Here is a 72,089-nt window from a genome sequence, read left to right on the forward strand (position 1 = left end):
CACCAGGTGAAGTGGAGACCTGCATGTTTGAATGTTTTGCATCTCGAAATCTCCCTCTCCATAGAAAACTAGCACATCAGGGAGAGAGTTCTAGCCTAGCCTTCTTCCTGTTGGACTAGTTTTCTCTAGGGAGGACTTTGTTTTGACTACATTGGGAAACATTCAGCCATGCAATTCTCTAAATGTGAAATGGTTTAGTACCAGGTAGCGTACCACATGACTTATCACTGAGGCTTATTTTGAGTAAACATAGGATTGGATTAAGATACTAATTTAGTGTTCCACGGAGGACATACAAATAGTGTGTAGGCAATCAGCACTGAATGAACAAGGCGAAGAGGAGTGATCACTGGCTGAACAGCAAGTGTCTGTTGAGATATGTCAGGGTTTTCTCATTACACCTATGGCGTGGGAGCTGCTCTTTCCTACCATGCCAGAATAACACGAGAAGCTCCAGCCATTTTTGGAGAAGCCCATGCTGAGCTCTTCTCCACGCCAGTTTTTCTAGAGGGAGGAATCATAGGAGCGGCTCTTCTGAAGTGCTCTGGAACTCCTTGCATTAGACCAGCAGCACAGGAAATGGTGCTGCTGTAGCAGCTCCCACACCACTGTCATAATGTGAGAACTCTGTCATACTACTGATAGTGTCGGGGGGGGGGTGCAAACAGGCTCAGTTTGAGCTGGACTCGATGTCAAGCTGGCTAGGCAGGTTTGGGGTAGAACCAGACTGGCCTCAGCCGATCTGAGTTCGAACTGAACCAGGACCGGTGCAAACTGAGCTGGCTCAGAGCTCTACTGGTAAAGGGGAATCCGGTGAGGATTCCCCTTTACCTGTAAAGGAGGGGCAGGAGGCTTCCCTAAAGGTAGAGCAGACGTGGGGAGCAACTACTTACAAGTGCCACCAGTGGTGGCTGCTGCCATGGGGCAGGCCCTTGGTGGTATCCCCAACCCTCACTGGCCTCACCTGGGCGCTTTCCAGATTAGCCACTCAACAGCGGCAAAGTGCTTTCCGTTCAGGCAAATCTCATTCAAAACATAAATAGCAAAGCGCCCAGCAGGGGGAGCAGTCTCGCAAAAACTAACAACCCGAAAAAACAGCAACTTTTTTTACACTCGATATACAATGTTATAGCACTATATTGCAGCGATTAAATTCAAAACAAGGCATCGGAAATATGAACGGCACCCTGCTGTCAGCGTAGGGGCTGCAGTGTCACAACACAGAAAGTGCAGAAGCACACTTCAGAGATACGTCGTGACCCCGTTGCAGGGTCTAATCTGGAAAGAGCCCTATAGTAGACAGGGCCAGCGGTGGCCTGGTCCAGGCCTTCTTCAGCCCAGTTACGGCCTCTGCACAAATGGCCTCTGTGCATGTGTGGAGGTCAGTAAAATGGCCTCCATGCATCCGCAGAGGTCCGAACTAGGCTGAAGAAAGCCCATGCCAGGCCGCCACCAGCCCTGCCTACTCAGGGGGAGGCTGGTGGGGGTGGGGGCAGCCCCCCCCATGACTTGTAAGTAGTTGCTTATTTTCCTCCTGCCCACCCTAACTTTAGGGAAGCTCCCCTGCTCCCCCCGGTAGAGGGGAGTCCTCACTGGGTTCCCCTTTACCAGTCGGGCTCAGAGCAGTTTCGAACCAGCTTGGTTGGAACTTGGACCAGGTTCAGTTTGAGTGGGCACAAAACTGGAATGGGCCAGTCAGCTTGAATGAGGTTTGGATTTGAGCCGAGCTGGTAAAACTGGTTTTGCGCACACAGTAGGTAAGAGACTGTGTTGTGAATTGGGACTTCCCTGGTTCAAATCGCACCTCTGCCATGAACTCAGCAGGTGGCCTCAGGCAAGCAACTCTCCCTCAGCCTTAGCAGCAATATGGGGATGATGTAATTATACTGACTCACTGTATAGCAGGGGTTCTCAGACTTGGAGCTCCAGATGTTGTTGGATTACAACTCCCATCATTCCTGATGAGAGTTGGAGTCCAACAACAGCTGGGGACCCAAGTTGAGAACCCCTGCTGCATAGTGTTGTAGTAAGAATTATATCCTTCTAATATAGAAGAACCTCTTTGCATACCCAAAACATGCTATATAAATGTTAAGTATGATTAACAGTAGATTACCAAACAGAATATGAGACAACTTTGGAAGGCCAATGCCCTTCCCAGCTGTATTTAAAGATGTATTATTTCTCCTGTTTTGGAAAGAAGTGGTGCCATTTCATTTGACACAAGGAAAGCTACATTTGTAATGCTGCATTCAGTTGGCAACATTTTTTTTTATTTTATTTTTTGTAATTTTAAGGTTCCACACTCACAACTATGTGCTGAATCACAGGAATTCCATAATTTTTTACAGTCATTCTTCTTATGAGCATGAATAGGTAGAGTCTGTATTATCCTATAGACTGGCCTGGGAATATGTCAGGTTTATAAGATTGAATTTCATATCTTCATATTTATTTCTTGTGGAGATTCTCATGGTGAATGCAAAAGGTTCTCAGAACGTGTACAAAAGCAACACAGGCTCTTTTTCTCAAGACCAAATGTTGGAAAATCTTTTTCCTTTTTCTAAAGAACTGTAATTCTTCAGAGAACTATGAAGATTTTTTTTTTTAAGAGTCAATCAGCTTGATTATTATGCAGGACACATATTTTTAGGGGGAAAGGGGGAACTAGAACATGATTATAGTGACTAATTCAGTGTAAACGAAAGAGGGAAAAGTGACAAGTTTTTAAAGGAAGAACAACTTGCACAATCCAAGCAGAGTTAAGCCATTTTGAACCCTTTCAGTTTAACTGAGAAATCATCAGGCCTGTGCTGAACTCTCTATGTTATTGTTAACTGTCCAGAGATGAAAGTTTGGGGTGGTGTACAAATCGGATAAACAAACAAACTTTCCCATTGAAATGGTTAGATGTGTTTCACTTTGGTTGGATTGTGATCCATATTTTTGTGTGTCTTATAGATGCTGGAAAAGCTACCAAACAGGATGATACAGAGCACATTCTTTACACAGAATTTCCCCACAGCTATGAAAAAGGTAAAGTGTGCTGTTGAGTTGGTGTCGACTCCTGGAGACCACAGAACCCTGTGGTTGTCTTTGGTAGAATACAGGAGGGGTTTACCATTGCCTCCTCCCAGGGAAATGACTTGCCTAGTGAGCAAGAGGTTGCTGGTTCGAATTCCTACTGCTAATATGGGAAACACCTATATCAGGCAGCAGCGATATTGGAAGGTGCTAAATGGTATCATCTCACACTGCACGGGAGAAGGCAATGGGAAACCATTCCTGCATTCTACCAAAGACAACACAGGGCTCTGTGGTTGCCAGGAGTCGACACCAACTCAATGGCACTTTACCTTTATGAAAAAGGAGCCCTTAAGAAGGCAAACTGTATGAATATTGAACAGGAAACTGCAGCCAGTGGCAGCTCAGAACCACTGTGTGCCTGAGACAGGGTGTCAAATGCTGCCTCTGCCCTTGTGTGCACCCTCCTCCCCCTCTTTCACTTTTTGTTTTAAAACGGGGGGGGGCATCTTGTTGCCTCACTGGTGCCCCAATAATCTGCCGCCTGAGGCAACTGCCTTACAGAAGGGCCGCCCCTGACTGCAGCCAATTATGACAAGAGTACCTGACAAGTGTATCTGTATAGTGCATATGTTTGCCATGTGCGCATTTAAAACATCTTAAGTGTACACCACACTTAACCTTTGTAATGTGTGAAGTGTTCACTGTCTGCAGCAAAAGACGTGAACAAAAGAGGCGCTAAGCCCACATTTCAGCTATGGCTCTTCTCTCCTCAGTCTGCCTCACTCTCCCACACACTTTTGTCTGCCCCACAGTCAGCCTTCAGACTCGAGAGGGTCTTGACTTGAACAAAAGAGGAGCTGCAGGGAGTGAAGTGGTGGATTCAAGAAGGTTCTGCTGCCCTCTCACTGTGCTCCATTTGCTCTAAAAAGCAGATCTCCATCCACCTCCCGCCCCCCCCCCCGCCACACTGCCACTTTAGGCATGATTGTGACAGGCCAGGGTTTACATAATGGATCTGCCACCATCACAGCCTTAATCTGCAAAACTTGGCTGGCCATCTTGCACAAACAGGGTCTCTCCTGTAATTCTGCATACTTTATGTTTCAAGGGGGATTTCTAATGCCTGGCTTCTCCTTAGCCCCCTCCACTAAGACCACAAGACCTTCAAGACCACAAGAATTTCCTGTTCTTCAGTGTTTCATTATTTTCACTGTGCTTCCAACAACCACAGGAGAATAGAGAGCTATCCAAACTATTTTTCAGAGGATCTTAAACAATTGAAAAGGTATGTTTCCTTTCCTGTTTCTTTTAAGTTCCATGCAAAAAGAAGTACAAATGCAGGGGAGAGGATTCCCCACTCAAACGCACTTGCTTTTCCTGTCGAGGGAGACTCAGCTGTATAGTCTGGCCAGAGCATAGCAAAGTTGGATTGCTCCCTGGGACAAAAGTGAAGATGGGCCCATGGGCCTCCCCTCCCCTCCCCTCCCACCATGTCTTTGCTGCAGAAGAACTGTAAAAAAAAAAAAACCATCCTTGGCACACCCTTTCTCTCACTTATATGCAAATAACATCACACCCACAGTAATAAAAAAACCTGTGGTTTAAGAAGAGAGTTCAGATGGGCTTACATTTTCACTCGTGCTCTAAAAAGCACGGAAATTCCAAGTTGAGGTTCCCATCTGAACTTCCATGCCATAGAAGCTCGAAAGACTTTGTACAGTCTCATATATCATTCTAGCTTTAGAAATGAGGCTCCAGGCACTCACACTTTGCTTTGGTCCTTCAACTGGATATTGGGCTGGGGCATTCAACAGTTGCAGCTTCCCCAACCACTTCCTAGATATGCCCCTGATGAATTTCTGCTTGATGCATCTGTGCAAGACACAGTGCTACCCCAAAAGGCCATCTATTTACCTGCAGCCCTAAAATAATTAGCAATAGATTCAATAGGCTTTTTTCAGTCCTGGAAACTTGTCCTGGCTGACACCAGGCAAAGTCCTGGCAAAGTGTGGGTTCATGGAGCCTCGTTTCTAAAGCCAGCATGATATACAAGATTGTACAAAGTCTTTACAGCTTCTATGGCATGGAAGTTCAGATGAGAACCTTAACATGGAATTTTCATGCTTTTTAGAGCTGGAGTGAAAATGTAAGCCCATCTGAACTGTCATCTTAAAGCACAGGTTTTTTAATTACTGAATTTGCAAAGCTTTTGGAGAGGAAGATCTGGTTTGGTTAACTAGCATGCACACACACACTGCAGCCATTCACACACACACACACACACACACACACACATACACACATTGCAGATACACACACTGCAGCCTAGAGGAGCCAAGAGGACCCCTTCACAGCCTAGCAATACAGAGCTCATCTCATTCTCCCCAGCTCCCGCTTACACCTGGATGCACAGAGCAGCGTACCAGTTTTGGCTGGAGGTCAGGATGAAATGCACGTGATTTTGTAGAACCAGAGAGAGAGAGAGAGAGAGAGAGAGAGAGAGAGAGAGAGCGCATACACACACACACTACAGCAGGCCTGCTCAACTTTGGCCCCCCAGCTGTTTTTGGATTACAACTCCCATAATCCCCAGACACAGTGGCCAATAGCCAGGGATTATGGGAGTTGTAGGCCAACATCTGCAGGAGGACTAAAGCTGAGCAGACCTGCACAACAGCCATCCCACCCCCCCCACCCCCACCACACTGCCGCCTCGCCTAGATGGGCCCTTCACAGCCTAGCTAAATGGAGTGCATCTCCTTCTCCCCCACCTCCTGCTTACACCCGGCTGCACAGAGCAGCGTGCTGATTTTGGCTGGAGGTTGGGGCGAAATGCACATGGTTCTGAAGAATCGAAAACTTTGAAGTATCCAACAACTGGAGTTGAACAGCGCTTTTTCTAAGGCAACGGAGCAGTATTAAAAGGTATAGCTGCAGTGGGGGAAGGAAAGAAGAGGGCAGGGAAGAAAACTGAAGGGCTGTGCTCCCAAGACTTGGACAGGGAAGGAACTGACCACCATACTGGATGTGGGCAATGCTGTGGGCACCGCAGCTTCAAAAGTCCACTGCACAGACTCTTATCAGTAAAGATGCATTTTTCAGCCTCTTAAAATGCAACTTTGAGGATCCATTGTGAAATAACCATTGGTCAGGTCCCAGAGGGATATACAAAAGGCATTTTTCCTGGCATGCAGTCTAAAGGCTAGAACTATGTGAATGGACTATAAAATCATTATGTATCACTTCCTCAATCCGAAAGAACATCGCCAACTGGCTAGAACCCTGTTCAAAACAGAAATTCTTTAAAATGCTCTATCTAAGCCTTTCTTCAACAGATCTTCACCAAATGTGCAGGGGAGGTGCCTCTTGTCACCTAGTGAATGTGTGCTGGTGGGCAGGCAGATTGGACAAATAGTTTTGATTTTATAAGCAATAGAATGTTCAGGGCTTATAATGGTGGAATGTTGAAACTACTCTCTGTCTTAACTATAGTGGCTTGACTGTGCCAGAATAATTAATGTATGTACTCTACTATCTCTCTATAGAACCCCCTTGGAGAGGACTCATCTTTTTGAAACCATGATCAGGAGCAAAAGGTGTGCCAGTGAGTTTGGGAGGTGGGATGGGCAGAATGAAGAGCAAGTGGGCCTAGTGCGGCAGGGAAGTCAGTAGCTCCCACTCCCTCAGGGGCCCAAGGACATTTGTCCCCCCCCACCCCGTTCAGTTGTGGCTACACTCCTGAGTCTAGCACTTGTGATCTAACCCCTTATCATGTGTCTCTACTTCTTAGTTTGGTTCTAGATTAAAGTTTATAGCTTGAAAATTAGCTTGTTTCCTTCCATTTAGAAGAGATAATTCTGTTAAAAGAGCTTTTGTAGCTCAAGAGGTAAACTGGCTGTGAAGATCAATGTGTTAACATCAGAACTGCAAATTATTATGTAGAACTGGCAGGTAGGAGGGAGGGATGCTTCATCCTTCTTGCATCCACCAGTACTCCCCTCAAAATGCTCCACCAAAGTAGTTTTTCTCCAGCTTGACTTGCTTGCAGTTGTCTGGATGTCTGGATGTGCAGGGTGGTGTGAGAGGGAGAGAAATATTGAAAAATGATCTAGTAGGGCAGTTGCAGAAAAGAATTGGTGGGTGGGGAAAGGATTAAGCAACCCTCACCCTTGGTCTACCACTGATCCCTAACAAATGCCCTTTGCTCCTGTGTTTCCAGTTATGATGGAGACATGGAGTTGGGGATCTACTATTTCCCTTGTATGTAGTTCTGTCCTCAAGGTCTAAGGTCTATTCTTTCTGACAACTGACTAAACATAGGAAGCGGCCTTATATCAAGTCAGACCATTGGTGCATCCAGCTCATTATTGTCTACACTAGGGATGCACAACTCAAATTCTCTGATAGGCTGGAACCAACCATGACATGGTGTGTGGCGGTTGAGGTCAATGTCCAGCACATTAATTACTGCATCAAAATTAATTATTAAAATACTAATGAAAGTGAGGGGACAGAGGGCAGAACTCAGAAGGAAAGGAAAGGAGAAAGAGGGATGGGCTCCAGGCCAGGGACACAGGACATCTGGTCTTAAGTTTCCAGCTACATTGAGCCACTGTTGCTAGTCAGCAGGACAGGCCATATGCTGCAGGATATTCCTGCCTGGTGGCCAGCAGAAAAGTCTCCGCAGGCTGGATCCAGCCCCTGAGCCTTGACCAGACCCCAACTGCCAGTTGGGGTCTGGTCTACCCCAACTGGCAATGGCTTTCCAAGGTTTCAGGCAGGAGTCTCTCCCAGCCCCACCTGGAGATGCCAGGGATTGAACTGGGGACCTTCTGCATGCAAATCAGATGCTCTACCACTGAGCTACAGCCCCATATCATCATCAGGTGTTGCTTAAGGTAAGTTTAATGGAGTTGTAAATGAAAGCTTAAAAATTCTTCTTTAGCAATAGCAATAGCAATAACATTTATATACCGCTCCATAGCCAGAGCTCTCTAAGCGGTTTACAATGATTTAGCATATTGCCCCCAACATTCTGGGTACTCATTTTACCGACCTCGGAAGGATGGAAGGCTGAGTCAACCTTGAGCCCCTGGTCAGGATCGAACTTGTAACCTGCTGGTTACAGGGCAGCAGTTTTACCACTGCGCCACCAGGGGCTCTTTCCCTCCCCTTGGGCTTCCACATCCTATAAGTTGCTGCACTGGTCTCAGGATAATGAAATTCTTAAAGGACGGAGGAGCACTTTGACTGGAAAGGACTCATAAGCCAACAAGCCTGGTTCGAATCTTTCCCTTTCCTCTGGAAGCTCATTCCCCGTTTCTCTGGTATTCTCAGAACTGAAATTCACTTCTGTATCTGCTCACTTCTGCTCTGGTTTCCCAGAAGGCCTTTTTATGGGTCAGCAAACCACATCTGCAAAGCGGCTTCCCCTCTTCTCCTCCGATTTCACAGCCTGCCTTCTCCAAGTGGAGCACAGTGCATGATGCTGGCTCTCCTTGCATCTTCTCTAACATTGGGAAACTATGACCAGAGCTGAGCGCTAGACGTCAGGTTCATGCCCAGACTACCATTAAGTACCAAGTTTGTCATACCAGCTCACATTGCCATAATTACTTAGCTTTGGGTTTCTAATTGTTGACAGCATTTTCCTTTTATCTGTACCATGTTACAACAGCCATAAAATGTTGTTCTGGACTTCCAGGGAAGCCTTGTATAGATCAAGCTTCCTGTAAGGAAAGAGAACACTGGAGATTTATGGTGTTTCCATTGTATTTGTCTATTTACAAATATACTTGCTGAGCAGGGAGGAGCAGGCAGGCAATCAGTGCCAGTTTGCAAAGCAGCCCTGGGCACTTTGTGCACCACGGAAACGGCTGCATGTTCCAAACATACAGACAAGAGCGCTCTTGTGCAAATGTCAGAAATCGGGTGGATGCAATTGTGCGATGGGATAGCCATTGGCAATAACGGACGTACCCCTGCACAACTGCATTTGTGAAATTTCCAACATTTGTTTAAGAGCACTCTTACTGAACTGTCTGCAAAGTTGGGAACATGCAGCAGTTCCTGTGGTGCACAAAACACCCGTAGGATGCTGCACAGCATGTGGGAAAGGCAACAAGACTAACATGGATTTGGTTAGTTTTTTCTAAGCAGTTCCAGCACCACTCACCAGGCCAGTTTTCATTGCAATAGGAAAAGAGTGTCTGCTTTTTCAGTCATTAGTGAATGTTGCTGGCCTTTGATCATTGGACAGCCAAATAGGCCTTAGTTACATGCAGTAGTTTGGTGACATCAGCTCCTGCCAAGTTGGGCCTACGCAGCCAGTTAACCCAAGAGAGACTTGAATTCTCATCCCCACGATGAAAGGTGAATACTGCTAGCCTCTCAGTACGGTTGCTAATCTCTCCTAGCTTTATGTTTTTGGTTCTACGGGCTTTCTTTTTGTTCTTCTGCCAAGAGGCAGGCAGACAGTGTAAACAGTCAAGAAGCAGCTGCCTGATCAAGCTCTGAAGTTCACACCATGTGGGCAGAACTCTTACAGGAAAGAGAAAGGAAAAAGATCAGGTGAAACATTAGCCATGTTCCCTTGGCCTTCCTCCAGTGCCTTTCAATCATTTCTTTATGTGCTTTTTGGTGTGTGCTGATTTGGCCTCGAAGAGGTTTGCTTCTGGAGGATTTCACAATGAGTTTTGCCATTTTTACAGTTCAGAACAGATGTGAGCTTATCACCAGTGGAAAATTATTCCTTCACAATCCACTTCCTCACCTCTCCTCTGGAGTTTGTGGCAAAAGTTATTCCAAGATAATCCATCATGGCTGTAGACTAAAAATAATACATGTTGTTCTAATCTGGAAGCAGTTTGTGATTTCCCCCCCCCCCTAGGTGGGAGTACTTCGAGATCCAAATGTCAGTTCTTATGGACTCATACAAGTTAAGTGTTCCTGTGCAATGTGTATAGAAAGCTCAGGCCAAATCTCTGCTGATGTATAAAACACACAGCCTGCTTTCAACACCACAATATTAATCAAGGAGGAAAATTGGAAATGTGCATTACCTAAAGAATCCCTAATACCCACATTGGACACAGTGGATCAGTTGTGCAAACAGAAAGATGCTGACTGACATCCCACACAAGGCAATGCAGGTGGTAGGTGCACTGCCCATACTGCTGTGTATGTGTGTGTGTGTGTGTGTGTGACCATTCGGGGCAGTTCTGCTCCAGCATAAAGTTGTGTAAATGCAGGTGCGCAATGGAACGGCCATTATTTCCAGTGGGCATCCCCGTTGTGCAATTGTGGTTGCACAACACCATCGGTGGTGTTTACATGCACATAGGCAGTGTTCCTACTACCCATGGTGCCTTGCACAGTATGTCAGCTTGTATTATTAAGCATTCTACTAAGTATCATATATAATAGGGCACTACAAAAACTTCTTTTTACACTGAATGTTCAGGTATGATGCAAGTTGGAAAAGAGCTAGTCTCTGTTAGAGGTGACCGAGGAAAGATACAGCTCAGCATAGAGCCTTCATGCTCTTTAATCTGGACCTGGTGTACAATGCCTCAGAGATCAATAGATGGCAATTCATTTACTTTTGTGGTCCATGCTGATATAATGTTCTCGATCTGCTGATTGTGATTAATAGATACTGAGGCTATTCTCACAACCCGCAACTGAGCTCACAACTGGGCTAAGGGAGCCCAGCCCGGTTTCTGCGTGCCATGTGCTGCAACAAGAGCAGTGCGGCTCCTGTCAGCAATCCTGTGTAATCCCCCCCACTTAAACGAGATTAGTGGAGTGCACGCTCCACTAACCCCGTTTACCTGACCGTATGTTACTGTGGCATGGCTCTGCACCACGGCGACTCATGAGCAGGCCAAGTCTCCTAGTGTTGGGGGGCTCCCCAGAATGCCCTGTGCACACTTTGGGGGGCTGGGAGGACCCTGATCCACGCCGCTCCAACTGGCTCCATGACAGAGCCGGTAATTGTGTGGGCGGCTGATTCAGCCACCCAGGACTAGCCGCCTGATTGTCTGTGGGGAGAGTGGGTCAAGCCTGCTCTCCCCATGAAGAGTGCCTACAGGCCCATGTGGTCTTCTTCCCTCTGCTTCCCTAACATCTGCAAATTCCCCTTCCCTTTTGGGGAACTAATAATGGTGCAAAGTTACAATTGTACCAACATTAACACTACCTTAGTTGTCTAACCAGTTATCAATCATGGTTAGAAATGGGTTTACAAACCCTGGTTTGGGCTAATCATGGTTAGTGTTAACATCAGTGCAGATGTGAAGCTATACCATGATGTGCCCTGAAAAGTGAAAGGATGGGGAATTGGTGTACAACATGGGAAGCAAGAAAGGAATGTGCACATGCTCTCAATCTAGGAGCCAACCATGATTAGGAGATCAGAAACATTATACCTGCACCAGGCCAGTGTGGAGATGACTTATAAGATACTAGGCTTGTTCACATGATCAGAAATTGGGTAGGACCAACATCCTACCCAGGTGTGGGAGCTGTAAGCCCACTATCTGAAAACCTGTAGGTAGTTTGTCTGAATCATGCCATCAAAACCAACAAAACAGTAGCAAGTGAACTGGATAGAGGGCTGATCTTTAAAAGGTAAAATAAACATTAAAAGGTAGTATTCAGAATCTGACCTGTGGTATCAGCCGAAGCAAGTGAATGCATGCAAAATGGCATGGAAAATTTCCATTAAAAATAAAATAGGCTGTTCCCATGGCCAGCATAACACAGCCTGGGGCAGCCTAGCTTGGATTAGACTGGTTGTGAGAAGTGGTGGGTTCCTCCTGGATCCCTCCACTCCCTGACCACCTATCCCTCTAAACAAACCCAACTGCGAGCCAATGTAAAGGGCATGTTCATACCCTTAACCTGGCTGCCAGGCATCGTGTGTCTCCTTGGGCTGAGTTCAGCCCGAGGAGACACAGAGATGGGCGCATAGCGCACCCATCTGACGGGGAATCTCCCAATGCAAGGTGTAGGCCGCACATTGCATTGTGGGAGGTTCTGACCTCGGATCCCTCCACCCTGCTCTGTGCTTCATTGAGCTTCATGGAGCAGGGCTGCCCATGTGGGAGAGTGGAGTGCACTCCCATTACCTCCCCCTTGGTAGTCTGTGGGGAAGGTAAGATTTACCCTGCCTTCCCCATCCCCACCCTGGTGATCGTGAGAATTGCCTCAAAGAGTATGATTGCACAGGTTCCAGGGCAGATATTTTTCTTAGTCCCCATTCCAATATGTTATACCAAATTTCAAATATTCACTTGGGGAATCACTTGTTTGAATACTAAGACCAACCCTTCCACTAATACAAGACCATCCAGGATTATCTGAGTTCAGACTTCACCATCTGACCTTCTGAGCGATTATAGGACATAGTGCCAGTGCTAGAATTACGGAGGGAAGACTAGGCGGACTGTTAATTAAACCTACAAGCCCCATCCCTGACTCACCGTCAATTCTAGCCAAATCATTCTCCTTCTGAAAACAGATTGGAGAATTGGCACAAAAAGTAAGGACATTGGGGTCCCCCTCTGCCCCCTCCCCCATAATTAGAACACTGTGATGCTGCCTTCGCACAATGTTGATGCAAATTAGGAATATTTCCTCCCTGCCAAATGTATCATTTGGAATGGGACAAGTCCTACAGATTTTTATCTTTTTGAAAAAATATATAAATGCATCCATCAGATTATATAGATGAAATATTAGGCAGAATTAAGGCTTTAAGCAACTACACAGAAGCTGTAAATTTTCCCTGATATCCAGAAGCCTGACATTATTATGTGTTAAAGATACGTAGGGAGCTTTAACAAGCACTTATGCTATAACATTTATATATTATTCTGATTGATGGTACACATATTATTAGATAAGCAAGTCTGCACTTTCTAAATGATGCAGACATATTCTGATATTTATAGCTTCAATGAAAAATGATTATTAGGTAAATTGTCAATTATCTCAACAATAACGGGAAGATGGTTCCCTGTTTCAAAGGGGGCTCACAATAAAGCAAACAAAAACAACAAACTGTGATACTTCTATCTTGCCAACCTCAAGGTTTCATACTGACTGCTAATGACAATCACCAGAGAGATACAAACAGTAGCCACTGGGAGAGATACTGTGCTGGGATGAATAGAGACAATTACTCTCCCACCACTTTAAAAGGTGCATCTTTGTCTACTTATCAGGGATAAATCTTCCCCCATGCTTCTTTCCCAATGGAAAGAAGATGAGGGAGACAAGGATACCTTGATTACAAGTACCAGTTTACGGAATCCTGTGTCAATGCAAGCCGTAATTCCAAAAGAAGCAAAAGAGCTAGTTGAGACATATATTACAGCTGTTCACACGACCCAAATTCCTGGTGGCTAGGGAGGGCTAGGAGGAAGGCAGGGGTATACCTACATCCCCCCACACAAGTAAGGGCTCCAGTATCTCACAATGCATTGCCTGGGCAATGGATATACTACACACATTAATGCAGCAGCTCCCGGCTTCCTGGCCACTCTATAGGCAGCACTATATGGTGCTGAGTCAGCTGGGCTGCCAGGAGGTGCTGCAAAGAGCCCCGATCGTGCACACTTTTGGGGCTGTTGAGACTGCTTCTGTCTGAGGCTTTCTCAGCTTTTAGGTACAGTTAAAAATTAGGATTACAAAAATAGGTTCTCTTAATGGAGGCTTAAATGTTTATAGAGTGTTTTGCAACACCCTAGGTAGGATGGGCATAAGCTAGTGTTCCTTATTTCAATTATTTTACAGGTAAACAATAATAGAACAGTATCAGGATTATGCGAAACCAAACACACCAAAGAAATATAATTTCCATGATGCAAAGTCTGACTAAACAAACTTTTCTCTAAATTAATCTTCCTGAAGCTAAAGCCCAGGCTTCCTTTCCGTGAACTCACCAAACTCTGGATGAGAATTCAAACTTCATGCCCTCCTGTCTTTCAAGGATCTGCAAAGTTATTCTCCCGCAGACAAACTCTATGGCCGCATGTCCTCCTGAGCACCTCCAGCCTAGCTCTTCTCTAACAAAGAATTCCCTTCTTCCTGGCAACAGCCCACCCACCTGCTGTGCTAATTGGCTGAGCCCTGGAGTTCACCAGCCTGTCAGTCAAGACAGGGCTCACTTCCGGTTAACTCTTTCGGGGGAGGGGAGTCTGATCACTACAGGCACTTACAAGGGTGGCAATGCAATTGCTGTCAGAAGAAAGGCTTGCATGCCATTTAAAGGGATTTAAATGTCCTTTCCCTGCCGAGGGCAGGCAGTCCATTCTGAAAAGGCACGATTGCACTCGGCATGCCCCCATTGAAGATTGTGGCCAATGACTGCCCTGCTGCAGATGTTCTGATGCCTTGCCCACCGTCTGGCAATGCGAGTGCTACAGAGGTTGCTGGGATGCAGACTCAACAGACAAGGAAGAGGGAGGGGCACCCCTACCCTGAAACTGGAGCTTGCTAGGCTGCGTTTGGACGAACATCTGCAATGTGATTTACAGTTACAAAAATTAACCATGGGTTCAGTAAACTCCGGTTTCATGTTATGTGTGAATGCAGCCATAAAGAAGCCACAAGAGTCTCATAGATTTCTTTAATTCACAGGATCAATGTAGCAGCAGCCACTCCTCAAGCTTCTCTGCCATTTGTCTTAGGCCCAGTCTTTCTTGCTCCTGATGCTGACTCTGTGGTTGTGTAAAGGATGCTAGAGGGCAGAAAGCCACTGTTCTCTTCTCCTTTTCAACTGTTCATCCTCTGCCCTTCCACTTCTTGTCCCAAACTCTTCTCCTTCTTAATCTTGCTCTTTCACAATATCTCCTTCTTTCTTACAAAATATCTTCCTCAGAATTCTTTCCCTCACAGACACTTCCTTATGGCAACCCACAAGGGCCAAAAGTAATCCAATGCACTGCCTTTCCAACAGAGGGTCACACACACACACACACACACACACACACACACACACACACACACTCACCCTCAGAGTTACACAAACAACCACAAAACAGTCAAATCAACAATAAATGCATTATCTAAAAGCTGAGAGAATAAAAGGTGCAAGATGGAAACTGAAGTAGTGCTCGCTGACCAAATGGCCCAGGGAAGAGTGGTTGACATCCCAACTAAATTACTCAATAATACTACCCAGGAGTTACTCTAAAGGACTACTAAATTTCAACAGGACTTTCTCTAGTAAATTTAGCCAGGATGTCAGTCAGTGTTCTACAGCTGGGACACTACTACCTCTTTCTGTGCCTCCCGCCACCTAAGGGACATATGGTGAGGGGCCTTTGATGAAGTGCTGATTTTTCATCCAAGGTCATGGTCCTAGGGATCTTCCAGATGGTGCTATATTCCAATTTCAGTGCAAATTACGACAGGAAATAAAATGAGAAATCCATGAAATGTTCAAGGGCATTGCATAATATTGTTATCACCATATGCTGACAGTCTGTGACAATTTATGAAAAAAATGTTTTTTCAAACTCCTTTCTGCTTGAAAAAAACACAGCATTTCAGATTGCCAGCAGATGGTGCTAAGAATATTACACAATGTCCTTGAATTATGTATGGCTTTCTTACTTTATCTCCCGTCAGAATTTGCACTGAAGTTGCAATATATTGCTAAGAGAGGAGCTCCTAATCAGCTTCCATGACTGACCTATTCCATGAATCAGGTAATGTTGGCTAAGAAGTATTCCCTTTTTAGGTACCTTGCTTACTGAAAATGATAGCTGGTCCCTGAACATTTTTTTTTAAATGAAGAAAGCTTACCAATAGAATTATTGTTAGTGGTGGATCACTAACCAGATCTTAAAGTCACTTCCAGTAGAATTCATGTGCCACATTATCTCCAAACCTCATAGAGGCCAGTTTTATTGACTTGTGCCTAATTTGTGGTGTTAGGCATTTCTAGATGGTTGGCATTGGTGGAGTCATTTTGGCTATTTTGGGAGAGAAAAGGAACAAAGCTAATGGAGGAATTACCCTGTACAATGGCACTCCCGGGATTGCCAACTGCCATGTTTTCTCCCATAAGTCTTCAGAGTGAAGGTAGGAAACAATATTTTCACTCTCTTTGGCTTCAAAATGATGTTATGTGATTATGTAACATTGTTCTGAAGCCGACCAGAGTGAGGGCAATGCTTCCTGTCTTCACTGTAGGGATTTATGGGAGGAAAGAAATAGCAGTTGCCGACCATCAGGAGCCCCAGGAGTGCCAGAAAGTCTATGAAACAGGTGGCAGCAGCAAAAAATATTGAGGCAGGCAGGGTGCTGAGAAGCGGTTCTGAGAAAGCTTTCATTCTCCCTCTTATAGCCCCCTTACCAATTCTGAGTCAAAGGGTTTTTTGTGAGATTTTTTTTTACTCAACCTTAGCTATGAATGAAATAAAGTGATGGTCTCTTTGGTATGTAGGCCATCTTCTATATGTGTATTCTCAATATTATCCAATATTGATAATATAATTTTATGTTTAGAAGTGTATTCTCAATCTTATCCAACTCTCATGATCTGGTTATTGCACAATTTATTTTGCTGATACTTGTTTCTCTCCCACCTTTTCTCACTGTCTTGCCTAAGGCTATCAAACAAGGTTGTCTTACCTTACACACATCTATCAGCTATGAACTATTAAGAGGAGAACAGCAGCAACCTTGTAAGCAGTAGAGGGGTGGCATGCTGTCTATGTTTCAAAACACAGAGACAGTGCTGCAAAAGCTTGCAAGGTGTTTTTTAAAAAATGTTGACTATCTCCCCACTCTGCCCAAACCTGCTAGCAGAAGGCTACTTAAATTTAAGAAAATCTATAAAACCTCACCTGGGTGTTGCTGCAACTGTTAATCACATCAAGCTGAGCACCGTAGCGTGTTTCAATTTAATAAGGTTTTGTAAGCGTTCCCCACAGGGGCTCATTCAAAATATGCCAAGGAAACTTGAAAAAACATTGTTTCTGCATGCTGGTTCTAGTTGTACAGCTGAGCAGGTTATGCTGAGTACATCCACCTGAGACTGTAGATCTTGTGAGCATCTTTGAAAAGACCAAGGACCTTGTCTTCCCCCTGATGACCTGTTGTTCCATTCTGGTATTTTCCCAGCAAACCACTAAACAAGGGAGGCATTTTCAGAAGAAAGTCCTAGAGTTCTGTTTTCTAGAGGCATTTTCAGAGGTAGGGCATTGGGGGTTTGGGGTCCTTTCTCCAACTTCTGGATTTCTTATCTGATTGCTTTTGAACTTAAAAAAAAATCAAACTTAGTGGAGATCCAGTGGTCGATCTCCCATTATCTAGTCTGCTTTGGTCCTGAGCTGGAGTAGGATATAAATAAAATAAGTAAATATGTATTTAAGATCCCCACTTTGTTCTTCAAGTACTATGGGCAACTTCGGCTTGCTCCATTGCATGTTCATTCAGCAGGGGGCTCATAGGACTGCAGCTTCACTAAGCATTATATTATATTTTAGGAATGTTTATTTTCTCAGCTTTTTCTCTACAAATCCAAGTTTCTTCTGAATGTGCAACTGGCCCTTAAGAGTTCTGTTTGTGGAGCCTCCACATGTTGTCCTCTGTACATGTAAATGGTGGGCTGGAGTCTACCCTCAAAAACAATGATCAAATTAAAAAATTCAACAGATTAGATTAATAATAAGAAAGAACATAATGACATAAACTAGCTTATAAGACCTTATCAATAATCAAATTAAAAATAGAATTATTAAGGCAAAACATACACATGTAGAAAGTGGACATCCCCTAAAAGCAAGAATCTTATCAATATAGAATAATGGATATTTAGAGTGGGAAGGTACCTCAGAGGTCTTCTTTTCCAACCCCCTGCTCACATCAGGAAGGTGCTCATCCTTCACAGATGGTCATCCAGCCTGTCTCAGAACCTCCAGTGAAGGAGGGCCCACCATCGTGTGAGGCAGATTGTTTCATTGTATAGCTTTGTTTGGATTGTTTTGCAGAGAGAGGATTGCTTACTCTTAGTGAAATCTATAGGCATGGCAGCCTTTGTTTGTTTGTTTTTTAATATAATCCGTACAGCATCTAGTAGCTTCAAGCAGCTAACAGGTGATAAATACGATTATTAATTATTTTTAACCTCTGCCAATAATGGGTGTTTTCCCCCACTGGTTAACAGTCCTTTTGTCCTCTACAAAACAACACACAGGATCTTCTGATAATAACACATGACATTTTAAAGCTCAATTTGATCAGAACTACCCAGGCAATATTCTTAAATTAAGAGGTTCTTAACATTTTCTTTAACCCAAGTGCTATCTATGAGTTCTCCAAGCCCTGAAAGCCATTTCACAGTTATACAGCAAATAACCCAGGTTTGCCACCAAGTATATACTCTATAGGGACTCAAGTTTACCTGCATGATAAACATGCTCTGAAACACCTATTTGTCATATTCATGTGTTACATTTTTAGCTGTATGTTTAAGGTATATACCTAGCAATTAACATTGAACTGATTTTAATGAAGTGGTTTTATGATTTTGTGGATTTTAATTGTGTTTTTAAAGTTTTATATTTGCCTTTTTAAAAAGAAATCTTGCAAAAGGTGGAGTATGAACTGAAAATGAATGAATTAATGAATGAAGACAGCAAGAACCACACTGATGATGAACAAAGGATTCAAAGTATTATTAGCGTGACAACTGGAACATTGCTACAATATAAGCTTCAAAACAATGAAAAGATTGTGGATTCTGCTCTTATCTCTCAGTTAATTTATTGCCTGCGTTTCCAGCCACACCCCTGCAGCCAGATTAAAAGTATCAACCTCTGGATTCCCCGGAATACTTTGGAATTTTACAGACATCAGAAGAGTGATTGATTGGACTCCTTGAGGGGAAATGCTAACAATTGGATTTTGTTCTTGAGCCACTCCCTAATTATACAGTAGTGAATCTGATCCAATGAATTAGAAATTGCCTTGATCATCTAAGACACAACCACACCTTTCAGACACATAAGTGGAGGGGGGGGGGAGGGAGGGGATGCTTCAAGTCCTGTTCATATGTTTTATTCCTTTAATTATTGAGTTTGTGACATTCTATAGCTTGAAGGAAGTACTAAGGACTCCAGAAGTTAAGTAAATTAAGTTAAAATATTCTAGATGCATCACATTACCTCAGACATATTTTCTGAAGCTCCTTGAATTCCCAACAAATCAATATCAATGTCTGTGCTTTTGGATTTGGAGCAGTTTAGATGTTACACCCACCACAGGGACAGCCATGCCTATGGCAAATCCCATCCCCATCAATATATATAATTATCTTAGACATACCTGTCACTAATCCCATGCGTGGCAGCTCTTGTGAGAGTTCGCGAGTGAGGGGAAGGGGAGAGGAAAGCAACGGTGACAGGGAACATAAGGCCAACGGACAGGCCAGCGAACGGGCAGGCAGGCAGGCAGGTGGGTGGGTGAGGAGAGAAAGCAGCGGTGGTGGTGGGAAAAAGAAAGCATCAGTGGGGGCAAAAGAGAAAGTGGAGGCAGCGGGGGGAGAGAAAGCAACGGCGGGGGGAGAGAAAGCAGTGGCCGCAGTGAGGGAGAAAGCAGCGGCCAGAGAAAAAACATTGGAAGGGGGCAGAGGGAAGAGGAGGGGGAAAGACTGAGAATGAGGGGCCGAGAACGAGGGAGAACTAGAGACGCAGATGCTCTGTGCACGGGCCAGCTAGTACTGATTATCAGTTGGGTCTGTTTTGTGGTGAGTTTGTCAGCTGATGTATTGAAACTGATCCCAGTTTCCCTGCTGATGAATGTCACTGACATGGATTGCAGGTAGGGAAACACACTACTGATGGCCCTGACTCACCCAGTAAGTTCAAGTAGATGGTGAGAGAAGGGAAAGAGGGGACTTGCTATGGGGATGCCAGTCCCTCCAGTGAATATAATGTCTCACTCTGCTGTCAGGGCAGAAGGGAAAATGTGTGACTGCTGCCAAAAGACCTCCTCTGCACCACCTCCCTCCTTGGTAATACATAGTAAAACAAAACATTTGACATAATTTGGCTCCCTCCTTATTCCACTCCATTTGTTGCAGCTTGCAAGGAAACTCAGATCTCAATGATCTCAAGTCACATTTTACTCAAGTCACATTTTACTACAGGTTATCAGGGGAGAGGGGGAATCAGGGCTGCTCAAGAGCCATGACTCTTGAGTAATATGTCATCACACTCATTTCGGTCTGAGTCATGAGGACTTCTCAACACTGGCTGACAGCCTGACTAAGGAGGCGCGGATGCAGTAGAGGCTGCATCCTCGCAGCTGGAGGTTTCCCCACTTCTGCAGCAAACGCCACACACTGGGATGGGGGAGTAAATTTTGCTGATCTTCTTTGCCTCCAGAAGTACTCTGTGCCTTCCAAAAATATGTCCTGAGGGTTGCACCGCTTTCAGGGACATGTTATTGGAAAACACAAAGCACTTCTGGAGGCAGGGGAAGATCAGCAGAAATAGTTTACCACCACCATACGCATTTAATGGGAAGTGGGGAAGCCTCTGGCTGCATTAGGAACAACCTCAACATGTCCTTGGTTCAGTAGTCAGAATATCAGCTAGTGATTTTCCTGACTGGAATACCAAAAAGGACTATTATGCAGTGCTGGGCATTTTCCTGCTTTAAGCAGAGCATGAAATTGTGCCCCTTCTTTCCCTTTATCTTTTTTTCTCTATTAAAAGCACATCTCCAATTCTTATTTTCTTTCAAATCTCTCCTCCTTCCTTCCTTTCTTTTTCTATTAAGAAGAGAAAAAACAACATGGGGCCATTTTGCCTCCCTCTGCAGTCTATCCATGGGGGAGGTATTGGTTTAGGGTTCTTTGGTATCCCTGAGAACTAGGCCACAATTGGATATCTGAAGGGTGCACTTACCTCTCTCCCCACTTTCCCCCTGCCGGCTCTTGTTTTCCATAAAAGCCTTCGGGGCGGCAGTGTACCTCCCTGCCACCCCTTCCCCCTCTTCGGCTGGAAGTGGCTAGAAGTACCAGGTGCACGTGTTCATGTCACGTGCGCGGCCATTTGATGTACATGTGCACATACGTGACGTACCCATGTGCACCTGGTACTTCCGGCCGAAGAGGAGGAAGGGGCAGCAGGGAGGTACACTGCCACCCCAAAGGTTTTTATGGAAAACCGCCAGCAGGGAAAAAATGTAGGGAGGGGTAAGTGTACCCTCTCCTGCCCTTAAAGTGGCACCCCCCACCCCACTGAGCCACCCCCACCCGGTTCCGTGAACATCCCTATTAAAAACCATCAAACTATTAAAACAGTATCTAATTAAACAATTAATTAGTATCTAATTAATCAATTATACATATGATTACCTTGTGTTATTTTAATGTTTTCCTTTATTTTTACTACTACTACTACTACTACTACTACTACTACTATTTATATACTGCTTTTTGACCAAGACTTTCTCAAAATGGTTTACACAGAAAAAGTATAAGGTGGTTACCTGTCCCCAAAGAATTTTTTAAAATGGTTGTTGTTGTTACTGTTAACATGGGCTCTTCCTGCCCACAAAAACTTTGGAAGAAACTTACTTGTCTTTTTGGTTAAAAGCAAACCAAGGTTGGTTGTGACATCCAGACTGACCAATCTTGCTTTATTCAAACAAAATTCCCTGAAATAAACAGATCTGAAATCCAGCTCAAACCTTGGTTTCAGATCTAAGTTTATTTTAAAGGAATTAGTTAGAATAAGCTGAGATCCTTCATACTGCTGCAATAAAATATACTTTTAATTCATTGGGAGAAAGTCTTGTTTGGGGTGTTATCATTTTATTTTCCTTTCTTCTTCACCCACCCTTTCTTTTCTATACTATTTTATTTTTTGCAAACTAATCTGTTTAAAAAGTACATCTTTAATCATATTGAGCTTAACATGCTTATTATCTAAATTCACATGCACTACATCTAGTTTAACTTTTGTTTGTATTGCCCACAAAAAGGCTAAAGAAGCAACCCTTTAACGCCCTCCCCATTTTCCATGATTTCCTGAAGTCAATTAAAAAAAATTTAAAAGACTTTCTATATTAATGGGGGCGGGGGGATTCCAGGAGAGTCACTGGACTTGACCACCAGTCATGGAACCTTAAAAATCCTCTTTGAGGGATGCTTCTTTGTGAACACTAACTGATGTCTAGAATTTGGACTGAGAGTCAAATTACATGTGAGGTAAAAGCCATCATTGTGTAGATGGAAGCTTTCCTTTTGCTCTGAAGTAGCTGTTTTGTGAGGCCACAATTCAGATTAGGGCCTCAGCATGGAGACAGGGAAGATGTAACCCTTTACTTCCTAGTCATTTCCCCCCTGCAAATTGCCCTCTCTGAACATTTAATACATGAATGCATTTGATACAATGACACTACGGGAGTAAAACAGCTGTTTCTGGGAAGTGGAGGATTTTTGGTGGCAACGTGGCATGGAAATAAAGGATAAAATAATCCTTACTTCCATACCACAGTCTTGATCTCTGCAATCATGGCCTTTTGCAGGTGGTACTTGTAAGCAAAGGTAAATTTCCAACTACCAGATGACACATTAGAGCAGGGGTCCTCAAACTGCGGCCCTCCAGATGTTGCTGAACTACAATTCCCATCATCCCAGCCACAATAAGTTGTAGTCGGGGGTGATGGGAATTGTAGTTCAGCAACATCTGGAGGGCCACAGTTTGAGGACCCCTGCATTAGAGGGACCACTGATGGGAGATACCTGCCATCCTGAACATGAGCCAGCAATGAAATGCAGCAGCAAAAAAGGCTAATGGAATTTTTGGCTGCATTAGTCGAACCATAGTTTCCAAGACACAAGAAAGAATTTTCTGTATTAGTCAGGCCTCATCTGGAGTAAGGTTCCAGCTGTGCTGCCCTTTGAGGATGCAGTGAATTGGGATGGGTTCAGAGCAGAGCAACAAGGTTGTCGGGGATCTCGAAAGCAAGCTTATGATGAAAGGCTGGAGGAACTGGGCATGTTTACCATGGAGAAAAGAAGGCTGGGATAGAGGGACAACACCATAGCTTTCTTCAAATAAAGAGGGTCTATCACACAGAAAATAGCAAAGATTTGTTCTCTGTTGTCTCAGAGGGGAGGACTAGAACTAATGGGCATAAGTTATAGGAGGGTAGATTTTGACTGAACATAAGGTGGAACATCTTAATGGTAAGAGCAGCTTGGAACATAGGAAGCTGCCTTATACTGAGTCAGACCATTGGTCTATCTAGCTCAGTATTGTCTTTACAGACGGGCAGCGGCTTCTCCAAGGTTGCAGGCAGGAATCTCTCTCAGCCCTATCTTGAAGAAGCCAGGGAGCGAACTTGAAACCTTCTGCTCTTCCCAGAGCAGCTCCATCCCCTGAGGGGAATATCTTACAGTGCTCACACTTCTAGTCTCCCTTTCATATGCAACCAGGGTGGACCCTGCTTAGCTAAGGGGACAAATCATGCTTGCTACCACAAGACCAGCTCTCCTCCCCAGCTTGACACTGGGAACAATTACTTAGAGGATTGGTGGACATTCCCTCGCTGGAAGTCTTTAAGCAGAGGCCGAGCAGCCATTTGTTGGGGATTCTCCAATTCTAGATGTCTTGCATCAAATAAGAAGTTGGACTAGATAGCCTAAAAGACCCCTCTAACTAGGTTTCTGGGAGATGATAGCAGCCTGTCCCACTGCAATCAAAGCATTGATGTTGTGCTTTTGGTGAGTATGGACTCATCATCATCTCTTCCCACCACAATATGGTTTCAAGGATAGTACTTGGTAGCAATTGGCCAAGAAGGAAAATAGCTATTGCTTCATTTCTTGTAGAATAGGAATGGATATCATTGAGCAGCAGCCTAGTCCTGAGCAGTAGCAGTGGAGGGTGGAACAGTGCCCTATTACACTTTTGGAGTCTTGGCAGGGTTTTCTTTAATCTATAGTTTGAAAGGGCAGAGAATCTCTTACCCTAGAAGTGACGAGGGATACGACGCAAAATGTCTGCAGTTTTATCTTTTCAGCTGCCTTGCAAGCACAGACTAAAATGCATCTCATCCCTTCTTAATCACTTTAATTAGAGGCAAAAGGTGCAGTAGCCTCACTGTCTGGAAACATACGTGCAACCTTGTCTCTGCCAGGTAGGACAGGGTGTGAAGGAATATCTCTGGCTTTAATGAAGGGTGGTGCATGTCTGCGCAATCACTTGTTGCAGTCTGGCAATGCAAATAAACTATTGCACAACATACAAAACAAGCATGCTGGAGCTGTGACTCCAGTTCGTTAGAGAACAGAAACAAGCCAAAAACAAATGTCTACAAATACTACAGGATAGGAGCACCAAGCTGGGCTTTTCATACCTTGTTATGTTTGCAAAAAGCGCTTTACTACGCAGCTCCTGGGGTCAAATAGACGCCAATTTAGTTTTTAAAAAAACCACATATTAGATAACTGTCTAATAACATATTAGATAGCATATAACAATCTAATATAAAAATGAAATTGTATTAATGATGATTATTTATGATACAGGGGTACAACTATGCAGGGATGGTATATTGGGTTTGCAATTACCCCCCCCCCCATTTTCATTTCTATGGGGTCTAATTCATGCTCTTTGTACTGCAATTCAAAGCTATCTGGCTATATGAAACATTTTGCTGCCTGATACGGAGCACCAAGTGCTGCCTCCTGCCTGCCTTCCCCTTTCGCTCTCTTTTCTGTTTAAATCACACACGCCGATTGTTCCTTCTCTTTCAGGAATCTCCCCCTTCTTTCCTTTTCTCTGAAGATGGGAAGAGGGAAAGCATCATTATGCCATTTTGCCTGCCTCTGCAAGCTATCTATGAGGCTTTCCATTCCAGCCTGCCCCCAAGAACTGGCCCACAATCTGCCTAAAGCAGCCTACTTCACTCTGTTCCATGATAAGGCTGGCTCTTCTTTTGTATAAAACTGAAAAAGATATTGTTCAATGAGAGTTTTCACCATATTTGGGCCATTTAAGCTCCCAAATGCCTTGGCTATGTAGCACTTAGCAATAGCAATAGCACTTACATTTATATACCGCTCTATAGCCGGAGCTCTCTAAGCGGTTTACAATGATTTAGCATATTGCCCCCAACATTCTGGGTACTCATTTTACCGACCTCGGAAGGATGGAAGGCTGAGTCAACCTTGAGCCCCTGGTCAGGATCGATCTTGCAACCTTCTGGTTACAGGGCGGCAGTTTTACCACTGCGCCACCAGGGGCTCTTTGTTTCATTTCCCACCCATTCATTCTAAATGGGGCCTAGTGATCCCAAATACCATTTTTAAACTACTTTCCTTAAGGAAAGTAAGCTTATGAAATCAACCAGCATTGTGTGGGTGTTTCTGTCTGTCTGTGTGCCTATCAACTTCACAACACCTGGACTAATATGAACCATATTTGGTACAGTAGTAGGGATATATAAGGACACCTCAACGGCATAGTTTGTGATGATATCATCTATCCCGATTCAAGATGGTGGACACATAAACGTTTGAGGAGCAAGTGGGCTAACTTATGAACTGCCTAACCAATCTGAACCAAATTTTCTATTGCAGGGACACAAAGGGATGCCTCAACGGCATAGTCTGTAATGATGTCATCCACCCCGATTCAAGATGGCAAACGCATGAATGTTTGAGGTGCAAGTGAGCTAATTTGTGGACCACCTAACTGATATGAACCAAAGTTAGTACAGTTGTAGTGAGTGACACATAGAGACTCCTCAAAGACATAGTTTGTGATGATGTCATCCACCCCAATTCAAGATGGTGGGTGCATGAACATTTGAGACACAAGAGGGCTAACTTGTAAACCACCTAACTAATACAAATCAAACTTCTAACAGTTGTAGGGACACATAGGGACACCTCAATGGCATCATTTACAATGATGTCATCCACCCCATTTAAGATGGCAGTTTGAATGTTTGAGGGCTAACTTGTGAACCACCTAACCAATTTGAACCAAATTTGCTCAAGGGCACAGTTTGCAATGATGCATCCACCCACCCACCCCGCCTGATTCAAGATGAGTGAACATTTGAGACACAAGTGGGCTATCCTGTGGACCGCCTAACCAATTCGGACCAAATTTGGTGCAGTTGTAGTGACTGACACAAAGGGATACCTCAATGGCATAGTTTGTGATGATGTCATCTACCCAAATTCAAGATGGTGAATGCATGAACATTTGCGGTGCAAGTGGGCTAACTTATGAACCACCTAACTGATTTGCTACAGCTGCAGGGACACATAGAGATGGTTCAAGGGGGTAGTTTGTAACGATGTTATCCACATTGATTCAAGATGGCAGGCTCATGAATGGTTGAGGCACAAGTGGGGGCTCACTTGTGCACCACCTAAGTGAATTGGACCAAATTTGGTACAGTTATAGTAAGTGACACATAAAGAAACCCAGGGGCATAGCTAGGGGAGAGGGTTCCCATGTTCATCCCTCTCCCCAGTGGCCCCTCCCTCAGAGTGAGGGAGATAATGAAGAGAATTGGGAGGGGTGGATCTGGGGGGTCCTCAGGAGCTGGGGGCCTGGGTTCTTTGAACCCACCCACTCAATTATAACTGAGGACACATCAACCACGTAGTTTGTGATGATGTCATCCACCCCAATTCAGGATAGCAGATGTGTGAACATTTAATGCTGAAGTGAGCTAACTTGTGAGGATGGTTATTATCAATTGAGATTGGTTATTATCCATTGAGATTATAGTGAAAGGAAAGTAGACAGATTAATTCTTGCCAGAACAACTTGTAATCAGCCCTCTCAGGCTTAATATTTCTTCAGTAGCACCCATTTGATTGAGGTAGAGATCAAACTGCTGGTTGCTTACTCAGTCATAGGTCTACTGAGGTCATTTGACTGCTGAACTGTCATTTAGGTCAGGGATCCTCAATGTTGGGCCCCCAGATGTTCTTGGACTTCAACTCCCATAATTCCCAGCCAAAGGCCACTGGGCCTGGGGATTATGGGAGTTGAAGTCCAAGAACATCTGGGGGCCCAACGTTGAGGATCCCTGATTTAGGTGACAAAATGCAGCCCAGAAATGTCCCATGCTGCACTTTGCATCTGTCACCAGCAACCTCAGCCAATGAGTGAAAGCATTAGATGTTTGCAAGCATAAGTGGCATGACTAAGAGGACTGCTGTGAAAGTATGCACTGCCAGTCACCAGTGGGCATGGGGTCGTTAGGTTGTATATTTTGGCCCAGACAACTTGCAAGGTGGAATGAGGAGGGTATGAGGGTGATTTGTCAGTAGATTTGTCAGTAGAATGGGTCTGATCTGCTCCTTTATTGAAGAGGCATATTGGCCACATACAACATCCTGATACATGTGACTGGACAGGAGAGTGGTCAGGCACACCTAGACTCTTATGTTTGCCCTTCTCTGCACCTACCTCTCTCCAAGGTGTGTGTGTGTGTGTGTGTGTGTGTGTGTGTGTGTGTGTGTGTCCTTGTGCCTGTGCACATGGGATGGGACTTCTGGTGTGTACAGATGGTCAGCTTGCACTGTGACTGGATTGGAACCATTCCATTTTACTCTTGGCTCCCCAGTTTAATGCTAAATAATAAATATCTTATATAACTAGCATATGTTTTCTTCTCCGTGCCCTAACATTTTTTAATGTTTTTCTTGGACCTGTTCTGCCCTACCCTGCTCTACCTATTATTTATGTTTCTTCCATGATTATAGCTTCTGCAATTTCATCATACTTTTTAAAAAGTTAATAAACATGATGAGAAAATGCTACCTTACATTTTATTGGGTTTATATTGCTTTTGAAAGATGGTTGTTTAATACATTAGTCATGGTAGGATCTTGCTCGATAAATATAGAGTACAATAATGATGAAATTATCCCCAATTACAGCTGGGCAACACTTCAGTTTTTCATATCACAAAACTATAACTCATTTTACCAAAAACGAAGTTGAAGATGCAAACTTTAAAAATACTTCAGTTCTCTAGATTTATTTTCATATATAGTGACAAATCTGGTGACCAAACATAGTTTGAAATGTATGATAGGGATGTTCAAAACCAGTTTGACCAGTTCAAGCTCAAACCAGACCTCCCCTCAAAAAAGGGGGCCTGGTCCGAGTCCAAGCTGAATCGGGCCCGGTTCAGCTTGAACCTGTTTGGTCTGGTTCAATCGGTTCTGTGTGCTTGCAAAGGGGAATCCATTAAGGACTGCCCCTTACAAGCAAGGTGGGGGGGACCCTATGGGGCTGAAAACAGAGAGTGGTGGATGGGTGGGTGGTCACCTAATGTGCTGGGGTGGCAGCAGGGAGACGGTGGATCTCCTAAACCCCCACTGGCCCTCCCCCCATCAATACAGGCCAGGGGGGCAGTTTACACATGCGTATAGGCCATTTGCATGGTGACACAAATGGCTTCTACACATGCACAGAGGTCACTCTAATGGCCTCTGTGCTTGCATGGAGGCCTGCACTGGTGAGGGGAGTGCCAGTGGGGCCTAGGGGATCTGCCACTGCCACCACCACCACTGCCAAGTAGCTGTGCTGGTGCTACAGCATGTAAGGTGAACTCCCACCTGCCCTGCCCTCTCTTTTCAACTTCATAGGGATCCCCCCTTTGTTTTTAAAGCATGCAGAACTGGGTTGAACTGGGCAGAACCAGTTCAGTCTAGTTCTATTGCAGAACCAAACTGTCAGCAAGTTCTAGTGAACCAGCTCATGGACTGGATGGTTCAGTTCAAGTTCAATTCAGACTCAAACCGAACCGCCTGGAGCGGTTCTGTGCACACCCCTAATGTATGCATACATTTAAACATACATGAAGGGAAAACAGAAATGCAATCCAATTATATGAGTGATGATCTAATCTGAGATATTGAAAAATGTTCTGGATTACATAAGATAATACATTACTTGTCTCCAAATTTCCTAAAGGCTGTGTTTCTTCAAATGCAGAAAAAGCATAACATTTGCAATTGCAAATTGAATTTCGTATTCTGAGAGTCTCAGCTTTCATTTTGCTGTTCATACTGCAAGTTTCTAGCCCTTCTTTACTCTGTTGGTCAAAAATGGAAGTGTTTCTTTTTCCTCTCAAGTAAATGTGGTAGGATTTGTGGTAGCGTTGCTCACAAATACAAATGTACTGGGCAGAGGCCAGAAGGAAGAGAGAACAGCTTGGGCAGGGCACTGACTCTGGTGTTTGCCTCTGCCCCACCTTGCTCCAAGTGTGTCATCTGTGGGGCTGCTGCTGATCCTGCTACAAAGAGCAGGCTGGGCCAAGGGTGTGAGCTGAAGGACGAGAGCACATGGGCTCTAGTCCTTGTGGCTCTCAGCCATGAGGAGAGCTGCCTGGGGCCTCAGAAGACCTTCCTTTCATTTTTTCATCAAGAAGGCAGGACAAGAGTTTGACTGCATGAGTCCTGGACCTGGTTTTTATCAAACAGAGGAGCTGTGGTTGGTCAAGCTGAGGAGATGTGTCTGGGAGAGCAGAAAAGTGGGGATGGTGTGGGGGCAGCAATATCACAGGTAACCGGCAGAGGGAGGTGTGATGGTGTGAGTTAGGCAGGCCGTTATAGGGGGAAATGGTCCAGGCAATTGAGGCCTGTTCATTTTTCCAGCTCTTCTCCCAACCCTGTGGCCCCAGGAAGCTCTGAGAACACTTCCTCAAGGATTAGGGTACTGCTGTTGAATGCCAGGTCGGTTAACGTTAAAACATTTCTCATCCGTGATTTGATTGTGGATGAGCATACTGACCTGGTATGTGTGATGGAGACCTGGTTGGATGAGCTGGGTGGGGTTGGTCTCTCTCAGCTCTGTCCTCCTGGTTTCCTGATCATGCAGCAGCTGCGCCTAGAGGGTCAGGGAGGGGGCGTTGTAGTCATCTATTGAGAGATCTTCCCCATTTCCAGGTGCCCAGTCAGGCAATCTCAGAATTTCGAGTGTTTGTCCTTGAGGGTGGGCCTCCGAGATAGGCTGGGGAGTCTGCTGGTGTACCGACCACCCCTACCCACATGGGTCCTACCCACATGGCAGGACATACTTTGGATCTGGTTTTTGCCGACCGGGGAATTAAATGATCTGGAGGTGAGGGAATTTGAGATAACTCTCTTGTCATGTCATCATTTGGTGGGGTTTAGTTTGACTGCTCCGTCAGCCCTCTGCATGGTCGCTTGGTTTCCAGACGGCCCTCGGGGAGTTTCCATAGTCCAGAGCTGGTGACCCTTTCAAGGCCCTCGTGAATCTCTGGAATGGAGAGACAGCCCGGGCTGTTGGCACAGTTGCTCCTAAACGCCCTCTCCGGCTTGGTGGAGCCCATTCGGCTCCTTGGTTTTCCGCGGTGCTTAGGGCAATGAAAAAACTCGGGTGATGGCTGGAATGACGCTGGAGGAAGAGTCATGATGAATCCAACCAAACATGGGCTAGAGCCCATTTTAGGGACTACTCCGGGTAGGGGAGGGGTGGTGAAGAAATGCTTTTCTCCGCCTCCATTGTGTCTGCTCAGTGCAGACCAGCGGAGCTGTTTTGTGTAGCAAAGACATTGCTGCACACATAATAGGGGAGGAATCATCTACAGCCCGTTGTGATCAGTTTGCATGTCACTTTGCAGATAAAGTTGCTCACATCTGTGCTGATTTGGACCAGAGTTTTGGCAGTTCCAGCAGTCGTGCCTCTGGTACCATCTGGTCCTATTGTGTTGGATTCCTTTCAGCTGGTGCAGCCTGAGGATGTGGACAGGATCCTGGGCAGTGTGTGGGCGAAATCATGTGCTCTTGACCCTTGGCCTTGATGGCTAATAAAAGCTGCCAGGATGGGTATAGGCAGATGGTTGGAGGTGATCATTAATGCTTCATTAAGGGAGAGCAAGATGCTTCTTCCCCCTCCATGCCTCAAGGAGGAGATGGTAAGACCATTATTAAAAAAGCCCTCCCTTGATCCTTCCAACCCAGACAAAATATAGACCGGTCTCTAACCTTCCCTTTTTGGGCAAGGTGATAGAGCGTGTGGTGGCGTTCCAGCTGCAAAAGGTCTTGGATGATACAGATTATCTGGACTCTTCTCAATCTGGCTTCCGCCCCAGATATGGGACTGAAACTGCATTGGTCGCTCTAGTGGATGGCCTACGCCGGGAACTAGACAGGGGGAGTGAGTCCCTGTTGGTTCTGCTGTACCTCTCAGCGGCGTTCGATATCATCGACCATTGTATCCTTCTGGACTGCCTCTTGAGTATGGAAATTGGAGGTACTGCATTGGAGTGGCTCCGGTCCTTTCTTGGGAGGAGGGTCCAGAAGGTGGTGCTGGGGGACTATTGCTCAGTTCTGTGGCGTCCCGCACGGTTTGGTTTTATCCCCCATGCTGTTTAACATCTACATGAAACCGCTGGGAGAGGTCATCCACAGATGACATCTGAGCTCTATCTCTCCTTGTCACCTGGTCCTAGGGAGGCAGTGGATGTCCTGAATCGGGGGCTGGAGGCCGTGATAGGTTGGATGTGGGCTAATAAACTGAGACCAAATCCAGACAAGAGGGAGGTAATGTTGGTCAGTAGGAGAGCCAATCGGAATGAGGAAATTTTACCAGTTCTGGATGGGGTTGCACTCCCCTTGAAGGAGCAAGTATACAGCTTGGGGTTATTACTGGACCCAGCTCTGCTTTTGGAAGCTCAGTTGGAGGTGGTGGCCAGGGGTGCCTTTGCACGGCTTCGGCTAGTGCGCCAGCTGCATCCCTTTCTTGAGAAGGCAGATCTGGCCACAGTTACCCATGCCTTAGTCATGTCACGGCTGGATTACTGTAACGTGCTCTATGTGGGGCTGCCCTTGAAGAATATCTGGAAACTGCAGCTTGTACAAAATGCGGCAGTTAGGTTTTTATCTGGAGCTGCCTGTTGGGCTAATATCACGCCCATTTTGAAAGAGCTGTACTAGCTAACAGTTTGTTTCTGGATCCAATTAAAGGTGCTGGTTTTGACCTGGTGCTGACAATGAGGGAGGCTTGGTTGTCGTGCACACGGGACAGGGCCTTCTCTGTTTCTGCCCCCAGACTCTGAAATGCTCTCCTGGTGGCTATTCACTCCTCAGTCTCCATCACAGTTTTTAGAAAGCATGTTAAATCTTGGCTTTCTACCCAGGCTTTTATATGATTGTCTCTACTGTATTTTGTAGAGTTTTTATGCTTGTATTTTAAATCTTTTTAGTCAGATTTGTTTTCTATTTTAGCTTAATATTTTAATTGTGTCATTTTTATAGTCTTGTTTTTAATTTTTGTGTAAACTGGCTTGGGATTGTTTTAATGAAAGGCAGTATATAAATTTAACAAGAAAATAAATAAATAAATATTACTTATTTACTTCATGACAGGTTATAATTTGAACTCTCTTATAAATCTCACTCTCTCCAGAAATTCACAGATGAAAATAGGGTCACATTAAGGTCCCAGCTACTTGATCCAAAGATCACTGCTTGAAGTCCTCATTATTGCATATTGCTGAATACTCTTTACTGCCTGCTGCATAAATCTACACACAACTTTTCTAAATGAAAATTCAAAACTGCACAAAGGTATGAGAGTGTAATTCACATGTATAGCATGTGCCGCTATAACATCGACCCATGCATTTTTCTTGTCTGAGTCACATTGCATGGCATTTAGAAGGGGTGGGGAGAGAGAGAGAGAGGGAGAGAATCCACAGAACTGGGGATCTCACAGCACTATTGTAGAAGGGTTTTCTGTACATAGATGAAGATTCTGTGGGGAGGAGCACTGGGGTCTGTGGGAAGAGTCTTTGGCAGCAGAAGGAGAAATTATCGGGATTTGGGTTCTAGAAGAGCTTGTATTACTTTACTTTTCTCATTGTTATCCAGTCACATTTTACATCATATAACATAATGCAACTTTTGCATGACTTGAATTTTTGGACTGCACAAGTGTTCTAAATTACAAATTTATTATTTATTTTATTTTTTACACTTATATCCCGCTCTTCCTCCGAGGAGCTCAGGGTGGTGTACATGGTTATTTTTATCCTCACAACATCCCTGTGAGGTAGGTTAGGCTGAGAGATCTATGACCAGCCCAGAGTCACCCAGTGAGTTTCATGGTTGTATGGGGATTTGAACTCAGGTCTTCCCGGTCCTAGTCCAATACTCTAACCACTACACTACGCTGGCATCCTCAGAAGGCAAAAAAGAGAATAGAGATTTACCAGGAGAAGGACAAGTGGAGCATATGAAATTCTGTTGCTATGAAATACTCAGTGACATCTCTAAATGGCGTTTATGTCTGGTTGCACATTTTTTTAAAAAGCCATGCATCTACATGAGACAAAATACATTCAATCCCCACTCAGTGACTTAACTTTTTAAAACCTTGTGGAGAAAGCTTTACCCTGATGAATGACAGCTCTACTAACTCACAGTAACAACAATGAAATAGCGCATCCTCAGAAGGCAAAAAAGAAAATAGTGGTTTACCAGGAAAAGGACAAGTGGAGCATATGAAATTCTGTTGCTATGAAATATTCAGTGGCATCTTTAAATGACATCTTTTATTTTATCCAGTTTTGGGGGGAAATTCAGTTTTCAGAATGTTGCTGCACATCTTGAAAACATTTTTGGATTAATGTAGCATATGTGTCCCATGGTGCTATATGAATTGGTAAGGACTACTCTCTCTCATATAAAATAAACTACCACCCACACATATTAATTGCACACACAGTGTCATGAGTTTGTTGTGTTTGTGACTATTGGGTTCAAGAACTATTAGGGTGGGTGGAGAGACTGTTTCTGGGAGCTGCATGGAATGCTGCCCAATAATTGAGAAGATGCTTGCAATCCAAAGTGAACAGGCAAAACCTAGGTAGAACAGGGCTAAGCCATTTTGGCACCTGAGTGGATAATCCAAATGGTGTTTCCCTCTCAACAATTTACAAAAAAATATTAAATCGCTGACACCCCCCTTCCGATTATACAAAAAATCTATTGCCTGAGGCACCCATGTCATTCTGCCTTATGGTAGGGCCAGCCCTGTCCTAAGGGGAAATGTTCAAACGAAAACATAATATTGAAAATAAGGTTGTGACTCATTTTCTTTTCGGCAAGTACTCTGACTCTTCCTGGGAGATGCGTCTGCAAGTCATCATGCTTACATGCTGCCTACCTTCTGGCCAATATTCAATCATATTTTCCCCCTTTTGTTTGTTGGGCTGAGATGTTTATAGCAACACTGTGTTTCTTGGGGTTTTGCTAACTTTTCTGCCAACCCAGGCAGTGGTATGGGATGTAACTAGCCTAGAGCTTTCTTACTAAGGAAGGCAGTGCAGGATGGGAGAAGTTTCGTTCAGGGAAATTAGGGTAAAGCAAGCTGCTGAAAAGAGAAAGGCACTGGGCCAGGACCTTGCCCAATAACTTTGAAGTTTTGCTGTTTTATGGCCCTGATTAGGACCATAATTTGTGCCTAGAGGTTACTGTACAAACACAACACTAATAGAAGGCAATAAAACAGGAGTGGTGGTGTTGGGGTGGAGTATCAAAGCTAGTAATTTCTATAGAGCATGCAGAGTTTTGACTAGAACTTAGCCAAGTCTTCAGGTATCATGCTTCATTCATTTGGGTGCTTCTTCAAAGATACCTGAGGAATTTAGGTTTATTTTATTTTCTTTGTTGCCCAATGGACCATAACTGAACCTGTGTCTATTTTTTTCACATGCCTTCTCCCAATGGGATTATGCAATTCAAATATATAATGCAATATATACTTATATCACATAATTCTTTCTGCTTCCAAGATTCAAGTTTTAAAGGTACTTTAAACTGGGGGGCAAAAACTGTGATAGCAACAGGAATGAGGTGGGGAAAGTCTTCACCGTTCAGTCATGTTCAGTTAATATGTGATTGTTATGCTGCTTTGCATATGATAAGATGGAGAGATGGAGATGGTAATTCCATTACCCCCCCCCTTTTATTTCAATTTAAAAGATAACAACAACATAAATGATAATATAATCAAGGATGAAAAAAGAAAAAAGGGAAGGAAAAAACCCTGAATAATTAACATAAACTGTTAGTAATACACAATGTATCAATAATATAACAAACTAAAAGGGGGGGGGTAGAAATCTTCTTCTAAAATATATTTTAAAGCACAAATAATTCATTAAAATTAAACCAAATTGCAGAAAAATCCTATACCATTCCATCAGATGGTAATGTTCTAATTCACCTTGGACAGCAAAAAATGTTTATCAGTCCTGCACTGATCTAGCCTAGCTACAAATACATCTGAGCCAGCTTTGGATCTCTGACTGGGCAACAGAAAGCTTCTGGCTTTGTCTGTCTGGTTCCCATGACTCCCTTTGTGTGTGTCTACCTTCCTACTTACCCACTGACGTCCCTTCCCCACTGCACCTGCATCATTGTCCCCGTCTCCCTCTTTGGCTCTCAGCCTGACTTGTGACAGACCTTTCCCTTGGATTGCTCTTGCTGTACTTGTGTGAACTCACAGCTCAGATTCCATACAGGCACTCCTGTGCACTCTCTCCTGCTGCCAACCTCTGATGCCAGCCACGATCCTGCTGGAACTTGTAGTCTCAGCAACTCTGAATGTTCACAGTGCCTTCTACTGAGTACTGATGGCAAAGGAGGCCTTCCCCTGTTCACACATGCCCAAACTGTTCTCCACTATAATCACAACAGCTAGGAACCTATGTAAACAATAGAAATCAATAGGGTCAAGTTCTGTGATATGTAGAGACTTCCATACAAACCTATGTGGTAAACCTGCACACACAACACACACACACCATAACAGTTGTTCAAGCTTATTCAGCCAGCAAGGAACATGTTAACATATAAAATATATTTTTCAGTCCTGTTGATATGATGGAATAGGGAGAGATGTTAACATATGCTTAGTTGGTTTCTAGAACAACAGGATTTGTATTGTGGTTTTGCCTAAAGGTCTATTCTCCCCCTCCCCCATAAACTCCTAGAAGCCAAATAGTAATCGCCAGTATTGAAAGGGTGCCCATATATTTTAATGAATGTGGCTGTGCCGCGGGTGTTGTGAAATATGATCCTGCCAAGAGGACGGGCCAAAGGACTTATAAGGAGTGGGAGTGTTAAGCAGGTATGAGTTTGTTCTTTGTTTTAGAAGACTTTATGCTGCTCAAGCAGAGGTAAGACAATAAAGAACCTATTTCAGCAGACTCTTCACAGCATTATTTTTATTATTCCTATCAAAAGCATGGTGTCAGAACTTGGGGCCACTTTCTAGTGTCTCTGGAGTGGCAGAAAACAAGCAGCAACCACCACCACCACCACAACAACAAAACCCATCCTCTTTCTGCTGAATGGAGATTCTTAGTGACGTTAGCAGAGGTGCTTACATGATTTGTTGAAGGCAAACACAGTTTGGTATTGGAGGAAAAACAAGATGAAGCCTTCACAAGAGTAAAACAACTTTTAACAGAGGCCTCAGTGCTAGCATTCTATGATGTTAATCATCAGAACTATTGTCAGAACTGATGCTAGCAGCTATGGGTTAGGAAGAGTGTTACTGCAAGACCATGCAGGAGAGTTGAAACCAGTGGCCTACTACTCCAGAATGCTCTCAAATGCAGAAATTTGATATGCTCAAATTGAGAGAGAGTGGCTGGCAGCAGATTGGGCTTGTGAGACATTCTCAAAGTACCTCTTTGGTCTGGAATCCTATAGGTTCTATACAGGCCACAAATCTTTGGTGCCACTGATAAATTGCAAGGATTTGAATTAGGTGCCAATCAGATACCAGATACTTCTCCTCAGAATGATGCAGTATAAACCCTTCGATGAGTACAACCAAGACAAGGCACTTGTAGTAGCAGATACTTTGTCAAGACATCCACTCAACCTTGTTGATCCTAATCAGCCCAGCTTATAGAGGAAGTTGAGGCCTATGAAGTGACCCTACAAACATCAAAGCTTATTTTAGGCATGTTATTGCAGTGCATAGGCTGTTTAACTGCTGTGGAGCTGGAGCAAAAGGCATTGTATATAAGCAACATTCTAGCTGCACTCAAACCTTTCTTTGTGGATCAGGGGCTCTTACAGAGTCAAATGGACTAGTTCTTTATGGTGACAGAATTGTCATTCCAGCCAAATTGAGACCAAAGTTTCTGGGGAAACTTCCTGAGGGCCACCAAGACATCATTAAATAGAAATCAAGACCTTAAAGCACTGGTTGCACCTGTGAGTTCTGCCAACAGCATAAGCCTTCCCAAAGGAAAGAACTGCTACTAGCAGGGGTGTGCCCGAACCGGTCCGGAGGCCATTCTGGAGGCCTCCGAACTGGTCCGGTTCCGAGCCAGTCCGGTGGCTCGGCACAAAGGGGGGTTGTAGCTTTAAGGGTGGGGGGTAGTACTTAACACCCCCCCCCCCGCCGCTCTTCCCCCTCCGGCGCTGTAGTTTTAGTAAAAGTTTCTGGGGCGGCAGCGTTCCCTCTGCCGCCCCTGGCCCCGTCGTTAGCCCTGCAGAGCTCCAGTAGCCTATACGCATGTGCTTGTTGTGGCGCGTGTGTGCACTCGCCGCCGCCGTGCACGCTCCGTATGCGTCACACGTCTCAGGAACCACCAGGTTCATAGCCATGCCCAGTGGTTCACACAGTATGCAAAAACTGGGCTAGGCTCCCTTGGCCTGATTTTTGCAGACCGTGTGAATAGTATGTTTTTCTAGGTACCTAGAAACTGCACATTTGCCTAATCTTGCAAGATCCACTACCATCAGTTGTTTAAAGAACATAATGGCCAGGTTGGGGTGTCCTGATGAACTTGTTACAGATAATGAGGCTATTCTCACAAGCGTGCAAAACCGGGTTAAGGGAGCCCAGCCCGGTTTTGCTCACTTGTGAGAACCACTGGGCTTCTTGTGAGAACCCAGTGGCTCCACAGCGGCAAGCCTGCCTAAATAGCCACCCATCCACCTGAGGTGAATGAAGCGAACACTCTGTTAACCTCATTTTGCAGACTGTGTGTCCACTGTGGCTACTTACAGTGGACACACAATCGGGAGTGGGACCAGAAATGCACTGCGCACTTTTATGGTGCATTACTGGTGCTCCAGGGGGTGGGGCACCGCACAGCAGCGCTTCCCTTCACCCGACCCCTGGAGCTGCTGGGCGAAGCACGGGCAGATGGCAGGTGAGCCACTGCTTGTCTGGGCAGGTGATCCACCTGCCCAGGGACCAAGGGAGGATCGTCTGCAGGGAGGTAAGCGCTTTCAAGCTTCCTCCCTACAAAAAAAGGGTATCCCTTTTCACTCGGTCATGAGCTTCCATGCCTCATAATTTATGGAGAAAGAGTTTGCTCATCTTGCAGAAAAATACCATTTTTATCACAACCTGTCCCCACTATTCAAAAGCCAATGGGAAAGTACAAAGAGCCGTCCAAACTGCAAGGCTTGAGATATCATCATAAGAAGTATAAGAATCCCCTGCAACACAACAATGGATTGAAATGAAATAAAATTTAGTAGAAGAGGTATGACAGCGAGTGCAGAACAAATATGGTCTTGGTTCCTGAGCCTGTGTACTAAAAGGAAAAGAATTTCACCTACTACAACCAGAAAAAGAACCAGGTGGTGTCGTGGTTAATGTGTTGGAGTAGGAGTGGGGAACCTGGATTCAAATTGCATTCCAGCCATGAAGCCCACTGACTAAGCTTGGGCCAATCACTGTTGTTCAGCCTAGCCTGCCTCGTAGAGTTGTTATGAAGATAAAATGGAGAGGGAAGTGTGTGCCAAAGTGCAGAATATAAATGTAGGAAATGGTCCCTCTGCCCCGGCTCAAATACATTTCTCTCTTTGGCCCAATTCAGGAATTACATGGTAGTGCATACAGATGTTTAGGCATGTGTACATGTTTTTATGCAAATGACAGTACTGATAGGAACTGTCCTACTTTACATGTGTTGAACCAAACGTATGAATAACTGTACGAGCATACAGTTTTGCAAGTGCATATACCATTTACAGATTGCATGTGAGTTGAACAACTACTACAAATATTTATATACCATTTTTCAACAAAAATTTCCAAAGCAGTTTACAAAGGAAAATAAATAAACAAATAAGATGGATCCATGTCCCCAAAGGACTCACAAAAAAAAGAAACCTAAGATCGACATCAGCAACAGTCACTGTCAGCAACACAACAAATCAGCACCCTATTTCTGTGCTGGATGGATAGGGCTGGTTGCTTTCTCACTGATAAATAAAAAGAATCACTACTTTTAAAAGGTGCCCAGTTAGCAGGATGTAATGGCCCAATAACATGTTCTGCCCATTTCCTTTTCTGGTTTTAAATATTGCCTACCTATGCTGTGTAGATAGATAGAAAACTGAAATAAGGGGGGGATCAAATAAATAAATAATAAAAAGCGGGCAAATGAAATGAAAATAAGGCTGAAAAAATTGAAAATAAGGACAAAATGTTCATTGCTTTCAGAAGGCTAAGCAGTTCTTTCTAGGGATGTGCAAACAGCTCCAATGTCAAATGTGTTTGACGTCGAACTGGTTCGGTTCAAACCAAACCAACCCCTGTTCAGTCTGACCCCGGGCTGGACCCCCCTGGGGGTTCACAAGGTGTGTTTTAAAAAAAAAAAATTAAAAAATTTACTCCCTCCGGGGAGTTGTCCAAGGTGATGGTGGTGTGTGTGTGTGTGTGTGTGTCCCGTGGAGGTTCCCCCTCCCCCGCTGGCCTACTTTAGTTCATAAATTGGCTGTTAGGCCATTCTGGCATGACCCAGGCCATGCAGAGGCCCATTGCACAGGCACAGCGGCCTCCAAAATGGCCGTGGCACCAGGGGGAAAGCCCGAAGAATGGCAAAATGGCCGATTTATGGACTAAGGAAGGCTGGGGGGGAGGGGCGTATCTCCGTGGACCCCACCAGTGCCCTGGACAACTCCCTCAGAGGGGCAAGTTTTTTTTTTTAAACCTCACGGACCGAACCAGGGGGGCGGGTTTAAGGGGGTGCCAGGCCAAACTGGCCCGGTCCAGTTTGGGTCCAGTTCAGACTCAAACCAGACCGGACTAGCTGGTTCCATGCACAGCCCTAGTTCTTTCAAGTATTTTACATAGAACATGGTCTACCATTCATAAACATTTCCAAAAGAATTTCAGTTCTTAAGTTAAGGCTTTCTGTTTGTGCATAAAAATTAATCCTTTCTCAAGTGAAGGATTATCTAACTGCACACAGTAATAATCACTTTTGTCTTATGTATGTCAGACTTAATAAGTCCGAAGTACGTCTAAATAAAAGAGTGTCTTTCAATGGATTAGTGGATTAGTGTATACTCACATGGGTGGATGCCACATTTCATGCCTTTTGGTTGTTTTTGAGTTCATTGCTGACAATCAACAATTTGCATGATTTTGAAGCTGCTCGAAAAGAAAGGAAAGGACAATGATGGCTACTCACCATATTGATAAATCAAAAGTTAATTCCTCTGCATCCTTAACTGAAATGAAGCCCAGGTATGTGCAACTGCATTTTTTTTTTTTTTGCCTCTATCTCTTGGCAACACTTCCCCTCCTTCTGCTGTTTCACTACATTGCCAAAGTTTAACTTTAACATGGCTCCATGACTGGAAGTAACCCCCCACTGGGAGAACTATGGCTTAAAATCTAGTTGCTTTTGGAAAAATTGTCCTGTCTGCTTATGCTGCATTTCAAAGTGCCTCCACCTTGCTGCTTTTTAGGGAGTCAGCAGGATGTCCGTTGGGCTCGCCACCATCACCTCTAGTTGGGCTTTCAGAAAAAGTGATCTGCTCTTTGCAAGTGGGTTGTGCCCTCCAGGCTTAGACTGTAGCAAGGTGTAAATGGCTTTATTTAGTAGTAGTTTGATGAATAAAATAAAATATCATTAAATAAATAAATAAATTGCACATAATGTATTATTCAGTTGCTAATGTTCAGTATGCTGACAAAGTGGAATAATAAATTTCCTAGGCTACCCTGTTTGAAAAATCTTCCTTTATCAAGGTAACAAAGGTTAATTCAGTGATGGCTGGGGTGGTGGTGGTGGTGGGCAGAGTGGAACATGGGAACATAGGAAGCTGCCATATACTGAGTAAAACCATAGATCCATCTAGCTCCGTATTGTCTTCACAGATGGGCAGCGGCTTCTCCAAGGTTGCAGGCAGGAATCTCTCTTGGCCCTATCTTGGAGAGGCCAGTGAGGGAACTTGGAATCTTCTGTTCTTCCCAGAGTGGCTCCATCCCCTAAGGGGAATATCTTACAGTGCGCACACATCAAGTCTCCTATTCATATGCAACCAGGGTGGACTCTGCTTAGCTAAGGGGGCAAGTCATGCTTGCTAGCTACCACAAGACCAGCTTTCCTCTCTGGAAGGCAGAGTATACCTTTAACTCCTGTTAATCTTTACCTTTAACTTGCTGTGCTGACCCCTCGAATGGCCACCACACAAGTGGTGAATGGCAGGGGCAGGGAAAGTATTCATTCATTGTCCAATGAATGCCCATTGGGGGGTGTTTCGGATTTGAGCCAAAAACAAAGCAGGAAAAAAAAACCCAAAACGCTCAACCCTATACAGCATGGATACTTTCTTCATATGATTGACTGAATCAATCATCAACTGGGCATCTGTTCTATCAAGAGAAACTCTCATAAACAAAATTAAATCCAAGACCATCAGTGAGGAATCTATTCCATTTGTGGCTGACTTTCACCCTGCTTCACTTCACTAAGGTAAAGTAAAGTTGTGCCCTCGAGTAGGTGTTGACTCCTGGCGACCAGAAAGCACAGAGCCATGTGGTTTTCTTTGATAGAATGCAGGAAGGGTTTACCATTGCCTCTTCCATAGCAGTGTGAGATGATGCCTTTCAGCACCTTCATATTTCGCCGCTGCCTGATATAGGTATTTCCTATATTCTGGAAAATATACCAGCGGGGATTCGAACCAGCAACCTTTTGCTTGCTAGGCAAGTCATTTCCCTGCTGCACTATTAGGTGGCCTTGCCTCACTTCATTACCACCAAGCAAACAAGTCAGCTAACCAGTGTTCCCTCTAGCAGGGATTCCCAGATGTTGTTGACTACAACTCCCAGAATCCCCAGCTGCAATGGCTTTTGCTTGGTGATTATGGGAGTTGTAATCAACAACAGCTGGGAATCTCTTTTATTCTTAACTTCTTTAAAAAGCCATAAGTAACCCAACTTTGATTGCCCTTTGAGATTGCGAGCCACCTAATTTGTAGAAACTAATGGTAAGAGCATATCCCCTGCGTTTATTTATGAGAGAGACCACCACATTCAGAAGTACAGTTAAATCTATTGCATCAACCAAACATCACCTGTACTCCTGGTAATGCAATTTACCTCAAAGAATGCAAATATACAGGATATCAGATGCAATATGTTGGGGAAACATCCACAGATGAAAACTCATTTTAGAACCCATAAATCTGCTATCATCACATACACTCAAAATGGAATAATTGGTTGCAGAATACTTCAGCTCCAATTAGCATACTTTATCTGATTTGGCAATATTTGCTGTTGAGCAACCCTTCAGAGCAGAAATGTTGGACAGGAGGGGTAATTATTGGATCTACAAGCTGAGAACTCTAACACCATTTGGTCTCAATTTGGAAGACAATGAATGAACCTCCGCTCAATTATGCGACCACCTGTCAATCATTTTCACCAATCTTACCTGCACAGAACTCTTCAGCTACAACATTCTTAACTGATATCACAGAGCTACTTTTAAAGCCAGCAGTTGTTGATGAAGGCAGCAATCAAAACATCCAACATATAAGTCCCTCTATTTAATGCTAGTGTCAATCTCCTATATGTGACAGGAAGCAATGCATGTGCCATTCTACCTTCAATTGTCTTAAAAGCTATTCTGTGTCTCCAGCCTGAGCCAGTAGCTCATCTTTTCCCCATATAATTTGAAACTCTTTTGAGAAATGGTGCTAGCCTTATCAGAATTCATTACATTGCCTTTGAAATTCTTACAGATGTCCATCAGCAGAACATTCCCCCCAATTTCACATTAGGGGAAATTTGGTCATAACTTTGTATTCCTAACCTTACCTGAGAAATTCAGCTAATCTTTTCAAAATTAATTTTTGCTTCTCTCAGTTCTAGTGAATATTTATTTGAGCAGGGCTTTCTCAACTTTCTATGAATGTCACTTTGAGCAAAATTAGGGGGGCAACAACAGTTTTTATGCCAAAGAGAACTTCCTATTTCTTCCCATTGTTTCTTCCACCCCTTTACTAATATTTTTTGTGTCTCACTGATCAATCTTTTCTTCACAGAGTTCAGAAGCTTATATGTGGGGTCCTGTGCCTCTATCCAGGAACTGGCTGCAGGCAAATTTGCTTAGCTCTTGAGATGGAACTATCTCAGATGCCTTCAAACCATTTTTTTAGGTCTCCAAATATTGCATGTCTGTTGCATTAGTGCTATCCCAGGTGCTATGTAAATTTAGGGGTTGTGGGGAGGACAGACAGATGTCTACTTCCACTTTCAACCCAATGGTATCTACAGTTTTCCTGGTACACTAAACCTGGAAACAAAGCTTGGATTAAAACATTTCAAATCCAGTTTAACTGTGAAATATTAAATGTAAAACTGAATGACAGGGGATTCTTAAGTAAAACTAAACCTTTTCTCTCTCCCTAACAGTGTGAAAGTAATGGCACATTTAATCAGAGAATATGACATGCCATAAAATGTTAGACAAAGTTTATTCTAAACGTCATTACTCATTTTTATGAAAGACTGTTCTGTTCTGTCACATCTCAAGTTGTTGGGAAGTTAGCCAATGCCAACCCATGCTTGAATAAACTTACCGTACTCTTTGTGTCTGCTGCAGAAAGAATGTCAACCCCTAGCTGCATCTCCTCCGGTATTATAGGGGCCCATTAGAATGGTCCACCCGAGAAGGTTATTGGATCCAATAGGGTTCTAAGAAGCCTTGGAGGGATTTAGTGTTGGCTCTGCCAGTGATCCTGTTGATGCTCTGGTGGAGAATTGGAACAGCAAGCTCATCAGGGCAGTAGACATGATTGTACCTAAGCGTCCTCTCCGACCCCCTTCAAAATTGGCCCCTTCGTATACAGAAGACCTACGGGGGCTAAAGCTCTGAGGTAGACAACTGAAGAGCATGTAGAGGAAGACTTGACTCGAATCTGACAGATTACAACATAGAGTGCATTTGAAGATCTATGCTCTGGCAATATGGGCGGCAAAGAAGTGATTCTTTTCAGCCCGTATTGAGTCCGCAAGTTCATGTCCAGTGGAGTTGTACAGGGTTGTGAGAGGGCTAGTGAGTGCCCCTCCTCGCTTGAATCATAATTTGGAACCATCTATCACCTGCTGTGATGTGTTTAATGATTTCATTGTGGATAAAATATCTCGTATTCAAGCCGACTTGGATTTAGACCCCATAATTACTGCAGTGTCTGAATCAGAGGTGTCCATTGACTCCTCTTATGTGGTTAAGATGGATCAATTTCAGTTTGTGATTCGTGAGGATGTGGACAAGCTTCTTGGAGCGATGCGGCCTACCACTGTTCTCTTGACCCTTGCCCGATGTGGCTAATACTATCTGGCGGGGAGGTTGTTGTAGAAGGCCTGGTAGATATAATAAATGCTTATCTGAGAGAGGGCAGGGTGCCTCCTTGTCTTAAGGAGGCAATTATTAGACCACTTCTGAAGAAGCCTGCCCCGGATTCCTCAGTGTCGAGCAACTACAGGCCTGCCTCCAACCTTCCATGGCTGGGCAAGGTAACTGAGACGGTGGTGGCCTCCCAACTCCAGGCAGCCTTGGATGAAACTGATTATCTAGACCCATTTCAGACCGGCTTTCGGGTGGGCTATGGGGTGGAGGCTGCCTTGGTTGGCCTGATGGATGATCTCCAATTGGGAATTGACAGAGGAAGTGTGACTCTGTTGGTCCTTTTGGACCTCTTGGCAGCTTTCGATACTATCAACCATAGTATCCTGCTGGAGCGTCTGAGGGGGTTGGGGGGTAGGAGGCACTGCTTTGCAGTGGCTCCACTCTTACCTCTCGGGCAGATTCCAGATGGTGTCTCTCAGGGACTGTTGTTCTTCAAAAACTGAACTTCAGTATGGTGTCCCTCAGGGCTCCATATTGTCTTCGATGTTGTTTAACATCTACATGAAACCGCTGGGAAAGATCATCAGGAGATTTGGTGCAGCATGTTATCAGTATGCTGATGGCACCCAAATCTATTTCTCCATGTCAACATCATCAGGAGAAGGCATAACCTCCCTAAATGCCTGCCTGGAAGCAGTGATGGGCTGGATGAGAGGTAACAAACTGAGACTGAATCCAGATAAGACAGAGGTACTTATTGTGCAGGGTCGGAACTTGGGAGATTATTTTGATCTGCCTGTTCTGGATGGGGTCACACTTCCCCAGAAGGAACAGGTACGCAGTCTGGGGGCCCTTCTGGACACAAAACTCTCCCTGGTGTCCCAGATTGAGGCAGTGGCCAGAGGTGCCTTTTATCAGCTTTGGGTGATACGCCGGCTGCGTCCATTTCTTAAGATAAATTACCTCAGAACAGTAGTACATCTGCTGGTCACTTCCAGACTTGACTACTGCAGTGCACTCTATGTGAGGCTCCCTTTGTATGTAGTCCGGAAACTGCAGTTCATCCAGAATGCGGCGGCCAGATTGGTCTCTGGGTCATCTCGGAGAGACCATATCACTCCTATCTTAAAACATCTACACTGGCTGCTGGTAAGTTTCCAGGCAGAGTACAAAGTTTTGGTTATAACCTATAAAGCCCTAAACAGCTTGGGCCCTGGGTATTTAAGAAAACATCTTCTTAAACAAATAAAACCACACCGCCTATTGAGATCATCTGGAGAGGTTCGTCTGCAGTTGCCACCTGCTCATCTGGTGGCTGCTCGGGGACAGGTCTTCTCCATTGCTGCCCCAAGGCTTTGGAACACACTTCCTGCTGAAATAAGAGCCTCCCCATCTCTTACAACTTTTAAAAGGGCAGTCAAGACACATCTGCTCACCCAGGCTTTTAATTAGATACTGTTTTAATTGTGTTTTAATAGTTTTAAATTTTAAATTTTAATTGTTGAAATGTTTTAATCTTTAATTGTCTGTTTTTATTGTTTTGTAAACCGCCCAGAGAACTTGTGCTTTGGGCTGTATAGAAATGTATAAAATAAATAAATAAATAAATAAATAAATAATTATATTTAGTATTGTTGTAAGTGTTGGAAAGGTGCTTCACTGATCTGGTAGGGGTTTTCAGCATAGCTGACAGCACATGTTAAACCCTAAACTGTCATATTTGTTATATAGTTGCTATTCACAGTGGTTTATTTATTTATTTATTTAAAATATATATTAAATTGTTAGTTTTAAAAACTGGGTGTGTTTTAGTTGACCTATTAATTTTATATTGTTTAGTGCTTTATCTGTTTTACTTATTTGCTTTTAACTTTATACTGGTTTTTAATTCTTTTATTGTTCTGCTATTGTTATAAGCCATCCTGAGCTGTATTGTACTAAAACATGAATGTTTTAAATAAATACATTTAAAAATTGCACTAAAGGCTGGAGACATTGCATTTGGGGTTCTTCTTGCTAGAATAAATTGGTGCAAATACTTCATTATTTGACCCTCATAACTTTACTCCATCTTTTGACACCAAAGGAAGCTCAAACCATCTTAAAACCTACTTAAAGAACACTTAAGTGTGTCTATAAATAAAACAGATTAAATCAGGCCATTTAAATGGCCACAGTGGAAAGAAAGCAGCATTGTTAAGACCTTAAAATACCTTCTGAAATAAAAAATGTTTCAGCCAAACATCTGAAACAAGGTCCACAATGAGAGTGCTGCTGCTTGTCCTCATCTATCTCCTATTTGAGAAATGGCCATATTTGCACGTAACGTGGAAATGTGGGTTCTCTGGACCAGTGTTCCCTCTAACAGGGATTCCCAGTTGTTGTTGACTACAACTCCCAGAATCCTCAGCCAAAGGCCATTGCAGCCTTTGCAGAACACTGCTCTGGACCTGTGGTTCCACTCTCCCCTCCCCCTGCTCTCCCATCTGAATTTGGACGTCATGGAGAACTCCCTGCAGAGAGGAAAAGAAACTGGCTGCCTGGACTTCCTTCTTGACTGAAGGATGACCCCAGCGGCCAATAACAGGTGGGGAGAGGGAGGAGCTTCCTCCCTAAACTTTGGTTGCCGACAAAGGAGACTGTGGTGTTGCGTTTAAATGTAATGCTGGCAGCACAGACATGGAGGTGAAGGCAGTGCAACTCACTACAAACTAAAGGTACAAATCAGAGTCTGGGGAGGGGAACCATGGGTCCATTTTGGTTGCATGCATTCAGATGTACACAAAATTCAACTGGTGGCCCATTTACCTCCAGTTTCACGTCCAAATGTGGCCATAGTGGGCTGTTTTGATGCATATCCTAAGTCTTTAAAACAAAGCAGGGTGTGTGGGGACTGAATGAACACACTAATGTGATAAATCATCACTTAATTGCCTTCTGCCAACTGCACAGCATATTGTGTGTAGACCTTCTTCAAGTTAATGAAATATACCATTGTCGTGAGTGGGATTAAGAATGTATCCTTTAGCTATATTATTTGTAAAGATTAACTTTGGTTTTCTGTTGGGGTGAAACATTTGGTGCAGCTATTATCTGCACCAATTTAATTTTACAATTAGAAATAAAAAATTACAAACCAGTACAAATTCAGATGATGAGGATTATAAGACATTTATGAGCTGGTTAGCAAGGGTAATATTTGCTAATTTTTAAGATTCAGCTCTTTGATGAATGTAAACTTTAATTAAAACAATTTCAAACAAGTCTTGTTAACACTTGTGGGAATACCTGTGGTCTACTATAAAGTGTTGGTTGTTCATTGAGGCTAGCTTTCTTATTGGTGTAGTAATTTCTGGACACATGAACGAAAAGTATCCTGTTGATATCAAGTTAAAAGTGTTTTTAAAAGGCCTGGTTCTGCCAGATATATTTTATGGATTCCTGTGGGCTCATCCCAACACTCGCTAAGGAGCCAAAGCTCAATAACAGAGCATATGGTTTGCTCATATGATAGCAGCCTCCTATAATATTGCCTTAGGAACATATGGGTTGCATTCATGTGGAGGTGTTTCTGGGTTCTGCACTTGGGAAGGCATGGGGTCCCTAGGATTTTTTAAATGGTGGCAGCAGTTTTTTGAGCTATGCCACCCCTAATTGTTGCAGGAACTGTTCTGTGATAGGCTGTTCCTGTGCCACCAGGAAAAAAGCCAAGAAGAACTGCTCAGTCTCCAGAAAATTGCTCAAATACTTTTATCATTGCACAATATTGTTATCTGTGAATAATGCTTTCCAATTGTTTAGAAATTAATTTTGTTGCGTCATACAAACTTCTTGCTAATTTGAGTTTTTTGTAATTAGCATAATCGTTCTCCTTGATTTAGTTCTGCTTAATTAATCTTTTAAATTAGGTCTAGAAACTTTAATTGCTTTAATCAGTAAATTAATCAATACACACAGTATTTTTAAAATTAATTTCGAGGAAACTATGGGGTTCCTCAGTAAGGAGGTCAGCTCCTTTTGTGAACTAATTATACACCCTTGAACATTCCTCCAGATGCCTTACAATTCAAAGGGGATCCACAGGTGTCCAATCTTGTTTTGCAGGAGAGAGCCCATGAGGCAAGGTGATGTTGGAGGACCAACAGAGAGCTTGGAGAAACAAGTTGCTCCAACATCAGTCAGAGGTAGGCTGAGCTCCCTAATACCTCTGAACTCCAGTTACTCCTAGGTTGTGCCTCACTGTCTGGAAAGTGGAAGACTTAAAGGGGCTTTCTAGCCCTCTAGCCTCTGGCTTTCCTCTTCCTCTCTTTCTAGGGCTGCCAAGTCTGACTGAAGTTATTCCAGAGATATTTCACAATATCAAGCCATTAAAGTTTCCAGCTTGCTTTCAATAGTATCTTGGAGATTGATGCCAATTCCTGGAGATAACACACCAATCCTGGGGTGATGACAACCTAACTCTATCCAGTTCTGTCTAGCCTCCTGCTGGTACTGACATGCAGATACTGGGGACCATCAGCATGTGGGAGGAGTTGGCTTTTGAGAGGGGGTACTTAGGCTTTGGGGGTGCCATTTCTGGGGTTCCTGTATGGGGGACACATGTATGGATTCCCCCCATACATCCACTGTTGGGGTCTGGTCCTATCTCTTCAGACTCTGTGTTGCTAACTTGCTACTCAGGGTGGGGATCATGACAATGGGTTCCATCCTCCCACCCTTAGAAGAAGGGATAGGTCTAGAAGGAAGAGAGTCTGCCTTTATCCTACATCCCTTTTTCCTTCTCCCTGAGCTTGAACATTTCCACTCCCTGTCGATGTCTTCTTGTAGGGTAGTCCTCTTCATCTTGCTCCTGTCCAACGATAAATTTATTTATGACATTTATCTACTGCCTTTCTTCTAAAGTACTTAAGGTAGTCTGCAGTCTAAATTATTGACTTACAGTCTAAAAGACACAGTACAATAGGAAGAAAGTACATGGAGGAAAGAGGAAAATAAGCAAATTCTGGTACCAACACGTTGAAATTGTTACATAATGATGTTACATAATGACTCATTGGAAAGGTCATTGCAATAGGCAGTTTGGTGAGGGGACTAGAGACAGGGCCTTTTCAGTTGTGGCCCCTCAGCTTTGGAATGCCCACCCTGAAGAGCTTCACCATGCTCTTGTGTTTTTAAGAAACAACTTTTAAAACCACATCTTTTAAAAGAGGCTTTTAAATGCCCCTTCTGTGGTTATATCTTGTAGGTTCTTTAGTTTTTAGTTTTTAGAAATCTCAATTTTTAGCTTTTAAATTTTTTTAATCTGTAGTTTAATACTGATTGTGGTTTTTAACCTGACTTTTAACTTGTTTATTTAACTTAGTTAATTTTATTGCTTTTATTGTATATTGCATCTGTTTTATTATTGTGAGCTGCCCCAAGCAGTAGTGAACTGGGGGGGGGGGAATAAATATTTTAATTAATTAATTAATTAATTCCCTTCCATTTCAGAGACTCAATGAAGGGGGGCCTTGCTGCCTCACTTCTCATTCAGATGGAGTTGAGAAGAATAGCCGTTAAGGGAGGAAGTTCTAAGATTGCAGGAACCAAATGACATTTGATGCCAACTGAGCAGATATAGGAAGCCTGCCTGCATTGCATGCTCTTTATCCTCCCTGGGCTTCCTCCACCTCATGGAAGTCATCAAGGACTCACTTCTCAGAGGACATGTGTCTCTGCTACTGCAGTAACGGAACCATGGTTTTCTGCTCCAAAAAGTCCAGCACTGGGCTAAGTCTGTGGCCCCATTCACACATAACGGGAAATTGGAGTTAAATGGCGCAGAGGTTGGATTTCTTGTATGTCCAAATGCATGCAGCCTCTGCCCCATTGGAAAAGCAACCCGAGGTTTCCCTCCCCAAACTCCAGTTTCAACCCTTGGGATGTTGTAAGTTTTGCTGCTCCAACCTGAGATTAGCAGCTGGCTGCTGTACGTCCAAATGCAGAACTTAAGGCTGGATTCTCTGAAACCAGAGCTGAGGGAGAAAGCTCCTCCCTCTCTCTGTACCAATTGGCTGCAGAGGCGTTCTTCCTTCTGGACTTCCAGGCCAAAGTCCAGGGCCTCCACAGCCCCTGGGGCCCCCCAGGTGCACCTCTGATTGGCTGCTACAGCTGACCTTCATGTGAAGGAGGAAGCCCGGCAGCCAGTTTCCCTGCCTGCACAGCCAGTTTCCCCTCCTCAATGCAGTCTCCCTAACAGCAGTTTCGGTCCTGGGTGATATGTCTGAATGTGGACAGGTAAGCACAGTGTGGGGGGCGGGAATCGCAGGTCCATTGGACCCTCGGTTCCGCGTTACGTGAAAATGCGGCCTGTGGCCTCATTGTCTAGGCCTAGATGGGGCTTTTCACTGCCATATGTTGTGGCACTGTCTGAAGAGAATCCCCAGATCTAACTCTGTTTGTAATTGCATTATGCACTTCTTTCAGTATCTTAAAAACAAACAAACAAACAAACACCCTGCACAGATGCTTTTGTAATATGCAGACATATTGAAATGTAAGCTGAAAGCACAGAAATCCCACACGTTATTCTAGTAACCTGTTTCTGAATCACAACTAGACAGGGGTAATCATCTCAGTGTCATAATGTTGATCATATGTTCATTTCTAGATGCACTCCTTTGAGTAAAAAAGGAGGAAAATAACTTTGCTAGCTACAGTTTGGATAGATAGATAGATATAGTGTGTGTGTGTATTACGTATGTGTGTATGTATGTATCTATTTCTATATCTATATAATTACTGAGGAAGAAATGCAGGTTCTCTTTTGTGATAAGTGTACATTGGCAATCATTAAAGACTGACCTAAGTGGAGTCAGGATTGCACCCTGGGAGAAATCCTACTCTCTCTTAACAGCAAAGCTTATAATAAATTGAATGGTGTCAGGATGTGACTTTGAGATCAATCTGCTTAGTAGAGTCAGAATTACTAATAATGTGTGATTTCAACAAGAACTAATTAGATTTAATTGCACTTAATTAAGAAGCAAAGTAAATTGTTATCTTCAAATGTTGGAAACAAAGTCCCTTGGAATACAGAGGGCAAAAAGCACATTTCATAACCACAGTGTTTTATCTTTTGTATTCCTGATCATGAATACATCACAATAGTGCTGAGATTTAGGATTTCAGAGATTCACCCAGGCTCATCCTTATAAAACTGGATGCAGTACTCACATTCCAGTGATGAGCAAATTAAATTAATATACACTGCAATTGTTAAGTAAGCAAAATAAATGTCGAATGGTAATATAAAACATTAAATGAGGTGGCTGATATGAAGTGCAGCATTACGGCTCTGTAACGCTGTGCCCCGTGGCTGCTGTAGAGTCAAAACAGCCCGGACAATGGAGAGAAGCACCAGCATTGGGGCTGTGTTCTGACTCTGCAGCAGCCCCAGAGTGCAGCATCAGAGAGCCATAACCACCATAGCACTTTCCAGATTAGCCGCTCAACAGCAGCAAAATGCTTCCGTTCAGCCAAATCACATCCAAAACATAAATAGCCAAGCACCCATTAGGGGGAGCAGTCTCGCGAAAACTAACAACAACAAAAACCAACAACTTGTTTATGCCGGATATACGTTATAGCACTATATCACAGCGATTAAATTCGAAACAAGGCATTGGAAATATGAACGGCACCTTGCTGTCATCGTAGGGACTGTGGTGTAACAACACAGGAAGTACAGAAGCACGCTTCAGAGATATGCCGTGACCCCATTGCAGGGTCTAATCTGGAAAGCGCCCATGTCAGTGAGTATATTTAACATCTTAATTCAGTTTATTACAGCTAGCATTACAGGTTTCCTAACTTGTTTAAACAATATAGGTTTTATGTAACCATTTTACAGATGATAGATTGCTTGGTTGATAACATTTGATACTTTTTGAAATGTAAAATGTACATCGATTTATTCAGCACTGACTAATATTAATTACATTTGTGATTGGTAGGTAGTACACCACAGTAATTTAAGTACATAAAGCAATTAATTTCAGATCAATCACAAGTTAAATAATGTAGAGATCATTTGTATACACATTAATTCAGATTTGATTTACAAAGTTATCTATAGCTGCAAATTAGAATAGTCCTCTAAGTTAACACATAACTGCTGTTTGTTTAATATTATCTTCCTGTAATATTCTCTTTGAAGTGGCACATTATTTTGTGTGTGCGTGTGATTCTTTTGCATTACACTTATGTCTTCCCATTTTTAATTATCTGCAATTGTGTATCTGTAAGCAATAAAGGGCTGCGAATACTTAAAAGATCTAGAGCCTGGGCCCACAGGGCCTGGCTTAGGCCCACAACCTGCTCCTGTTTTGATAATTAAACCTCTTCATGCTCTCTAAAGCAACCCAACATTCTCTTCCAGTTTTTGAAACCATTATGCATCAATATATCCTTGCAATATCTGGTGTGTTTTGGCAAGGGACATAGCTAGGGTCATAGTAGAACTGGGCGCCTAGCCCACAGCACTTGCTTTATTTCCAAATTCCCCTTCCCTTTGCAATAACTTCTTGTGGCAGCCTTTGTCACCACATGACATTTGACGAATGGGGGTTTAACCGCGCATTAGCATCTCATCTCTCAACCTCTCTTTTATTTTGTGGCAGCTTGCAGGGTGTTGTTGTTGTTGTTTGCGGGGGGGGGCATTAACTTTATGAGGGAACTACCCACCTCTTTTCCTGGGCCATCACCACTGGCCCCTCCATTGAGCCTGGAAGCTGGGTTGCTGTTGAGTTGCTGCTGGGCACAAGGGCCCCCGGCCAGCGGCTACCTCTTCCACTGATCCTGGCAGCTAGGTTGCTGCTGAACACAAGGCTGAGGCCACTGTGTGCTGAAACAGCCAGTCAACCAGCCAGCACGCACACACCCCGCAACTGTCTTCCCCTCCCCTTTGCATGTAAATGGAAAGGAAAATGAAGAGAGCGGACGAAGAAATGGGGAGAAGGCACTGGCTCCGTCCCTTCCACTTTCGATCACATGGAGAACGAAGGATGGACAGAGGAGACAGTGACGGGGAGCACCTGGTGGGACAGAATTTTTTAAATTAAGATTCTGGTCTAGTGCATGCCCCCTTGCCACCACTTTCTAGAGCATGCCCCCTTGCCCCCACCTTCTACTTAGTCCAAACAAGGTTGGCGGGGATGTGTACACCAGGGTAGACAGGCAGGCAAGAGGTATGGGACATCCACCAGAACATTTGGGGCATGTGTCCCTTGCATCCAGTACTAGGAACACTGATGTTGAAAGGAATAAGAATGATGGTTCCATTAGTTAGTTATTTTTCATTTACCACCCCACAATGATAGCCTGAAGAGTCACCTAATGGTACAGCGGGGAAATGACTTGATTATAGTCAGAAGTTGCTGGTTTGAATCCCCACAGGTATGTTTCCCAGACTATGGGAAACACCTATATCGGGCAGCAGCGATATAGGAAGATGCTGAAAGGCATCATATCATACTGTGCAGGAGATGGCAATGGTAAACCCCTCCTCTGTTCTACCAAAGACAACCACAGGGCTCTGTGGTCACCAGTAGTCGAAACCGAGTCGACGGCACACTTTACTTTACTAATGATAGCCTGATTACTGAGCAACGCAGGCTCCTGTTTCTCTTTAATAAGGGACCCTTATTTAATCTGGCACCCATTCCAATTCTAGTTATCATCATTCCTCCACTCACTCCTGAGTAAGATCTGGTGATGGGAGAGAATAGGAAGAGAGAATGAGGGCTGCTTGTCAGCATCTTTTCAACCATCTTTTTTAGAGGTTAGTACTGTGGGTACTAACAGGTTAGAGGTTAGTACTTGTGGGTAGTATTAGGAAGCCACCTAATGGAGCAATGAGGAAACAACCTGCCTAGAGAGCAGGAGGCTGTTGGTATGAATCCAGAGCAGAAAGCTGTTGGTTCAAATCCCTGCTGGTGTGTTTCCCAGAATATAGGAAACTCTTATATCAGGCAGCATTGATATAGGAACGTGCTGAAAGGCATCATCTCATATTGCACGGGAGATGGCAATGGTAAACCCCTCCTGTATTCTACCAAAGACAGCCACAGGGCTCTGTGGTCGCCAGGAGTCGACACTGATTTGATGCCATAATCTTTCCTTTCCTGTTTGTGGGTAAGTGGGGGGAAGAATGAAAGTGCAATACAATTTAAAGATTGGCAAGTTCAAGAAGTGTGAGAAAAGGTCAGAACTTCCACAATGTGCGAACTCAACCTGTCATATGGACATTGGAATCGCATGTGACCCATCCAAACGCTCAGTGTTTATTTATTTTTATTTTTAGTTAACATATTTGTATACCACCCAAAACGCAAGTCTCTGGGTGTCTTAAATGTCAGCGTTAACATTTCCTCACTGAATTCATATATTCAGTCAATCTAACTAATTTTGTAACATTTTTTTACAAATTAATTTTGGTTGAAGAGAAGGGATAAAGCATTTTTAAAAGCATTTATGTACCTAAAGCATGAATACTGTAGTCACTTCCATACCATGTAAGCGGTAAACATGTCTAAGGTATCATATTTTCTGCTTGTTTACAACTTAGCCTCCATGCACCCATGTTTATTTTATTTTTATTTAATGCATTTATATACTGCCCTATATACAATCTCAACTGGACCTCCCCCAATGATCTTAATAGGTGGTGGGGTTCATGAAGAAGAAGGTGCTCTCTTAAATACCCTGGGCCCAAGCCGTACAGGGCTTTATAAGTAAAAACTAGCACTTGGTATTTTGCCTGGAAACTAATTGGTAGCAAGTTATTTTAAAATAGGAGTAATGTAGTCTCTAGGCCACCTAATGGCACAGCGGGAAAGTAACTTGCCTAGGGAGCAAGAGGTTGCTGGTTCGATTCCCTGCTGGTATGTTTCCCAGACTATGGGAAAATTATATCGGGCAGCAGCAATATAGGAAGATGCTGAAAGGCATCATCTGTATTCTGCCAAAGATCACCACAGGGCTGTATGGTCACCAGGAGTCAACACTGACTCCATGGCACAACTTGAATGTGAGTGGCCCCAGAGACCACTCTGTGTGGTCTCACACAGTGGCCAAGTGGCCACTGAGACCAGAGACCAACGTGGCTACTACATTCTGCACCAGCTGCAGTTCCCAAACTATGTACAAAGGCAGCTCAATGTAGAGCACATTGCAGTAGTCAAGCCTCATTCACTTTCAGCAACTCCCTAAAGAAAGGCACAAGTAGATATTTAGATAATTGGGGACATACACAGGATTCAAACTACTTTATACAAGCACTTCGCATAGCCAGGGGAGGAGCCACCGTTGGTGCCTCGCGGCCCCAGACACACACCCCGAGACAAACACCCCGCGCTGCCCAAAGCAGTGTGGGCCAATCTCCCTCCCAAACGGGGCCTGTGGCCCCATTTAGGACCGAAATTGGTCTGCACTGCATTGGCTTTCAAAGGCAGGGAGAGTCGCTCCTGGCCTTGCTGCCGATGCAGTGGGTCCGATCTCCCTCCCAAATGGGGCTGCGCAGCCCCATTTGAGAGGGAGATCGGCCGGCACTGCATTGTGCAGTGTGGGCTGGAGCGACTCTCCCTGCCTTTAAAGAAGAGTCTCCCTACCTTCCTATATCATTGCTGCCCAATATAGGAGTTTCCTATATTCTGGGAAACACACCACGCCCCCACATCTGATGTCAGACATCGGGGCGGGGCTAGCTGGCCCTCTGCGTCTAAAGGCAGATGTGGGGGCGGGGCCAGGGGGCGGCAGCCAAACACAGGCCACTGCCAGCCTCCCTTCACCACTGAGCATAGCAGAGAAGTGGGAGGCAGCGAAAGAAAGAAAAGTCAGAGTCTCAAATCTGATCTAGTCTTAGTTTTCCTTTCTTGGTTCTGCTTTAGATTCTGTTTTGTAAAAAAGAAGGAAGTTACAAAAAATTTGGCAAGCAGGAGAGGTACCTTAACTTTCTCCCAACTGACTTGAAATATAATGGATCTTGGTGGCATCCAGGTTCTAAAACATTTGCCATAGTCATTCTTTCATTAACAGTCATTACATTATGACAAGTCCCATTCCACCTTCTCAACTTGGCTTTCTTAGAGCCAGATCGCACAAGCCCTGATCGGGTGTTAGTTGTCTGGGAGCAGGAAGGTAGGTTCCTGCCTTCCCTCCAGATCCCCACACCCCCGTTTGCTGATGAGGATGACCTCTATGCCTGTCACAAACTGCCTATTTGCATTTCTTTACACTGATCACACACATAGTTTTGGATGTGGGGCCGGAGGAGAGAGGAGGAATGATAAGCCTTAAAAAAAAAATTAAACTCTGATAGCTTCCCCCTATTCAGAGAGAGCTGAGTAAAACCCTCAGCCATTTCCCCCCATTCAAAGATGTCTCCTGGACTAAAAGATCTGGGCAGCTAGCATTCATAATAATATCTCAAATCACATAATGGTATTGGATTATTTTATAGCAATAGTTCAGAAATGCACTGTCTAAACTCAAGTCTAAACTTGGGGTAATCCATGTATGTGTGATAGAGTACGAGAGGAAAGGAGATGACCAATGAAGAACTAAGGATAGACTTGATCATATATCCATGAGCCTGATAGTTAATAATAATCACATGGTATTAGTTTGTCAGAGAAGCCTAATAATGCCAAGGGAACAAAAGATGAGCAATGAGGAAGTTGCTACTGGTGTTACTTTATACATAAGAAACTTTGAGTGGAGTTAAAACTCATTTGGGGGCTCCTTCCTAAATCTGTCATTCACACTGTCACACCCCTACAATTCTGTTGTCCAAACTGTCATTAATATGACAGAACTGCATTGAATATTCTTCAGCTTTAATATTTAGGTGAAAACTAAATTTAAAATTATATCAGTCAACAGAAATGTTTTTTAGTTCTGTTCAGCTCCACTGTTGCCCTTCCTGCTGCTGCTTTACAGCAATTTTCCTCTGGTGTTTGCATTTTCCACCTTTGATTAATCATATGTCTACCTGACCCGGTTCAGGATCACTTGCTCACAGAACAATCATGCATTCACTGAACATGTGGGAAGGGTTAGACTGCATCTGCTGTCTCCCCCCATGCATTCAGCTAAGAGTCTGAAATATGTGTATACAAATGTAAGTGCATAGGTTCTCTACCTGTGGTCAGGGATCCTGCCTTTTGTGGTATTTGCATATTCATAAAGACTTGTATGTGGCTCATTCACACCTTCAGATTAATGCCTGGAGATCAGGAGCAGGGGTAATGGGTACATTCTTTTCTCACCCTTCAGTGAATGTGTGAAGAGGAATACAATGACTGGGATGCAGTGTTCTCTTTAACAGGAAGTCCCAGATGTTGACTACAAATCCCAGAATCCCCAGCCAAAGGCCATTGCATCTTGGGCTGCTGGGAGTTATAGTGAACAACATCTGGGAATCCCTATTAAAGGGAACACGGCTGGGATGACATCACAGTGCTATGTAGCCACTTAGATTTGGTAATGTGTTGATGTCCCTGAGAGCAAGGCAGATTGGTGGCAGTTGCCCCATTTGGGACAGCACTTGCCCAAGGGCCCATCCCACAGCTTTCCTGCATAGAGCATTCTTCCTTGCTCTCCTTTGTCTGCCATTCTTGTGAGAGAGCAACCCATGGGATAACAGGCTAGATTTCCAGCATGGTGCTGGCCATTTTCTGTACAATGAGAATGTCACCTTGTGTGTTTTAAATTAATGCCCACAGACAGTTCTTCTCATGAGCAATACTAGGGAGAAAATATACTCACCTGGGGAAGGGGTGATGGCCCTCTTCCCCATCCTTTCTGTGAAAAGAATAGAACTTGGCTAGGTGGGTATTACTGGACACGGCTCTGCTTTTGGAAGCTCAGGTGGAGTCAGGGCCAGGGGTGCCTTTGCACGGCTTCAGCCAGTACACCAGCTGCGTCCCTTTCTTGAGAAGGCAGATCTGGCCACAGTTACCCATGCCTTAGTCACGTCACGGCTGGATTACCGTAACACGCTCTATGTGGGGCTGCCCTTGAAGATGTCTGGAAACTGCAGCTAGTACAAAATGCTCCACTTGAACCATAATGGAACCAGGCTCTTGGCGCTAAAAATCAAGAAGGTCGCAGAGCAGCTATTAAAATGACGCCTGGGGGATTGCTGGCGGGAACAGGGTGGTATCTGCTTTGGCTGGCAAAATCCCCTAAGATGTGAGGGTGAACATGTTTTGGATAAACCAGAAGGGGACAGAGTAGAGCCAGGAGTTGAGCAAAAGGAAACACAGGACAGCTTGCCAAATATGTCAAATGATGGTAAGGGGGATAGCACACGCCAACACCAGGTGATGGACCCGGCGTATAGGTGTCTGTATACCAATGCCAAAAGCCTCCAAGCCAAGATGCATGAGCTGGAGTACTTGGTTACTAATGAAAACATAAATATATTGGGGGTAACAGAAACCTGGTGGAATGGTGAGAACCAGTGGGGCACGATTATTCCTGGATATAAACTCTATATAAGGGACAGGGAGAGTTGGGGGAGGAGTGGTGCTGTATATCAAAGAAGGGATAGATTCCAATAAGCTAGAAAACCTAGATGGACCAGAGTCCTCCACAGAATCATTACGGGTAACATTATGAGGACTGAAAGGAAATGTGTTACTAGGGACGTGCATTCACCCTCCTGATCAAAGTGCTGAGAATGACCTGGAGTTGGAGAACACATAAGAGAGGCGTCAAAGAGAGACAGGGCAGTAATAATGGGTGACTTCAAATACCCACACATAGACTGGGTAATTTCACATTCAGGTAATGACAGAGAGTCCAACTTTCAAGATGTGCTAAATGACTGTGCCTTAGAACAGTTAGTCACAGAACCAACCAGAGAGATGGCGACTTTGGATTTAATCCTGTGTGGTGCCCAGGACCTGGTGCGAGATGTCAGAGTTGCAGAACCTTTGGGTAGAAGTGACCATAGTGTGATCCAGTTTAGCTTATATGCGAGTGGAGAATTGTCAAGAAAGTCCAACACAGATGCGTTGGACTTTATTATTTATTTATTATTTATTTATTTGATTTCTATATTGCCCTTCCAAAAATGGCTCAGGGCGGTTTGCACAAAGAACTAATAAATAAATAAGATGGATTCCTGTCCCCAAAGGGCTCACAATCTAAAAAGAAACCTAAGATATACACCAGCAAAAGTCACTGGAGGTATTGTGCTGGGGGTGGATAGGGCCAGTTACTCTCCCCCTGCTAAATAAAGAGAATCACCACATTAAAAAGGTGCCTCTTTGCCAAGTTAGGAGGGGTTGGCCAAGTTAGCAGAAGAGGAAACTTTAGAAGAGGAAACTTCTCAAAAATGAGGGGACTGGTAAGAAAGAAGTTGAAAGGGAAAGTCAGGTGGGTCAAATCACTCCAGAAAGCATGGAACTTATTTAAAACCACAGGACTGGAAGCACAGTAAGAATGTATACCAAGAATGTGGTACCACCAAGTTCAGGAGGATGCCAGCATGGCTAACAAGTAGAGTCAGGGAACCTATAAAAGGTAAGATGACTTCCTTCAGAAAATGGAAGTCCTGCCCACATGAAGAGAACAGGAAGGAACATAAACTCTGGAAAAAGAAATGCAAGGATACAATAAGGGATGCAAAGAGAGAGTTTGAGGAGCATATAGCTAGAAGTGTCATGGGGAATAACAAAAACGTCTTTCAATATATCAGAAGTAGAAAACCTGCCAGGGAGGCAGTTGGATCCTTAGATGATAAGGGTGTGAAAGGGATTATTAAGGAGGGTAAGGAGATAGCAGAGAAACTGAATGAGTTCTTTGCATCTGTTTTCATGGTGGAGCATACTGATATACCCTCTCCAGAATTGAGTTTTTTAAGGTTTAGCAGCTGATGAACTGGGTGAATTTGAGGTGACAAGGGAAGATGTTCTAAACTGTCCTGAAAAGCTAAAAATTAACAAATTGCCAGGGCCAGATGGCATCCACCCAAGAGTTCTGAAGGAAATCAAATGTGAAATTGCCGATCTCCTAGCAAAAATATATAACTTGTCCCTACAGTCAGGCTCTGTACCAGAGGACTGGAAAGTAGCCAATGTGACTCCAATTTTCAAGAAGGGATCCGGGGGGATCCAGGAAATTACAGGCTGGTCTGCTTAACTTTGGTGCCGGCTAAATTGATGGAAAGCATACTTAAGGACAAAATTGTTAAGCATATAGAAGAACAGGCCTTGTTGAAGGAGAACCAGCATGGCTTCTGCAAGGGAAAGTCTTGTCTTACTAACCTTTTGGAGTTCTTTGAGAGTGTCAAGAGGCATGTGGATAAAAGTGATCCAGTTGACATACTATACTTTGACTTCCAAATAGCTTTTGATAAAGTTCCCCACCAAAGGCTCTTAAGTAACCTTAACAGTCGTGGAATAAGGGGACAGCTTCATGTGTGGTTGAAGGACAGCTTGAAGGACAGGAAACAGAGAGTAAGAATAAAAGGACAGATTTCACAGTGGAGGTAGGTGGGGTCCCCCAGGGATCGGTACTGGGACCAGTGCTCTTTAACTAGATCATAAATGATCTAGAAGTTGGGGTGACCAGCAAAGTAGCCACATTAGCAGATGACACTAAACTATTTAGGGTAGTGAAATCCACAGTGGATTGTGAAGGACTCCAAAAAGATCTCTCCAAACTGGGGGACTGGGGGACAAAATGGCAAATGAGGTTTAGTGTAAGCAAGTGTAAAGTGATGCACATTGGGGCAAAACCCACCAGCTTATACGCTGATGGGATCTGAGCTGTCGGTGACTGATCACGAGAGAGATCTTGGGGTCATGGTGTACAGCTAATTGAAAGTGTCATCTCAGTGCACGGCAGCTGTGAAAAAGGCTAATTCCATGCTAGGAATCATTAGGAGGGGGTTTGAAAATAAAAATGCTAATATTATAATGCCCTTATACAAATCCATGGTGCAGCCACATCTGGAGTACTGCATACAGCTTTGGTCACCATATCTGAAGAAGGATATTGTGGAACTGAAAAGGTGCAGAAGAGGGCAACCAAAATGATCAGGGACCTGGAGCACCTTCCTTATGAGGCTAGCCTACAGCATCTGGTGCTCTTTACCTTGGAAAAGAGGCAACTAAGGGGAGACATGGTAGAAGTTTATAAAATTATGCATGGAATGGAGAGGGTAGATAGAGAAATTTTTCTCCCTTTCTCACAGCACTAGAACCAGGGGTCACCCCATGAAACTGAAGGTTGGGAAATTTAGGACCGACAAGCTTCTTCACCCAGCACATAATTAATATATGGAATTCCTTGCCATGGGATGTGGTGATGGCCACCAGCTTGGATGGCTTTAAAAGGGGTTTAGACAGATTCATGGAGGACAGGTCTATCAATGGCTAATAGTCTGATGGCTGTGGGCCATCTCTAGCCTCAGAGGCACAATGCTTCTCAATACCAGTTGCAGGGGAGCAACAGCAGGAGAGAGGGTATGCACATACCTCTTGCCTGTGGGCTCCCCAGAGGCATCTGGTGGGCCACTGTGTGAAACAGGATGCTGGACTGGATGGGCCTTGTGCCTGATCCAGCAGGGCTGTTCTTATGTTCCTCTAGAGAAGGCAGAGAGTACGTTTTCAGAATATGGCACAGCAAGTCTGTCCAATGATTCCTGTCTTGGTAGTTCCAATAGCATGTTTTAACTAGATGGTCTCCTGGAAGGTTGCCAAGTTTAAAAAAAAAATATTTTAGGAGTATCAGATGGATTCTTAACAGAGATTGAGGGTAGCCCCACCTCTATTCTTGGATGCATAGCAGGAGTGCCCGGAGGAGGGCCCAGAATTTTGCTCTGGAAATTATTATGGATTATTTCTAATTTCTCTCTCACTTTCACATCCCTCCCTTCAAATCTCTGCCCCATACAAAAGCTGCAGGATTACTTTGCCCTGAAATATTTTGAGTGTAGGAGTTCTTAACTGACCCCCACCCACCCTCAAGAAGAATTTTTAAATGATCCCCACTGTACGGCATGCAGTTAATAGGGCTGCATTAAGATGGACTGACCAAGATAGAGATTTCTGAAAAGAGAACACCCAAATATTCAAAGGAGAGGCATTGCTCTATTTGCTGAGTGTTAATTGTCCATCTGTGTTTGATTCTATTGGTACCAAAACCTACCACTTTTGTTTTATCATAGTTCAACTCAACTTCTCCTCCTTGTAGCAATTGGTCACTTTGACCAGCATTCTTCTAAGCCCGATCTCAACACAAAATATAAATGCCAAATCATCAGCCTACAATTTTGCGGCCATTGAGTGAGGGAGAGAGAAGAATTTTGGAGACTCCATGGCCTGTCTTATACCATTGATATAAAAATTAAATAAATGGGAGCCAATAGGCAGCCCTGTTTGATTCATCTCTTTAATGAAACACGGTTGGATAGCAACCCTTGTCAATTAGGGTTGCCAACATTGTGTTGGCTAAAATCGAGATGTTGGCGGGGGGGAGGTGGCGGCACTGGGCCACCTAGGGATGGGGCTTGTTGGCCCCAGGTGGCTCGAAGTGGCTGGGTGTGCTTACCTCAGTGGGTCACTCATCACCAGGCTGGCTGCTGCAGCTGTTGCTACTGCTGCTGCATGGCAGTGGAGCCGGAGTGGGATGGTGGTGAGAGTTCTCCCGCCTCCCAATTAAAGCAGGGACAACTAGATGGGTGATTAAGAACATAGTTCCTTAAAATGTCTTCTGTGTACACTTTGCAGCCTCAGTATTTCCTAATGCTGCCATAGGCCCCTTACTGGGTGCTTGGAGCTGCCTGGACACCTGGCTACTGCTGCCTTTTCATCTCTGGATAGCATCTGAAGAGATGGTTGAAGGGGGCGGGAGACCGGCATTAGGCAAGACAGCCACAGCTGGGCTCCTCCACCAGCTAGATCGAGAGGGTGGGAGGGATGTCCATGGCCATGCTCTGCTCCTTGAGTGCTACAAGCCCAGGCAAATGATAACAGCAGGGTTTCCTTTTCTAGGTAGGCAGGAGAGCTCTCTTGCTGCCATCCTGCACCACTGCTGCTGCCGCTGCAACCATACAGTGGTAGTTTTCAAAGTTAGGGGGGGGGGGCTTTTTTTTTTTTTAAGGTTAAGAGAAGTCAAAAAGTGGGAGAAAATGAGTCCTGATTGGGACAAGAATTTCCCTGCAAGAAGTCAGGATATCCCGTGCAGGGCGAGACAGTTGGCAACCCTATTGTCAGCCCACTCTCACCCTGGCTGTGAGATTAGAGTGCAGTTCAATCAGTAACCTGAGAAGCCATCTATCAATGTCAGTTCTCTTAATCTTTTCCCACAATCTAGCTCTATCAATAGAGGCAAAAGCTGAGAAAAGGTCAATAAACGCAACATAGAGGTGTTTTTTAAATGACCGTTGACATATTTCTGGATCAAGGCCTTCAAGGTGATATAGTGATGTATTGTGCTGCGACCCCTGTGGAAGCCTGCCTGGAAACAATTTTGTCATATCTGCCCAATCTTCTAACTAGCTTAAAATATGCCAAGTGTATAATTAGGAGGATACATCCAGGGCACTTTCCAGATTCACTCTGGGTAGCTGCTCAACAGCAGCAAAATGCTTCCGTTCAGGCAAATCGCTTTCGAAAAGTAAACAGCAGGGAGAGCAGTCTTGCGAAAACTAACAATCCCCCAAAACAGCAACTTCTTTACACTGGATATACAACATCATAGCACTATATTGCAGTGATTAAATTCGAAACAAGGCACTGGAAATCTGAACGGCACCCTGCTGTCAGTGTAGGGACTGTGGTGTCACCACACAGGAAGTGTGGAAGCACACTTCAGAGATTCGTCGTGACCCCGTTGCAGGGTGTAATCTGGAAAGCGCCCAGGCGGCTGATTGGATGGTATCTAGAAGGCTCTTGCTATATTGGGTAGATAATACTTTGTTTCCAAAGTATTAGGGGGAACCACACAGTTTAAGGGGACCACTCGGGGGTTATCAATTGACATACAGAGGAACCTGGAGGAGCTAGAAGTCATACTCACAGGAAGGGAGGAGCCACTGACCAGCCTTTTTCTATTGTCATTTTTTCCCCCAGCTAGCCTTCCCTATTAGCTGGGAGGAGGAGGAATAGGGAAGATAAGCTGTAATGAGAGAAATAATGAGAAATAACATAATGAGAAGCCTTTCCAGCAGCTCCTCTTTCCCAGCGACTATGACTTCAGGACCCTTCAGCTTCCTGGCAGGAGAGAGTCTTCAAAGTTCTGAGCAGGCCGAGGAAGAAAGGCCATCAGCTTGTGGAGGATGCCTATTGGCTAGAACCTGACATACGACCAACACCTTAATCCTTGGAGCAGTTTTCAACTGATTTTTAAAGGGTTTGTGAAAGTTTTGTTCTGACACTGAAGGATGACTGTGACTTTATAAAGCTATGGGGCTATTCTCACGATCAGCAAAAATTGGGCTAGCCTCCGTTAGCTCGATTCTTGCTGATCGTGAGAACCACTGGGCTTGGCTGCGAGCCCGGTGGTTCTAGAGCAGGTAACCCGATCAAGTACCTCTCCCCTTAGCCTGGGTTTGCGGAGTGAGCGCTCTGCAAACCCGGGCTATCTGATCATGAGTAGCTGCAGCGCAGCTCCGCGCCATGGCTACCCACGAGTAGACCCCTGGAGGGGAGACAAAAAGCCACCTCCAGGCTTGTGCAGGGCATACTGGAGCTTCCGGGGGCCGCGCGGCCCCTGAGCTCCCCAGCCCCCACCAGCTCCATCACAGAGCCGGCAATCGTGCGGGTGGCTGATCTGGCCGCCCAGGGCTCCCTTCCCGCTCGTGTGCTGGCTTAGCCTGCTCTCCCCGGGCACTCGGAAAAACCGGATCTCACTGATCATGAGACTCGGTCCCTAATGTAACTCCAACGAAACATTTTTAAGGCAAACTCTGAATAGTGAAATCAGAGGCAAGATGGATGACTGAATCAGGCTTTGACTTGCTGCTCTGCATGTGTTCAAGGCAAGTTGAGAAGCTTAGAGCACACAATAAAGTATCTGCTGCAATCACTATTAAAATGTGTTTGTCTTCATCCTGAGCTGGACTTCACCCTGGTTTGGAGAAGACGCAGTGTCTTCTATCACTGTGGAACACCTAAGATTAGTCAGGCCTTGGGGGCGGGAAGCTAGCTAAATTAATAGAAATTAAGCTTTACTGCTCTCATAACTAGATAATATTCCCATACTAATGCCTTGGGCGGGGGTGGGGGTGGGGGACAGAGCCAATTCAAACGTGTGAAAAAGAAAGAATGCAGAGGCAGAGTTTCCCATGCCTGCTCTCTTCTTCTGCACTGTCTGCTGAACTTTACATGCAGCTTATTAAAATGTGACAGTTGAAACTGATATCAGGATGCTGTTGCAGCCTGTTCAAAAGTGTGCTACTTTTTTTTTTTTTAGGGTGGGACATTGGGTGGGGTTGGATATGCCATTTCTTTTGACCTGATGAACCAGATTAGCTGGATCTGTTTCAACAGGGCGTAGCCTCCCAGGCTGCTGAAGAATCCCAAGGTAAATGCCCCCAGTCATACACTTTATCGTTCAGTTCCTGACCCGAGGTCAGAGGCCTTGCGTGGTACTAACCTATTTCAAACACACCCTTGTAAACTGGTTTCAGCATCAAATGAGGCAGATCTGTAAATGGATAACGTATCTTGCCTGAACAGAATCTGATCAATGCTGTTCTCCATAAAATAACCATTTTCTTCCTAAGGCTGGGACCCCACCCTGCCAAACACAGCCTGCCAGTTATATATCTTGGCCTGCTGCATGCTGGACAATCCCCCCGCCCCATTTTTGTAGTTCCCAAGAAAGTAGCAAAAACCTTATGTATTTGCTGTAAATGTATACTCAGCAGGAAGCCACAATCAATTTTGACTTCCTAATAAGCAAATATATATAATACACAAAAGTTTGCATACACAAGTTTTCCCTTCATATTTTATATTTTCAAGTGCACCCTCAAAATATTTATGTTTGTTAGCCATTCCAAAGATGTGTGGGGAAGCAGCCCCAAATGACAAGATACATGAATGACAAAATAATGACATATTTACTTTAACTAGCTGAACCCGCACAGAGCATCAGTGCGGTAGTGCACTGAGCCTGTGACATCCCCTCCTCTCCTCCCACAACTCACTCTCCCACCCCACAACTTGCTCTCTCTGTCTGTCTCCCCCCACAACTCTCCCCCCAACTCTCTCACTTGCGCTCCCCCCCACAACTCTTTTGCTCATGCTCCCCCCACTCTCTCGCGCTCTCTCTCCTCCCAACTCTCTTGCTCGCTTTCTCTCCCAACTCTCTCGTTTGCTTCCCCCCACAACTCTCTCGCTCACGCTCTCCTCCCACAACTCTCTTGCTCGCTCTCTCCCCTCACAACTCGCTCACATGCTCTCTTCCCCCCATAACTCTCTCGCTCACTCTCCCCCCCCAACAACTTTCTCACTCACTCTCTTCCCCCCACAACTCACTTCACTCGCTCCCCCCTCAAATCGGCTCTCATCCTTGGCCCTCTGGTGGCTGCTTCCCTTCGGCCTGCCAGCAGCCACTCTCCCCACACACAACTCGGCCCTACTCCTGGGCCTGCCGGCAGCCGCTCTCCCTGGGCCCGCCCGGCAGCAGCCACTTCTTTTCGGGCCACTAGTCAGCCTGGCAACAGCTGCCTCCTCAACCCGGGCCCTCCACTGCCACCTCCTCCTGCCTCCTCCCTCCTGAGGCCGGTGGGGCTTCACCCGCCAGCTGGGCTTCTCCTCCCCCGCCAGGCTGCTTCTCTCCCCCCCCCGCCCATGGATTTTGGCCAGCTTTAAAGCCGGCCTGTCCCCTCCTGCTGTTGCCTCCTTTTCCTGGTGGCCCAGCCACCTCCTCACACCGCTGCCGCCACTGCCTCCCCACCGTTGCCAGGCCTTGGTTCTACCAGCCCCAGTTTCCTCTCTCCCTGCCAGCTTCAACCTTCCTCCTCCTCAGGGCTTTGCTCACCGCCCATCCTCGTCCGTTTCCCCTTATTTCCTCTCCCCTTTCTCCGCAGTCCCCGGGGCTGCTGAAACACCCCAACCACTCTCCCTGTCTGCTGCCTCCCTCTCTGCCTCTCACATGGCTTCTCTCCCTCTCATTGGCTGGAACGTGGCTGGAAAGCTGGCAGCATGCATCCCCTTGCATCCCCATGCATCGGCTAAGCGAATTAAGTATATAGATTGATGCTAAGAAGGGCTCTTCTCTTGCCATGATCTCATCCTCACTTCTGATATTATACAACCATTCATTCATTGGCTGTTTTCTGTCTGCCTGATCTTATATTTTTAAGGGCACCACCAGATATGTTAACAGTGTGATTGAGGCCCTTTAAACATGTAAATATTTATATACCACCTTTAAAAATAAGAAAAATAAAAATCAAGACAGTTTACAACAAGTAAAAACATAAAAATAGGAACAAAAACTACAACGGGATAAAACAGTAGCGAAAAACCTTTAAAACCAGCACCAAAACAAAAACAAAAACCCAGCAGTATAATAAAACATTAAAATAATCCATTAAAAACAAAGGATGGGGGGGAAGCCACATAGGGTCCCAACCAGGGGCAGAGTGGGGAGTGGGTAAAGAAATATGTGGGATGGGAATGTGTTAACTTGTGTGTTGAAATGTTTCTGCTACTGCATTTTTTAAAATACAGTATTCTTACATTCTTGTGAGTTCAGTTGCTGTTCGTGCCCTCAAGAACCGATGTGTTTAAAATACTCTGTGTGTGTGTGTGTGTAGGATGCTGTTTAACTAGCAGCAGAGGAGGGCCTCCAAAGGCCTTTAGGTGATGATGCTTAACATGCAGGGCGGGGGGTGGGCTCTAAATGCCTCTAGGTCCAGGCTCCAAAATTACCTAGGTGCACCACTGGTCCCAACACTGGAATGGGACTGTGTTGTGGGGAAAGTAACGTTCATCTTCCATCCCTCCCCATTCCAATGGCTATTTATCCTGGGAGGGAAGCCTCTATTAGTGCCAACTGGAACTTCCTCTATGGGTCAAATAGCAGTTGTAGGGCCTACCCAAGTGTTGTGTAAATACACATAACACCCATTATGGTCCCAACCCAAACTGGGGCTGCGCATGGCTCCTATTTATATATATTTTTAAAACACCCACATAAGCCTCGGTCATCACTATTAACCTATCGTTTTGTTTGACACTTAGATATGAACAGGGAAATAGAATGCTGGAAGAAATGTCTCCAAAATGCTTTAAGAGTCTGTTCACATGACATCACAGTATAGCAGTGCTCCACTGGCATTTGCTGCAGTAGATATGTAGAAGGAAAACACTGTATGTGGCTCCAAATCTCCAGTTGACAATAAGGTGTCATTGAACTGCTGATGTGCCTTTTGATGCAAATGGGGATTGCATCCCAATTCAGGGCCTCTAGGTGTGTGCACGTGGAATTGGATTGGGGCCTTTGTGAGTTCACCGCAACAAATAGCAGTATATCCATAGTGCCATGTGAACTGTGAATCAGCTGTAGTACAGAAAATTATACAAGCATTGCCAAGTAAAGTCGAACTGCCATTGGTTAAGCAATAAAGGCACCAGCTCATCTCAGTAGCATTCAGAAGCTGTTGATTCCCAGTCAATCAGTAACTTATGGACAGCAACCAGTGGCCCAGATTCTTCTTTGATTTCTTCCTTATTGGCTGATAAATCATCCCTTATCATCCCATCTTGCTTACCTTTGGTGCTCTGGTGAGGTCTGTTTCTCATTATTGGCTTGAGCACCATTGTGCCTGAAAGTGTACGAATAGAATAGAAAGTGTGCAAATAGATGCACACCAACAAACTATGTTTCATGCCGAGTGTTAACCTTTTAATAGCAGATATTGTTGGGGGTTAGACCATTTTTACATCATTTATGTTATAAGCTATACTCTGCAAATATGTCATCCAAAAGCTCTCTCACGTAACAATTCTATAAACTGAATACATAACGTTCCTTGATCTTTTCAAAGCAGAGCAACCAAATTTCTGAGCTGATCTGCACCAGGTACTTGGGGTAATTTAAAATCTCCACCCAGAGCAGTAATCCATCCGTTCATTATCTAATAACTTCTCTAGTAATAAATTGTGCTTGGCCTACATGCATTTCCCAGAGCAGGCTGTTAATGATTCGGCTGAAAACACCCTCCCATCCCCAGCACAAACCAACCTATGAAGTTCTGTTTCCCCATCATGTCCACAAAACCTCTAACAGAAGTTTAAGTTGGAGGAGTATATTGATCCTCTATTTTAAGATTAAGGCTGTATTTACTGTATTGACCTGAACACAAGACTAGGTTTTCCCCCAAGTTCTTTGATGTTGGAAGTCAGGTACGTAGGGTAATTTAAAATCTTAAATTCATCTTACATTCAGAGTCCTCTTCCTTTTGAGTAAATATAGGTATAACCTGTACTTAACCTCTATTTTTAAAGGGGCTCGTCTTAAATTCAGAGTCATCTTGTATTCTGGTAAATATGGTACATTACAGACTTTAAATGGTTTAACATTTTAAATAGGGTTAGGTCTCTTCAGATAACCCTATTTCTGTGAGGGGAGCTAGGGAGCCTCATGTCAGCATCCTCATCAAATTACAATTCCCAAGACTCTAGGGAAACAATAAGTAACTGTTAAAGGTATAAAACTGATATAAATTTTCAGAATAGAGCCCAAATTAAGGACATAGTTCTCAAATTATTTCTCATAGTGCCCAGAAATGTGTTGTAAACTGCCCAGAGACTCCAGTTTGGGGCAGTATAGAAATATATTAAATAAATAAATAATAAATATTATGCCACAGGAGCTAATAACCCAGAGTTTGTTGATCTAGTTCTTTCCTATCTTCTTCTCCCCCCTTGAAATAGGGCAGCTCTGTCTTTCATATTGCCTTCCATTTCCTATGGAAGTCTCTGCAAAGACTACAGTGAAGCTTGTTTCTCTCCCACAGTTGACCTGATTCACACTCACAGCTCATCCACCCATTCTGCTTCCCTTCCCACTTGATTCCACCCCACATCCAAAGCCATTAACACCCTCTTTCTTTACACAACAGTGGCGTGGCAAAAGGAACAGCTGTCTTTCCTGTCAGTCTAGCACAGGGCCAAGGATGCATCCAGCCACACCCAAAGCCTTGTGTTGCAGCATTTAGTACTTCACCCAAGAGCGACAGGCAAAGCTCTTCCCTGTGGTCAACCTAGTATAATTGTTCACAAACCAGCAAAATGACGGATGCCCTTAGCCCTCAGAGGACTGTGGCTGCTATGAAATTGTTGCAAGGTGAAAACTATAATAAACTTTAGCCACTCTATCGGTGCAGCAGAATGAAGTGGTAGAATTCTGAATGGCACCATTCAAAGCTGCAGGTGGGCAAAACCTCTCTCTCTCTCTCCCTGCTAATTGGCCAAAGAAGCACCTTTTAAAGTAATGGCTCTTCTATTATATATTTATTTAGCAGGGGGAGACAGCTGTATTCATCCCTAGCACAGAGTTTCTCAGTGGCTGCTGCTGGTGTCTACCATGTGCGTGTGAGAATGGAGAAGCTTCTCTTTCTTTTTTCTATATGAACAATTTTGAGAACTTTTTCTTGGGGGGGGGGTTATAATACTACCTTTGAATGCTCTGCCAACTAAGAAGGTCCCTGCATATAACAGATTAGATTACCATCTTACAATCTGATGTGACTTGCCAACACTGAAAGTAAAAAATTCTGCTGTACTTCTGTCACAAGCCTTCAGCTCAGGTACCCCATAGAGACTGTGTGTGTGTACACATTTGCTTGTACACATACACAAATAACAGGAAGTGGTGTGACCCCTCCTTAAGAGACTGAATAACTATCACCTGGTTGCTAATATACCTTTCCTTGGCAAGGTACTGGAGAAGGTGGTGGTGACTCAGCTTCAGGCATGCTTGGAGGAAGCTGATTCTTTTGACCCATTCCAGTCTCGTTTCAGGCCCAGTCATGGCACCGAAATGGCCTTGGTTGATGACCTTTACCAGGAGAGAGACAGGGGCTGTGCTACCCTGCTGGTTCTCCTCGATCTCTCAGCAGCTTTTGATACCGTTGACCATGGTATCCTTTTGAAAAGGCTTCAGGAGCTGGGAGTTGGAGGCACTGCATTGTGATGGTTTTGCTTCTATCTCCAGGGTGGATATCAAAGAGTTGTCATGGAGAAATTTTGTTCGGCTCCCTGGGAGTTGACCTGTTGGGTTCCTCAGAGGTTGATCTTATCCCCTGTGCTTTTTAACATCTATATGAAGCCACTGGAGAGGTCATCAAGAGGTTTGTAGTGAGGTGCCATCAG

General features: G+C 44.3%; 2 long non-coding RNA genes across 3 annotated transcripts; one reads left to right on the forward strand and one right to left on the reverse strand.

Annotated features, from left to right (window-relative positions):
- Positions 1-16,928: 16,928 nt before the first annotated feature.
- On the reverse strand, positions 16,929-35,740 carry LOC128327648 (uncharacterized). Its single transcript, XR_008308718.1, has 2 exons — positions 35,578-35,740; positions 16,929-17,660 (listed from the first exon to the last, which is right to left on the reverse strand). It is a non-coding gene; the product is annotated as an uncharacterized LOC128327648 (long non-coding RNA).
- An 11,437-nt stretch (positions 35,741-47,177) lies between these two features.
- Positions 47,178-51,961, forward strand: LOC128327647 (uncharacterized). Of its 2 annotated transcripts, none has more exons than XR_008308716.1 (3): positions 47,178-47,420; positions 48,808-48,887; positions 50,194-51,961. It is a non-coding gene; the product is annotated as an uncharacterized LOC128327647 (long non-coding RNA). The 2 variants fall into 2 exon arrangements; XR_008308717.1 differs by lacking the exon at positions 50,194-51,961 and adding an exon at positions 49,018-49,142.
- The last annotated feature ends 20,128 nt before the right edge of the window (positions 51,962-72,089 follow it).

Source organism: Hemicordylus capensis, chromosome 5 (genome assembly GCF_027244095.1).
Source record: "Hemicordylus capensis ecotype Gifberg chromosome 5, rHemCap1.1.pri, whole genome shotgun sequence".
In the NCBI taxonomy this organism is placed as follows: Eukaryota; Metazoa; Chordata; class Lepidosauria; order Squamata; family Cordylidae; genus Hemicordylus; species Hemicordylus capensis.